The sequence below is a fragment of the Bactrocera tryoni genome, unplaced genomic scaffold (assembly GCF_016617805.1).
Source record: "Bactrocera tryoni isolate S06 unplaced genomic scaffold, CSIRO_BtryS06_freeze2 scaffold_25, whole genome shotgun sequence".
Taxonomy (NCBI): Eukaryota; Metazoa; Arthropoda; class Insecta; order Diptera; family Tephritidae; genus Bactrocera; species Bactrocera tryoni.
Genome location: NW_024395977.1, coordinates 25568296 through 25640384, shown reverse-complemented (window position 1 = coordinate 25640384; position 72089 = coordinate 25568296). Strand labels below are relative to the sequence as shown.

Sequence of the window (72089 nt, the reverse complement as noted above, 5' to 3'; positions counted from 1 at the left end):
TTTTTTCAACTGAAAAACAGGCTCAAAACTTTTGAAATATGTAAAAAAAAGTCACTCATAAGATGAGCTCTTAATATTAATATTAAGAGGTGCCTCTTTCAAATTTTCCGATTCTACTCGAAAAACGAGTTTTCTCGTAAAATAATCGAATCCTGAAGAAAATGACTCTATAGAGTTTGGTTGACATAGCTATAGTAGTTTCCGAGATATGTACAAAAACCTTAGTAGGGGGCGGGACCACGCCCACTTTTCCAAAAAAATTACGTCCAAATATGCCCCTCCCTAATGTGATCCTTTGTCCCAAATTTCACTTTAATATCTTTATTTATGGCTTAGTTATGACACTTTATAGGTTTTCGGTTTCCGCCATTTTGTGGGCGTGGCAGTGGGCCGATTTTGCCCATCTTCGAACTTAACCTTCTTATGGAACCAAGGAATACGTGTACCAAGTTTCATCATGATATCTCAATTTTTACTCAAGTTACAGCGTGCACGGACGGACGGACGGACAGACGGACGGACAGACGGACGGAAGGACAGACAGACATCCGGATTTCGACTCTACTCGTCACCCTGATCACTTTGGTATATATAACCCTATATCTGACGCTTTTAGTTTTAGGACTTACAAACAACCGTTATGTGAACAAAACTATAATACTCTCCTTAGCAACATTGTTGCGAGAGTATAAAAATTTCAAAAATTATGAGCTGACGTAGGGGGGGTATCTAAAAATTTCCACGTCACCATACCCATGATTTCAACCCTCCTAGTTATCTGAAACAAAAAAAAAAAATATTAATCTAGAATAATGTCGCAATGGCCGGAACTACGGAAAAATGGGAAAAAATTTCTTTCACAAAATATCGACTGCCTGAAAAGAAAAGTTTTTTTGGATCACTTTTTCTGACTATTTCGAATTTTTGAAAAATAATAAAAATAGAAATTTGGGGATGGGGCTAGTTCCAACCATAGACAAGTCTATAAAGAAGACTCTATAAAAATCGGTCCGGTAGAACCTGATAAATCGTGGGTATCGTTCCGAAAAAGTCTGTTTTGAGAAAAACGCGTTTAAAGTTTCGCGTAAAGTCTTTTGTTCGATGAGTTCCGGCTGAACCAGTTTGGATGCCGGGTCAGAGAAATGCCTATACCTCCGAAAATAATTTGAATTTTGAAAAATCCTCTTGTACACATATTCCTGAATAGTTAAACTTTGGAAATACATAAAAAAATCGATTTATTTTTAAATTCTAGACCAGAATATGTATGTATGCATGTGTATGGTAACATAAATATTTTCATTGCGATTTTAGGAATGTTGTTGATGTTTGGTTAGTTTTATACAACATTTCAAAATGAAATATACTTCATAATAATGATTTTAACTAATTTAGGATGAACTTAGCGATTACTTTGAATTTCCTTCAAAAAACAAATGTTGATTTCATATTTCTTCGCAAAACCAGGTTTGCCATATTTGCATTTTATTGAAAAAATGTATTAAAAATTAGTACTAGATTACTTTAGAGCTGCATACTAGCACAAGTAAATTTATCGCAGGAAAGTTTCTTGACCGTTTCTTAAGCGCTTTTTTATATTATATGAAGTTTTTACATTTCTTGAGAGCTGGATACTAAGCTTTACGCACAAAGTTTCTTTTCTTTATTTATTCTCTCTTGCTCTTCTAATGTGGATCATTCACAATGCGTAACCAGCTGTCAAAATTACTTGAAGAAATAATGTATTTTTTTTCTTGAGCAATTACTTGAGAGCTGGATACGGAGCTTAAAGTGCGAAAATTAACAAAATTATATTTCTCATATATAAAGTTTTATTTAACAATTACATATTATCTTGGTTGTAGTCCAATTTCACTTGTATTGAAACTGCAACATGTTCCGTTGTCCAATTTGCATAAAAAGCATCTGTGTTTTATTATTACTTACATAGATAGATTCGAACTTTCAGTAGTTATCAGCATAGCCGTTGGGTGAACGATTTGCGTGATTATTATCCGATTTTACCTATTTAACACACTATGGTACATATTTAGAAATGCATTTGAATTGGGAATGTGGGTACAAATACGCGGATACAAATACGAATAACTGAAATACTGCAACACTGCAACACTGCAACACTGGCCAACTTTCACTAATATTATATTTATTAAGGAGGTCTGACCGAATGTGTGGCTAACGAATTACTTGAACATAAATAGTAGAGTAGAAACACATATTTACTTACCTTAAATTCATATACTGCAAATAATAGATGATAAATGACAAACAGAACTAAAAAATCCATTTTTTTAGTTTTCAGAAGAACTGCAAAAATTAACAAAAATATATTTGTAGCTATGTTTAGGCATAATAACATATTTTGTATCAAATTTAGGTATGTTTCATATTTCTTCGCATTTTTCAAGCGGAAATATTAGATATAGACAAGGCTTGTGAAGTTCAATTTAAAAACTGCGAGAGAATACAGAAAGAAGACATGTACACGGACAGTCAGGTGGCTTACTTGGTTTGTCAACACCACAGATTAATTTCAAAATAGTCAACAACTGCAGGAAGGTTTTAAGATCACTGGCTGGTCAACTCCAGCTTTTTAGATAAATAAGAAAATATAAAAAGGGAGCTTTTGAACAAATCCAACAGAGCAAACGGAACACAACAACAAGCTGTGAGATAACAAAGCAAATCTGACAGAAATAGAACAAAAGACCTGCTATCTAGGTGCAAAAATAGCACATACAGACTTACAGCTCCGGCTTTATGGCCGCCTTATAACCTTATAAGCTTTATCACAAATCCGACACAAAAAACTTGGACCCCCTCAGACACCAAACTTTGAATGCATAACGGACATACCCCGTTAAGATAACTCACATATTGACCCATATATCTGGTACATACCGATATATATACATATATAGATAAACCCAACCAGATATTTGAAATGCTGTCTAGAGAAAATTTTGACCCGAATAATCTCATTTTTGGCACAAAGCACACTGTTATCGGAAACAGATCTTCTCTGAAATAGTGGTATTAGTAAAATAGACGTGGTTTTTGTTCGATTTCACTTATTTTCATTACGTGAGATACTAATTTTACGAATATTTACTTAAAAATAACATTTTCTTGCAACATTATGATTTTCGTTGCATTAAAACTTTCTCACCATTAACTTAATTTTTGATCTAACAAATTGTTTACCTTAACGTTTTTGCTTACAATTTTCAGATTATTTTAAAGCTTTTCTATGTTTCTATGTTTGTAATTCTTTTTCACATCTATCACAACCTAAAGCGAAAAAATAATGTTGAGTACTTGGCGTAATCTCTACTGAATCATTCTTGGTTAGAATACTGTTTTATGATCATTATTCATATGTATATCACAAGCATTATAGCGGTATGACTTTATGACCGAAGCATACAAATAATGTTGATTGGTTCTGATATTTGTAGATTTTACCATCTGGTCTGGCATTATTATAAACTTTACACTAGCTTTTTACATAATATTTAATTTATTTTACATTAAACAAAAGTCATAATTATATATGTACTATGCAAATGTATGCTTATGTATCTATTAGCCTAACTCTTCAAAGTGAACTATTTTGACAAGATATGTCGCATATATTAATAATACTATTTTTTGCTTCATATGAGTATTAAGCTAACTATTTTTCTTAAATCTTATTATTGTAAGATAGCTTTTATAAAAGTTATTTCGAACAATGAAATACATTGGAAACTTTTTTTCTATTTATTCTTATGTTGACATTATTTAGGACAAAATGTTGTACCCCTTATCTGCAATGTACTTGTATGAAGCATCATCAAATGTCGTATTAATTTTAATATACTTAAATTAACTCTAATAGGAAATAAATGTGGATTTTATATCAGTCGTTAATATACTATTTTTGAGAATTTATTTAGGTATAATAAGACTTACAATTGAATGAAGACGATTTTACGCTTATAAGGTTTTATTTTCGTGAATACTTACATATATAATTTAATATAGAATCGTTTATTGAAAGCATTACAAAGGCAAATGAAACTCAAAGGGTGAGTTGGTATCTAACAGATGTTCTTGTGGGATTCCAGATAAAACTTTTGGGTCATTTGAGGTCCATTTGCGTAGAGCGAATCCTGCGGACTTCAAAGATGAAGTCAGTTCATCTCGTGCCAGACCTTGAAACGGAGTGTGTCTGCTTTCAACGAGTATTTGGCGATACATTTTTTGAATATCTGCGTTGAATACGATTCGAAACATTTACCATTTTACTTCTAGGATTACGAGGTCTGCTTGCAGAATGGGTCCAGTATGTAGTATATCATTGAGGCTGTTCCTGTTCGAGGTGGGGCATGATGCGTTGAATACTACTCGGAGTTGAGTCGTTATGCGGTCCGGTTTGATGACTGCGTGATGTGGCAGATAATACGTTTTCGTATTATCCGCAGGGTCGTATTCTACTTTGGTCATATGACCGAGTTCCAAATACTCCTTGATGGCCTTGTCGTATTCCGCTTTAATTTCGTTTAGTTTTCTCGACAATGATTTTTCATTTCGAAGAAATTTAGCTACATAGAGCTATGTGTCTTGAGTTGCCCGATTCTATGTTTTCCGAAGTTTTAAAGGGTAATGTTGCCACATAGCGCCCATTTGAGATTATGTGGGTTGTATTTTTATAAATTTGCTCACAAACTATATCTGAAGTTGAGGGTAGAGGCTTCTTGGAACTTCTTCAACTTCCCAGAATTGTGTGAGCAACTTGTCTGGGGTCATCTTATTGAAAAATGACATTATTGAAGGTGATATGGGTTTTCTGGTGTGGGTCCGGATAGAATCCAACCGAATTTCGTTTCTTGAGCTAGAAGGGTCCCGAGTACATTTCTCCGTACACCACTGAGAATTATTTGTGGGTACAGGTCACTTCCGATCAATATGTCGACTGGTCTGGGTTTATAAAAGTGAGGGTCAGCAAAACTTAAACCGGAATCTGTATTAGTAATGATCGTACTAAGTGAGTGAGTGGGTAAATTATCGGTTAAAGTTTTTAAGATAAATGCGTGTGTTGTTATCTTAAACTCCTTTCTTGTCGGGAAACGAAGGGTGAGTTCACAAATTTTGGAGGGTGTTGCCGAAACAGTGTTATTCAATCCAGTCACTTGTGCATTTTTCCTGAACGTGGGTATGTCCAATTTTCTCTGGAATTTCTCTGAAATAAAAGTGTCTTCTGACCCCGAGTCGACTAAGGTGCGAGCTGTGAATATTTGCCCTTTGTATAAAACTTGGACTACAGCAGTACCTAACAAAATCTGCTTCCCACTGAAGTTTTGTGGGTCTTGGGTTTTATTTTTAGTGGACTGTAAGAGGGTTGTGTAGGCTTGCGGATTTATATTGGTATTAAGGGTTTGGGTGGTACTACTGGTGTTTGGGCCAAGAGGCGGGTTAGAGGCTCTTGATCATTACGGGGGGATTGGGAACGGGGTGGGGTATCCTTTTGCAGAAGTGTGTTATGTTTCTTTCTGCATATTCTACAAGAATATTTGCTCTTGCAATCTCTGAAATTGTGAGATAATGCAAGGCAATTGAAGCAATAACCATTATTTTTTGTTGTTGCGGGTCTCAACATTCATTTGTAAGAACTTTAGGCATTCTCGAATTGAATGCTGTGTTCTACAAAGCTTACAACTTTCAATATCTTGAGGTTTTTTTGAGAAGTTGTTGCCTCTAACTGGGTGTGCACTAGCGTGTGAAAAATTCAGGGTCGAAGTTATAGAAACATTAGCGTGAAATGTGCTGGATTTCCTTCCTTTTATTTTTCTATAGGATCCACTGTCGGATTGGGTCACTCGAACGGGGTCAATTAGATTTCTGACTGCTTCCAAAAATTTAGATTTGAGTGAGAAACGCGTCGAAAGTTTTCCAGGATGGTATTTCCGAGTTATCTTCTAGGGTGTCCTCGAATTGATGAAGTAGGGTTTCGGGTAGTTTTAATCCGCATAAGTAGATTAAGATGGGATCCCAGCTACTAGTGTCTATGTACACGTTGTGCAGATTTGTGAGGCAATTGTTGACGGTCCTCTGAAGGTATTTAGTCGCGCTTCCACTTTCTTGGGTTGCTTGGGGTAGATTGAATAAAATTTTCAATTGCGCGTTGACCTGAACTCGTTTGTTCTCTTATTGGGATACCAGGTCTCTCCATGCCATCAGGAAACCATCATTGGTTAAGGGTGCGTTTTTAACAATTGCTCTTGCTTCTCCTCGGGTTTTTTTAATCAAATGAAACAGTCTTTCCACGATGCTGTTTTGTGGTTATTTACATATATAGCTGTAAACATGTCTCTGAATAAAGGCCAGGTTGCGAAATCTCCATAAAATATGTCCGTATCACAAGAAGATGTATATTCTTCTGAAACTCTTTCCTTTATTGTTGGAGTTGGGGTCTTGAGATCATCCATAGCTTGATTGATGGATCATAAACATGTCAAATACAATTGATGACCTTTTTTTAAATTTTTCTTTGATTTTTGCAAAATCAATAGTTTCACCGGGTTTTTGTGGGGTTCTACGAAAGGCATCGTACAACTTGTTTGCCTTGTCGTATATCGTGTTGAGTTCAACCCTTTTTATTTCCAGGGTATAAATTGACTCATCTTCGAGTTGGGTGTCATAATGTTCCTCAATGTATTCGAATAAATCGGAAATACAAAATTTGAACTCTTCCATTACTATTAAAAATTCACTTAACCGAGTCGTAACAATTAATTAAATTGAAATAAAACAAATAAAAAATTTGAAAAAATAATTCTTTATTTAGTCCTGAATTTTAATAAGTTAATAAGCAATGAATTTATATTTTTTTTGTTTTATGTGTATATTTTGTACCGCAAAATATAATGGGTGAAATTCCGAAGAACGAAAAATTTCCTAATGGGTCTTTTGAAATTTTTCCTTCCGGGTCTGTTTTTTGCTTGCTCACACTGCACTTGCAGTCAACGTTATTTTGTGGTTAGTTGAGCGGGTAATGCAATAAAACATATGTACGCGTAGGTACGGGTGGGTGCCAAAGCGACGCTACTTGGCTCTCAAAAAATATATGCGTATGAATGTAAGTCATCGGGGAAAGTGCAAAGCGGAATATGGCAATAACAAATTTTGAAAATACTTTGTGCTTAATACCGGTTAAGCAAAAGATTTACTTTGAATAGAATATTATTTTTTTTTTGCCGTTTTATTCCGATTTGCACTAATAAATTTATATTTTTAATAAATTTAGGTTTGAGTACTTACAATTTTTCCACGTATTTGTTTGCTGATTAAGTAGTTGATTGGGTGGGTGAATGTATGCGTATATTATTACTGAGTGTGGCTGGTTGGGTTGGTGAATATATACATATATAAATATAATTCTGCTTTTCCAATCCTGATGTGAACGAAGATTAATTGGGTGGGTTTATTTTATTTTATTAAACAGGCGATCCGGCTCGAAGGACCAAATTGTCGGGGTGATCGACGTGTGTTTGCCGGTGTGCCAAATAAAATAAAAATTATTAGAAATCGGGTAACAATTCAATTTGTGTATTTGAATAAATATAAAATATCTGTATGGGGTGATAAATACAAGTGGGTGATTATGTGTGGGTGTGTATAATTGTGTGTTGTTTTATGAATATAATTACAATTATAAGAAATTTAATTATATATTTAAATGTAACCCCCTTCCCTTAATTGGGAAGGTGCCGCTGCCCAGCTGGTTGATGTCCTCGTGAAAATAAAGGCTGACATCACCGCCGTCCAAGAAATGCGATGGACGGGACAAGGACAGAGACGAGTAGGTCCTTGTGACATTTACTACAGTGGCCATATAAAGGAGCGCAAGTTTGGTGTGGGATTCGTGGTGGAAGAGAGACTCCGTCGCCGAGTACTATCATTCACTCCGGTGAATGAACGTCTAGCCACAATCCGCATCAAAGCGAGGTTCTTCAACATATCGCTGATCTGCGCCCACGCTCCGACGGATGAGAAGGACGATGTGACCAAAGATGCCTTTTATGAGTGCTTGGAACGCACTTATGAGAGCTGCCCCCGCCACGATGTCAAAATCGTGCTTGGCGACTTTAACGCCAGGGTGGGCAAAGAAGGTATCTTTGGCACTACAGTCGGTAAATTCAGCCTCCACGAGGAAACATCCCCAAATGGGTTGAGGCTGGTCGACTTCGCCGGGGCCCGAAATATGGTTATCTTTAGTACTAGATTCCAGCATAAAAAGATTCATCAAGCTACCTGGCTGTCTCCGGATCGAAAAACTACCAACCAGATCGATCATGTTGTGATAGACGGAAGACACGTCTCCAGTGTTTTAGATGTGCGTGCGCTCCGAGGTCCTAACATCGACTCGGACCACTATCTTGTTGCAGCCAAGATTCGCACCCGCCTCTGTGCAGGAAAAAACGCACGCCAACAAACACAAGGAAGGTTCGACGTCGAAAAGCTGCAATCACAATAGACTGCCGAACGTTTTTCTACTCGGCTTGCACTCCTGCTCTCTGAGAGCACTCATCAACAACTCGGTATAAGGGAACTGTGGGACGGTATTTCAAACTCCTTACGTTACAGCTGCATCCGAAACCCTTGGTTTTCGGAAAGTGCAAAAGAACAACTGGTACGACGAGGAGTGCCGCGCCGCAGCGGAGAGAAAACAGGCTGCCTACCTCGCAACGTTACGATCGACCACTACACGTGCGGGATGGGATAGATACCGAGAATTGAAGAGGGAAGCGAGACGCATCTGCAGACAGAAAAGAAAGAGGCCGAAATGCGTGAGTATGAAGAGCTTGATAAGCTGGCCGACAGGGGTAATGCTCGAAAATTCTACGAAAAATGCGGCGGCTTACAGAAGGTTTCAAGACCGAGCATACTCTTGTAGAACCCCAAAGGTGATCTAGTGACCGATGCCCAGAGCATACTTAAATTATGGAGGGAACACTTCTCCAGCCTGCTGAATGGCAGAGAATGCACAACGCCAGGAGAAGGCGAACCCGATTCCCCAATCGATGACGATGAAGCAGACGTCATATTGCCCGACCATGAAGAAGTTCGAATAGCAATTACCCGCCTGAAGAACAACAAAGCGGCGGGGGCCGATGGATTACCGGCCGAGCTATTCAAACACGGCGGCGAAGAACTGATAAGGAGCATGCATCAGCTTTGTAAAATATGGTCGGACGAAAGCATGCCCAACGATTGGAATTTAAGTGTGCTATGCCCAATCCATAAAAAAGGAGACCCCACAATCTGCGCCAACTACCGTGGGATTAGCCTCCTCAACATCGCATATAAGGTTCTATCGAGCGTATTGTGTGAAAGATTAAAGCCCACCGTCAACAAACTGATTGACCTTATCAGTGTGGCTTCAGACCTGGAAAATCAACAACCGACCAGATATTCACCATGCGCCAAATCTTGGAAAAGACCCGTGAAAGGAGAATCGACACACACCACCTCTTCGTCGATTTCAAAGCTGCTTTCGACAGCACGAAAAGGAACTGCCTCTATGCCGCGATGTCTGAATTTGGTATCCCCGCAAAACTAATACGGCTGTGTAAACTGACGTTGAGCAACACGAAGAGCTCCGTCAGAATCGGGAAGGACCTCTCCGAGCCGTTCGATACCAAACGAGGTTTCAGACAAGGCGATTCCCTATCGTGTGACTTTTCAACCTGCTTCTGGAGAAAATAGTTCGAGCTGCAGAACTTAGTAGAGAAGGTACCATCTTTTATAAGAGTGTACAGCTGCTGGCGTATGCTGATGATATTGATATCATCGGCCTTAACACCCGCGCCGTTAGTTCTGCTTTCTCCAGACTAGACAAGGAAGCAAAACAAATGGGTCTGGTAGTGAACGAGGGCAAGACGAAATATCTCCTGTCATCAAACAAACAGTCGTCGCACTCGCGACTTGGCACTCACGTCACTGTTGACAGTCATAACTTTGAAGTTGTAGATAATTTCGTCTATTTAGGAACCAGTATTAACACCACCAACAATGTCAGCCTGGAAATCCAACGCAGGATTGCTCTTGCCAACAGGTGCTACTTCGGACTGAGTAGGCAATTGAAAAGTAAAGTCCTCTCGACGAACAAAAGCCAAACTCTATAAGTCGCTCATAATTCCCGTCCTGCTATATGGTGCAGAGGCTTGGACGATGTCAACAACTGATGAGTCGACGTTGCGAGTTTTCGAGAGAAAAGTTCTGCGAAAGATTTATGGTCCTTTGCGCGTTGGCCACGGCGAATATCGCATTCGATGGAACGATGAGCTGTTCGAGATATGCGACGACATTGACATAGTTCAGCGAATTAAAAGACAGCGGCTACGCTGGCTAGGTCATGTTGTCCGGATGGATGAAAACACTCCAGCTCTGAAAGTATTCGACGCTGTACCCGCCGGGGGAAGCAGAGGAAGAGGAAGACCTCCACTCCGTTGGAAGGACCAAGTGGAGAAGGACCTGGCTACGCTTGGAATATCCAATTGGCGCCACGTAGCGAAAAGGAGAAACGACTGGCGCGCTGTTATAAACTCGGCTATAATCGCGTAAGCGGTGTCTACGCCAATTAAGAAGAAGAAGATTTAAATGTAACCTGATGTGGTTTTTTACTCCAGCGTTGAGACCTTTAATTCTGCTGCTGTTGTTATTGTTGTTGCTGCAATGCAAGGATGTGTTCATTTGTTATGAACAAATAAATGGTTTATTTTTTATTACATTAACATGACTTTTTCACAAATAAAATTGGTTTTATGATTTTTTTTATTTTATTTGGTTGCCGGTTACAACGATATTTTATAGATCTTATTAAGTTATGTTACTAAAGGCTCTGTTACATTATTTTTCACTCCCAGTTAAATCTTATTACGCTCGTCTGTATTTTTTCGATTCATGACTATGTTTTGGTCTAAGTTTCATTTAATTCTTTCGAGAACAACGGATTTGTACCTTCTTTAAAAACAATGAGTTTTGGAACACACTTTAAAATTATTCTTGTTTTATAATATATTCATTTATATAATATAATCTATTTAAATAGCTTTGTAATTCTAAACACTCTGATGTACTATATGCATCACGTATACTCAGTAGCGCATCATCTGAAAAATAAATTAACAGTATATAACAATCGGGGGAAAAGGCTAAGTCGGCATTTTTTAGTGTTTCGGTTAATGGCGATTTGTAGGCGTGACAATGGTCCGATTACGTCCATCTAGGAACTAGTAAGTTTTTTGAACTAAAAATCTTGTATACCAAGTTTCACCAAGATATCTCAATTTTATATATACATATATATTTTTTTAAATTGTCGAAAACGGACTAAAACTTTTTAAGGACCCACATAACAAATATGTGGACTCAGTGCATAGTCGGATTTTTAACGAACTAGTTTTGAAATTTTTAGGTGAATATTTTTGTGCTGACATCATCCCCTTGTACCAAAAATGGGCAAAAGACTTTCCTTAGCCCTTACATCTTGTATAAGTGTTTCCGAACATTAGGTTGACTTTATATCGCATATATTGGTAAATATACCCTCTATATAAAGATGTTGTGGAACAAAAAAAGCTTTGTAGACCTGCTAATATATACATACATTAGCGATACTGTAGCAAAGGTCCCAATGCAAGATCTTTTAAGTCATACGGCTACTCGAATTGTTGTGCTTCAAGAAGAAGTCATTATGAATACGATGAGGCAGCAGGAGGTAGATTTTAAATCAGCTGATTTAATCCTAAGTTATGGGTTCGATGGTAGTACAGGGCCTATGCTGACCAAGGATCATGCGATTCAGATGCATGCCTATTTGCCTCAACCGTAATGCTTCTTCGATTAATTGATGCTTCTGGACTTGTTTTATAGAATAACCGTACTCCACAGTCGATAAGATTTTGCCGCCCTCTCAAATTGGAGTTTTTGAAAGAAACAAGAGAAGCCATATTAAAAGAGGACCTGAACATCAAAGAAGAAATTAAGAAACTTTTACCAAGCAAAATAATGTTCAACGACAGGCAGTGCATTTACATAAAATTTCAAATTCATTTGACTGTCATAGATGGAAAAGTGCTCAATGCACTGACAAATACAACGTCTTCTTAAGCATGCCCAATATGTAATGCAACACCTAAGGACTTCCTTGCCAACAAAAATTTTAAGTGCCTCGAGTTTGTTCCACTTTTAGATAATTTAAAACACGGGTTAAGTCCGCTTCATAGCTGGATAAGATGTTTTGAATTTGTATTACACGCCGGTTCTAATTAGTTAAATTCAGAATTGGCGAGTGACAACATCTGTGGACAAAAAAACGATTGCAGATCGGAAAAAGGAAATTCAGCGTATGTTTTGGGAGAGGCTAGGCTTAAGGGTCGATAAGCCAAAACAAAATGGATCTGGCAATACAAACAATGGAAACACGGCACGGCGAGCATTTACCAATTTTGAAACATTTGCGGAAGTTACCGGAGTTGATAAAGAAATAATTCGGAACTTAAGAGTTATATTAATTTGCTTGTCTTGTCAACTGCCGATTGATTTGGAGAAATTTGAACAATTTTGTTTTAAAACTGGTTAACAAATTGTGGATTGTTATCCATGGTTGCCAATGACGGCAACTGTTCACAAAACAATTGTCCATTCAAGGCAAATTATGGAAAATACAATACTTCCCGTTGGATATTTCGGAGAAGAAGCGTCGGAAGCACGCAACAAAATTTATAAAGCAGATAGACTGCATCACGCACGGAAGCATAGTCGTGTTAATAATTTCATGGATGTTTTCAACAGAGCCTTAGATACTTCTGATCCTGTCATTTCTTCAACAAACCTTATGAAGCGAATTCGGAAGCATAAACGTATGGAACTTCCTTTAGAAGTTTTAAGCCTTTTATTGTGCAATTTTGAAAGCCAGGATCAAATTGAGGAAATTGGAGATGAAATAGACGATTTTTATTTTATGTCCGACGAAGACCTTGAGAATGAAAATATTTTATAAACTTATTATTGTATTATTTGGTTGTCACTTTATCAACTTTTTTATATGAAATAAAAAAATTGTTTCTCGTCCTGGGAGGGCGTAACCACGCCCATTTATACAACAACTATTTCCAACAGAGTCCATATCAATAATAAAAAAACCGTTTTGAAAAATCTTATTTATTTAAAAAGTTTTTGATTAATTTATCCAAATGGGAGCGCGGAACCATGCCCATTTTACCAAAAACTATTTCCAACGATCTCCATAAGACTAATGCAAGAAACCGTTTCAAAAAATCTTATTTAGTTTAAAAGTTAATAAATAATATTACAATAATATAACAACAATAAAAACCGTTTCGAAAAATCTTACTTAGTGTGAAAGTTATTAATTAATACCATGAAATCGGCCAAATTCCCCATAGTGCAATGTGTGAAAATGAAATCGGATGAAAACCTCGCTTATTCCCCATATAACAGTACTGTTCAGAACTACTGAAAGCGCGATAAATCTATAACTATATGCACCGGAAACGTAAAAATTTTGCGCCGAGATGGTATGACAAGGTATATTTATAGGAACCGTGGTAAAAACTCTTTTTGGTGAAATCCCATATCTCGGGACCCGACTAACTGATTTCGATAAGATTTGGAATGTGGCATATGCACTTCAACTTCCGTTGTTGTAATTGCACATAAATTGGAAAGCTTACATTTCATATTTTGGTGGGCTAACTGCTTATGATAGCTCCAAATATCAAACGAGTTTTCTGTTGCACACTCATCCGAATTTCCCGACGTCTAACGCTGTTATTTGTATCTTTTATGAAACGTTAAATACAAAACTGTTTTGTTTTTAACCAAAGCATCTTTAAAATGCAGTAATTTGAATCTCGGACCCATAATAGTATCCAACGCCAGAATTGAATTGAATTCAAGTTTCTCAAATTTTTTATTCATGTTCTTCTGCAGTTCACTTTTTAACTCCCTTATAATAGCATTTTTGGCTAAAGTTTTTGTCAGCGCTTCAGTTAAACAACCTACTAAAGGTATAACCGTGCTAACGGTAATTAGGTATCGGCGAAAATCTCCCTAGTCACAATTTCAAAACATTTTAATAATTAAATCACCTCCTTACTTTTGTTCAGCTCGGAGGCATTAACCATGGAGGATGCTCCTGGGTGAGCCGTACTTCACTTAAAAAGGGCTAACTGGACAAATCTCTCTAAAATAATATATACTTGGCTACAAGTGTGATCTATTTCTTTTTAACTTTTGGGTTTTTTTCTCTAACTGCGCTGCACTTGTTCCGGTTTGTGCCTAGAATAGATATTTTAATGCATATGATTTTCGTTTTTTTTTTCTTTTTTTCATATACTTATGTGTAAATGCGTGAGTCAGCTTCTTTGTATTTTTTTTCCTTTAAACACTTTTATATTTAAAATTTCTTCCTTTTTCATTTATTAGCTGTTTAGCTGTTTTTTTTCTTTCTTCACTTTTATTTTTTTCGGTTTTTCTATTTAGAACTTATTTTGACTGCATCGTCAATTTTTTTTATAAATTTAGAGCTTGAACATTACATGGTCCGTAAAAATTTAACACTTGCACTAACCGAAATGAATAAATAAAACACCTGTGGTTTTGGTTTTTGCGGAATTAGAATTCTTCTTTTTTATTTGCTCGAAATACTGCCTTTGCAAAATTTTGAAACGATTGATTTAATTATAAACTTAAGTTCACTGGCGGATTGTTCGTACAGTGTGTCGTCGTTTCAAAGCGATCGGTATCGAAAAGAGCGTGAGCCGCTACTCTTCTTTCCTTTTTGTTGAAGCTTGGTGTGGGTGTTAGTCTGGTGTATGATGTGGAATGTGTGTTATAAAATATTGAATATGGTGTGTCAGTGTTGTGTGTCTGCATAAGGTCGTGTGCGAGCGTGTTGTGATGTGGCTCATTTGGTCAAGAATAAAAATATGTTATCCACACTATATGGACATATACATAAAAACATGATCATCTTACGTCAATAATCATTTTCTGGCATTACTTGTAGAAGCCGCGGCGTCTATTTGTTTCTTCCACAATTTATCACTGGCACTAACACTTCTTTTAATAAACGTAATTTGTTGCAGATGGACCTAAATTGTCCCAAAAATACGTTAGGAACTTAAAAAACCGGAAGCAGTTCTTTCATCATTCATTGCTTCTTGTTCATTATAATATATTTCACAATGCATGATTGAATATAATAATGCAATATATTCAAATGAAACAACCGAGCATTTTATATTGAATGTATTTGAGTAAGGGGTAGTATCGACCAGATTTTATATATTTTTGCTCATCCCACATACTACTAATATGCCACATACTCAAAAAATATTCCCTCGGTTTCATTAAGGTACCTTACACACAATCACCAATATTATGGAGCAAGGCCAAATGGTTGTTTGAAAATCTTGGTAACATTTATATGGATGGAGGGTCAAGTTTCGCCTAATTGTAACTATTTTAGCCGCAGTACGCAGAACAGTGTATATGAATATTCTGAAATTTATATTACGTATATGGCAGCTCAGGGAATTATTGAACCTATTCAATCCATTTTTGGTACAAAGAAATACTATTGTTGTGAAAGGATTCTGTGTGAATTTCAATGTCATATCTCACACATTGGACATATTTTCGGTCAAAAGTCAACTATAGGTACCGGGGTCCACATATTCCGTACCTAGGGGCTTTAACAGTTTTGGTTGGACTTGGAAAATTTTTGGTCAAAAGATGGTATACTTTAAGAGAAGTATTACCGAAAAATTTCGTTCCGTTATGGCAATTACTTCTTTATTTGTGTTATTAAAAGAATATCATATACTCAATTTAGTCGAAATCGGTGTGTCGATCTCCGAGATAAGAGATCCAATTTTCACACCGGTTCCGATAGAGCTCCCTTATACCATATACAACCTGCCTAGAATAACTTAGCAGGATTTCAGTATTTAATTAAGAGAAATAACAGCAGTACTCATTTTATGCAAGTGACCAACCTAATTCAACGTGCTTTTTTTTTTTAAGTGGAGGAAAGATGGGGAAAAAGTTCAAGTTTATATGATAAGTAGAAACCCTGTAATTTAGTAAAAAAAAATTAATTTATAACTCGTCCTCCCCCCCCCGCTATACCAAAACACTAATTTCTAATTAAAAAATAGTTTTTTCGTGTTTTGATATTTCATTGTTTTACCGAAAAACAAAATAATACATTAACTAAATTAACATTACCTACTAAAAAAACGCTGTTTCTCCACCCACCAAAATCGTCGGAGATTTCAATGTTTGGAGCCCACTATGGGGATCCACTTCATCTAACGTAAGAGGTCAAATAATAGAAGACGTTATACTAGCAAGAAATCTCGTAGTCCTTAACGATAGATCGCCAACCCACTTATATTCCCACAAATCGTTCACTCATGTAAACTTTGCCCTTTGTTCAGCATCCATAGCCCATAAACTTTCTTCTTACACTTTAGAAGATCTTCACAATAGCGACTATTTTCCGCTCATAACTTCTTTCGTTGCGCCGATGCAATATACGATTATACCGCTAACAAAATTCCTTATAGAAAAAGCCGATTGGCTTGAATCCTGCTTCCTGATTAACACAATTATAAACACTAGAATAACGTCAAAAAATATAAATGCAGAATGCAACTATACGCGCCGCTGCTCATCTAGCCGTTCCTCAAACAGACAAAACATTAACCACCAAACTCCCGTATTTGTTCAATCTATTAACTGTTCTAAGGAGCACAAAGCAATCACTTTGGAATACATTTAAACAAATTAGAACAACAGAAAATTTAATTAGATATAAAAAGCAAATTCCAATTTCAGGAGAGAAATTAAATCCGCAAAAAGGAAAACTTTTGAAAAATTAACCGCTAGTATAAAAACCACTTTAAACCTTAAAAAATATGGAGTGACATAAAAGCTCTTTCAGGTGGATACTATCAAAACCAAATCAAATACCTCAATCGCTGACTTCAGACCAATTTCTTTCCCTGTTTTGAAATGAGTTAAGCATCAACCCTCTCTACCCGGTAAAACTGGCGCATCCTAATGCTACAGTGTAAATCATTACACCTGATGGCACTACTGCACAACTCAACACATCTGTACGCCAACCCACTCAACAAAAAGGATGGGCATCGGGAAAGCAGACTCACTTCGTCTCATACAATTCGCTATCAACATTCGTTAACGCAATTCCTAAACAATTCGATCTTCACAAGCCGCGTCGACACCTTCCGCATATTTACATCGATCGGATGAATCTTGCGCGCTGCATTCCGCATTTTGGTTCAACCGGGATCCTGCACATCGTTTTTCCTCATCTTGTCTCCTCGCCGTGGAGTTTCAATCGCATGTTCACATGTAGCGAATACATGTACATTTTTTTTATACACATATCTAATGTTTAAGTGTAAAATGTCAAAATTACCAGTTTTTATTAAATTCATATACACTCAAATCAACAACAGTATTTTTATTGCCCCCGTCTAAACACCCTGTATGGCAAAACTTCTGGAAAAAATCATTTCAAAGGGGATAATGTGGTATGCCAAACAAAAGAAATTAATAAGCCCCAACCAGTTCGCTTTTGAAAGAGGTCTTGGTGTCATTGACCCCCTACTTTATTTTGAACACTGGGCCTCTTCGACAATATCTGCGAAAAACCACTTATCCGTCCTCAGCCTAGACTTTGAAAAAGCTTTTGATAGAATCGGAGCCATACAGTACTACAAGAACTACAAAAAGGGACATTGGAAACAAAATGTATAATTTTAAAAATTTCTTTCAAATCGTAAATTTTCAGTAAGTGTTAGCAACTTCAACTCCAATACATCGTAATCGGTCGTCACTGTGAAGAGACGTATTTTTTCTCTGCTCCGCGTTCTATTATTTATTATATATTAATGCCGTGTGTGTGCGGCCATAGAGTTGATCGTGCTCAGCCCAAGATCAGCTGCCATAAATGTAAACAATTCTTCCTTTTGTCATGTGTGAATTTATCACAGGCTGATGTGGATTTTTTGCTGAAATCCAAAAATGGCTTTTATCGTAAAGTGTGTGCGGTAGTTCGGAAAAATTCCATTCGTTCGCCACCTGCGTCGCCATCAGTGCGCAATGCTCAGTGTTCTCATATTTTAAATTCGCAACAACAAAATGCTGAACAATCAAACAAGGAAGCAACGGAACCTTTGTTGGAGCCTAATAATCCTAATAAGGTAAATGTGGTTCTTAATTCTCTGGTTTTGGAAGTAAGTTCACTGAGAAGTGAACAATCGAAGGCACTCACAGTAATACAACAACTTCGTGATGATCGAAATTCGTTAATCGTTAAGCTTAACGAATTTAAATCAGAGATCTGCTTTGTGCAAAACGAATTGTCCGATAACTGCAAGTTCGACCTGCTGCTGCCCCCAATGCTGTTAATTATGCCCATACATATGCTGACGCTGTTGCTAGGAATATCAACACTCACTCGAAAGCCAAAAACAATCCAACAGTTGCTGCTTAACCAGATCGCCTCTCTGTCGCTGTTAATGCTGCTCAATCAGTTGCTCTTGATTCTTCTTCAATTAATGCTAATTTGAAGTTAAAAGTTAAAAGTGAGCACTAGGAACAAAATACCCCCAGTTGCTTCAACTGTTATTGGTGTTAATGCCAATTGTGATCTCGATGTCGTCATACCCAAGAAATGGATTCACTTGTCTGCCTTTAAGAACTCAGTCACTAGAGAAGAATTTATATCTTTCGTTGTTAAACATGCTAATGTTGATAGAGAGCATATTTTATGTTATAAATTAATTAAGAAAGATACTGATATTAATAATCTTAAGAGGATAAACTTTAAGTTAGGTGTCCCCATCTTTTCTTAATGCCGTTTTCGCCTCTTCAGTGTGGCCTTCTGGCATTAAGTTGCGTCCCTTTAAGTTTTTTCAAAGAGAGGGAAAACAACGCTGCAGATTAGTTGATGCGCCTGTTAATCACGATTTTATTCATGCGTTTTCTGCACCTTCCTCAACTGGCTCCTGTCCTAAAGTGTACTTCCAAAATCTATCGGGTATTACGTGTAAACCAAATATTATTCGCAATTTTTCTTCACATTTGGATTTCGATATTATCGTTATTGTTGAGACTTGGCTGAATTCTAGTTACTTTGATAGTGAATATTTTGACTCAAATCTCTTTTATGTCTTCCGTTAAGACAGAGATCATGAAAAAACTGGCTGTTTAAGAGGGGGTGGTGTTCTCCTAGCAGTTCATCGCAAATATCGTCCTCGTTTAATTATGCTTGATGATGATGATTATATTCTGGACCAACTATGTATTTGTATCAATGACGCTCTGTTCATTGCAGTTTCATACATCCTCCTAATAGTCCTCTAGAGTTGTATAAGTTGCACGCAAATAAAATTTTCTCGCTGGTATTAAATAAGGTGAATATCGTCTGGTCTGGTTGTTCCTATTGCCCTGCCCTTATTCCCTCCAATTTTTCGTCTTCTCAGGAGTTATTTCTCATTGATAGCTTGCTTAGTTTCAATCTGATTCAAATCAACTCATATTCAAATAGTCTAGATCGATTTCTTGACTTAGTCTTTCTCAGCGATAATTTAAACTTTAGGTTCCTTGATGTATTCTCTTCAATTACTCTAGCTACCCTTCATCATTCTCCGTTAGCATTTTAGGTGGATACTATCTTTTCCTCCTGTTAAACCTATTGATGGGCTTGGTTTTAATTTTGCATTCGACTCAACAATCTGCTCTTTCAGACTAAATGGGATGATTTACTTTCGGGACTAGATACAGCTAATAGTTTCTCCATTTTTAAGAAATCAATTCAGGAATTTTGTCATTATAATATCCCTCTCAAACAAATGCAACCATATAAGTTGCCTTGGTATACTAAGGACCTCAAGCGTTTGAAAAATCTTAGAAATAAATACTACAGAAAATTCTCTTCAACAAAATCTCATGTTTCCTTTGTTCAATATCAGCACTACACAAAACTGTTTAATGAATTGGATAAGTCTCTCTATAAAAGGTTTATTAATAGTACGGAGTCTACAATTAAGTCGAACCCTAAGTTCTTTTGGAACTTTGTAAAATCAAGAAGAGCGTGTTCAGCCATTCCCTCTGCTTTACGCTGGGGTGATAAGTCAGCATGCACTCCTGGCGAAATCTTCAACTTGTTTGCTGAATTTTTCAAATCGAATTATGTTCACGATGATCCTGGTACTAGTTCCACTTTTTCGGCTAATAACTTCCTATCCATAAGTTTTGGCACACTGTGTCTTTCACAGGACGATATTGCCAAGGCTATTTGTTATATTAAGTCTTCTTCCAAATTGGATTTGAATGGGCTTCCGCCTATACTTATAAAAAATTGTACTGCCTTGGTATATCCTCTCATGCTTATCTTCAATAAGTCTCTCTCCTCTGGGAATATTATTTCTGACTGGAAATTGACATGCATTACCCCTATTCTTAAAGGTGGTAGAAAGGATGTAGTCTCCAATTACAGGCCTATTTCTAAATTTTCTCTGGACGCTCCACTGTGTCAAACTTAGCGGTTTTAGCGACTATTGTAAGTCTGCATTCTCCGCTGGATTTCAGGTAGATTGTGTCTACACAGATTTCCCTAAATTCACACAATATTCTAATTAAAAAACAAGTAAGGAAGGGCTAAGTTCGGGTGTCACCAAACATTTTATACTCTCGCATGATAAAGTGATAATCGAGATTTCATTATCCGTCATTTACATATTTTGCAAATACCGTATTTGTGTAGAGTTTTATTCCACTATCATCATTGGTTCATAATGTATATACATATTATACAGAGATGGCATCAGATGGAATTCAAAATAGCGTTATATTGAAAGAAGGCGTGGTTTTTAACCGATTTCACCCATATTTCGTACATGTCATCAGGGTGTTAAGAAAATATTATATACCAAATTTCATTGAAATCGGTGGAGTAGTTCCTGAGAAACGGTTTTTGGTCCATAAGTGGGCGACGCCACGCCCATTTTCAATTTATAAAAAGGGCCTGGGCGCAACTTCCTTCTACCATTTCTTCCGCAAAATTTAATGTTTCTGACGTTTTTTGTTAGTCGGTTAACGCACTTTTAGTGATTTTCAACATAACCTTTGTATGGGAGGTGGGCGTGGTTATTGTTCGATTTCTTCCATTTTTGAACTGTATATGGAAATGCCTGAAGAAAACGACTCTATAGAGTTTGGTTGACATAGCTTTAGAAGTTTCTGAGATATGTACAAAAAACTTAGTAGGGGCTGCCCCTCCCTAATACGATCCTTTGTGCCAAGTTTCACTTTAATATCTTTATTTATGGCTTAGTTATGACACTTTATAGGTTTTCGGCCATTTTGTGGGCGTGGCAGTAGGCCGATTTTGCCCATCTTCAAACTTAACCTTCTTATGGTGCCAAGAAATACGTGTACCAAGTTTCATCATGATATCTCAATTTTTACTCAAGTTACAGCTTGCACGGACGGACGGACAGACAGACATCCGGATTTCAACTCTTCTCGTCACCCTGATCACTTTGGTATATGTATATAACCCTATATCTGACTCTTTTAGTTTTAGGACTTACAAACAACCGTTATGTTAACAAAACTATAATACTCTCCTTAGCAACTTTGATGCGAGAGTATAATTATCATCTTTAGGGTTTCACTCGGTCTTCTTGCAGTGGATTAAATCATATTTGCACAATAGACGATGCGTTGTCGATGAAGTGTCATCTGATTCATTCATTGCGTCTTCGGGAGTGCCACAAGGAAGCGTCTTGGGCCCACTTCTCTTTGTGCTGTTTATCAATGACATTTCCGTTTGTTTCTCTTTTGCCAACTTTTTGTTATATCAGATGACTTAAAAATGTTTGCAATAATCAAAAACTCACAAAATGTATTCAAACTTCAATGTGATATTGATACTTTTTACGATTGGTGCCTGAAATCGAAGCTTTTTCCGAATCTAGATAAATGCTCTCAGATCTCTTATGGTAGGGGATATGACATCTTCAGGTCATAAGGTCTTTCAGTAATCACATCAACTACATCACTTCTAAATCATCATCTGCTCGGCTTTGTCCGTCGAAATGCTTTAAATCTTTCCGACCTCTACACGTTAAAATTACTCTATACATGTTTTGTTCGGTCCATTTTGGAGTACGCAGTGTTGATTTGGAGACCATATTGCATATCGTCAATTAATAGGATCGAGCGTGTTCAAAAGATTTTGCTTAAATTTGCTCTCCGCTCCTTACCCTCAATTCTGTTTTTTAGTTTAAGTTATCTACTTATGTAATTGTAATTTAATTATTTTAGAATTCAATTTTAAATCCTAATTCTCCATTAGTCTGTAAGAATTAATGTTCATAGACTTAACTAAATAAATAAATATTTTCCCTCTTCATAACGGCATACCACAAGGATCTGTTCTCTCAGCAACGCTATTTATAATAGCCTTTAATCAACTCAGCAACTTAATAGCCTCAAACCGCAACGTTGACTATATCTACTTATCTACGCTGACGTCGTATTAATATTCTCGGCTTTAAAAAATTTGAACGAAGTCAAAATCAGATTTACTAATATTCTGACCGACATAGCGGAATGGTCTAAAGCGACAGGAACCAAAGTTTCTGAAAGCAAAAGTTCAACATTTCACATATGCAGAAAAAGAAAATGTACCTTCCCTAACCTTTTCCTTGAAAATACTCAAACATTTTAGGAACATTGTAAATATGTTACATTAAGATTAATCAATAGATTAAACATTGTTAAGTTTCTTTCATCAAAACATTGTTACATACACACCTCAACACTTGTACATATTACAAAAGCATTGATGTTGTAAAATAAATTTTGGACTTGCAATTTATGGACATTGTGCAAAAAAGCACCTCGCTCTTATTGAAACTCCTTACCACATAGCGGCAAGAAGAAGCATTCGCGTATTCCCCACCTCACCAACCAAAGTAGTACTAACTTAAGCAGGTCTTCCAAACATTTATCATAGAACAAAATTCAACACAATGATGCCCATACCAAACTTCATGCAGAATAAAAACGCGATCTAGTTTAATCTACTGAAAACAAATCCTAAAACGAACAACCCATCTACGATCACAAAATGCTTGAATATACCAATCAGTTTCATATGACTTCGACACCGCAGTTCTTAAACGGGAACACTCACCCGCATCGGCTAACGCTGAAACCGTCTACAATAAGTACGCTCTTCGAATTTCAAAAAGCAACCACCAATTCAGAGCAATATATCCTGCTATCCAATGACGCAGTAGTAAAGTTCAAACCGGAGTGGACATTAATTTACACCGACAGATCTAAATCAGACACCCACACTTCATTTGGGGTAACAAACGAACAAGGTGTCACCATAACCGTCGGAATTTTACCAACGTACTGATCGATATTTACAGCTGAAGCGGCTGCGATATATGAAGCGGTTCTATTTGTCGCACAAACAGGAAAAATGTATCATATGTACCTATAGCAAATCGACAATTAACGCTATTTTGAATGCGACAGACTCAGTGCTGATCAACAATATTAAAGAAATTTTCTATCAACACAAAAACAGAATTAAAATCATGTGGATCCCTGGGCATACTGGTATTAGAGGATATCAACTTGCAGATGACCGTGCAAAAAGCTGAAAAAGAACCACCACTTTCATTCCATCACTGTACTTTGCTTTCAACGTGTTTAAATGAGTTAAGCATCCACCCACTCTAGCCGGAAAAACTGGCGCGCCATAATAAGACAGCTTAGTTCACCACAGCTGAGAACACCACAACACAACTCACCATACCTATGCACCCACTCATCAAAAAGGATGGACAACGGGAAAGCAGATAAAATTCGTTCGACACATTAGCCATATACTCATCGCACATCAACTTTCGATTCTATGCTGCGCCGCGTCAACACTGTCTTTGACTCCGATCGACAGCCTTCCGCTCGCGCCGACTTACAGCGATCCAAAAAATTGGATATTAACTCAATAAAACCACAATTTTATGTAATATTGCACAAAATAAAGGACAATTACAAATATATTGTACTCTTCCTAAATACACTGTTTTTCCCCCTTTTAATTGCTCACGAGAGTGTGAGTTCAAGTCGAAACATTTAAATACAGTGGTATGTATTCCCCGATAAATTGGGTCAACATTTAACTATGGTCCTTCGAGCCTCATAGAAAGGCGCTATGGGAAATACAAAATTAAATAAATATATAAATATGTATATCAGTGTGGTAACAAAATTAAAAAAAAGAATAAACAAAGTGCTGTTACCCAAACAGAACAAAAGTTAAGAAACAAACAACAAAGTGCATTTAAAAACAGCAACCAAGCCAAACGAGCTCAGTGTGCTAAATTTTAAAAACAAACAAAAAGTGCAGTGGAACGAAAAAAAAACAACCAAAGCTGCGTTGCTTACAAAACCAAACCATAGGGGAAGGTGGGGAATGTTGGGCCACGTTTTGATTTCGGTTAAAAAGTCACATAAAAGTTATTTTTTGTGAAAATTCCAAAGCATGGATTTGTAGTGCGAGTAGTAACCTTCCTTTTGATAACATTGGTTTGATAAAATTCTACAACAATTTAAAAGTTATAGCCATTGGCGCAAAAAACCTGATTTTGCGATTTTGAAAAAAGGTGGGGAATGTCGGTAAATCGATTAAAACATGATTGTTACCGATGAAAAACGTTTATTTATCAATGGAAATGAAAGAGAGATTCATAAATAATAAGAAAAATAGGAATTGGCGAAAAAAATTATTCCGACTCGCAGTGGATGCAGGTGTAAGTGTTCGGGTTCGGTCCGGCACATTTCAAGTGAACCCCTCGATCACAAACGATGCAATGGGCCGTGTTTTGACGATTCTCGTGCTTCGGCATCTTTTTCTTGCAAATCGTGCAAAAATCAAAGTCCTCTTCGATGTCAGTTTCGGTCGGAGACGGGCTTCTCTTCCGTGTCGTCTTCGATTTGCCACGGCCTTTTTGCTTCTTGGCTGCTGGTTCATCGGCTGCCTTCGTCAATTTTTGCCGCTTTTTTCCGGCCTTGTCACGCAGATCTGCGGCAACCTCAGGCGATGTCAAAATCGTTGACTCCATTGTCTTGCGGCCACGTTTTGATTTCGGCGCAGGTGTGCCCAATTTCAACGGGCCAACCGATTTCAATGCATCACGGAGCTGTGGAGCCGAAACAAGAGACAACGACGATGATGCAGCACCACTTGTTGAAGCTGGGGCACTTGTCGATGCCTCCGACGTTGACACCTCCTCATTCGCAGCAGTCACAATGGCATCACCAGAGGCAAGAACTCGACGTTGATTGTCGGCGTCTTTCTCTTGTCACCGAACAAATTTTCGCCGCTCAGTTCCGAAGCGACAAAGTCAACTTCAGTGAAAATTTGCGGGTTGAACGGGTAGATGCCAGTTGTTCGGAAGCCGGATTTGATGGTTTTCGGCGTTAACATAACATCGAGGCACTGATCGACAAGGAGCGGCACATGATGCAGATCGAAAGTGACACCAATGTTGGACTTTTTCCTTGCATCATGCTTCACGGTCATCATGCCTTTAAACGGTGCAAATACCGCAACATATAGCGGCTGCATTTTGTCGGAAAAGGCATTTCGGCGGAAAAGACAGCAACGTGATGGTATGATCCAACGCCAAATCTATCGCCTCGATCGATGGTTGGCGAATCGGCATTAGCACCGGTGTGCTTGATGAAATGACGCATGAATTGAGGGAATACGTCAGAGTTCATGTAACCAGAACCGTTCGCAACACCAACAGCGCCATGACTCGCATGAGTCATAAAAATCTCTTTCATGTTGACTCGAGGAAAGAGGAAGAATGGCGGTATAGACTGGCCACTAGCGCTGACGGCCAAAGCCAAAGACACATTGGTGCCTTTTTCGGCAGATGTTGATGAGCCGACCTGCTTTTGTCCTTTGCGCGCGATGGTTTTGACAGGTCTGGTTGGCACGGTCGGGCACCCGGTTTCATCCATGTTCCATATTCGGTGAGGTTCAAACGGCGTCTTACCGAGAACGGATGATAGGTTGGCAAAGAATGCATCGACATTCTCTTTGTTGAATCGCTTCGCACGACTCTGTTGATTGTCGTTCCATGGATCCAGATACGACGCGCCAACTTTCCGAGCAAATTCATACGGGAGCTTACGAAGCTCCATCAAACTAATTCCATAGTTGATGTCGCTGGCCTGGAGAATGTAGCTTATCAGCGCCTTCTTTTGTTCGATGTTGAAGATCTGAAATAAAAAAAAATTATTTATTATTCGATGAAAGAAAAAGAAAGAAACCAGCAGAACTCACTGTTTTTGTGCCCATCGTCGTGCTTTCAGCCAGCAAATTCTTCATTACATCGGCATTGGCAGTAGTAACGTCGATGCTCGCACCATCAAATGCTGCAATATAACGCATCAGGTTGGTCCTCGGAATTTTGTGTGCAGTCGCAGATTGTCGAACGCTGTTGTGATGTATTTTCACCGACTTGATCGCCTCCAAAATGTTGTCGAAATCAACAATTTTCTCTGTTTTGGGATAGTACCGCGGCATAATGACAAAAAAAAATTTTCGGAGCACGAAACTATCAGGAAATGTTGAAAAACTATTGTGTTGTTGAAATTCTGCACGAAAAATCACTTATACACGTCAAATATATGAAGTTAGCATGTCAAATGTAAAAAACTATGTGGCCCGACATTCCCCAAACGCTCATATTTGCAAAATGGCGGTGGATAATGAACACAATGTAAATTCGTGCAAAATTTCTTTTGTGTGTCGAAGGCTAAAGGCTCAACTAATATTATAAACATATTTACCTGGATGAATTTATTGGAAAATGTGAAAAAAAAATCAACTGTACACAGAGTTGAAAAAAAACTTTCGGAGTGTCGAATTTCTTTTTGTTGTCGCAGAGAGGTTATAACACGTGTTCACAGCTCGAGTGCTATATAGAAACTGAGCTTAGTATGAGACGAGCCGATGACAGTTGGTTGCAGCTGTCAACCTATACTAGGGAAAAAAATATCGGGATTCCCCCCGGGCCCAACATTCCCCTACTAAACTTTACAAACACAAAGAACAGATAAACCGGGCCCGTAACCCCCAAAATAAATAAATATAAATACACCAAACATACGGGCGCGAACTTAAAAACATAAATATACCTACAAACAACAATACGCAAAAGGAGCCAGGTGGAAGGAAAAAATAGGAATTCGCAAGGAAAGGGGCATACACGTACATACATATTATATGTATGTTAATCTGAAATCAAAGTGAGCGTATTAATTTCATCTTATATTTAGTATATCCGTATACACATACATACATATATACATATATTTTAAGGTACGGTTTTCCTAGTTAAAACTTAGCGAAAATCAGCACCCAAACAATACTATAAAATTCAAATTTAGTCAAGTACATATGTATGTATATTAGGGTGTGTCATTCTGAGGCAACCTTTTTTTTCAACTGAAAAGCAGGCTAAAAACTTTAGAAAAGGTGAAAAAAGTCACTCAAAAGATGAGCTCTTAATATTAAGAGGTGCCTGTTTAAAATTTTCTATTTTCCATATAAATTATATGGAAAAAAATCGAGTTTTCTCGTAAAATAATTGATTTTTCGAATGTCAAGAATCGATTCTTAATCGACTTCGACTACTGAAGATCGATTCCGAAAAATCGATTATTTTACGAGAAAAGTCGATTTTCGAGTAGAATCGGAATCGAGTTTACCATCCCTACTGGCAGCCATCGGGTGCACATATAATAACCTCCGCACAATAACCACCAAAAAACAATGATTTTTTTTCCATGTAATTTATATGGAAAACAGAAAATTTGAAACAGGCACCTCTTAATATTAATATTAAGAGCTCATCTTTTGAGTGACTTTCTTTTTCACATTTTCGAAAGTTTTTAGCCTGTTTTTCAGTTGAAAAAAAAGGTTGACTCAGAATGACACACCCTAATGTATATATTCTATATCATTTCATATGCACATATGTACATGTATGTATATATCCTTGAATATATGTGTATCTATTTACTTTGGTCCAACTCCAACAAACCAAAAATTCAAATATTTCTTCTTCTTCTTAACTGGCGTAGACACCGCTTACGCGATTATAGCCGAGTTAACAACAGCGCGCCAGTCGTTTCTTCTTTTCGCTACGTGGCGCCAATTGGATATTCCAAGCGAAGTCAGGTCCTTCTCCACTTGGTCCTTCCAACGGAGTGGAGGTCTTCCTCTTCCTCTGCTTCCCCCGGCGGGTATTGCGTCGAATACTTTCAGAGCTGGAGTGTTTTCATCCATCCGGACAACATGACCTAGCCAGCGTAGCCGCTGTCTTTTAATTCGCTGAACTATATCGATGTCGTCGTATATCTCGTACAGCTCATCGTTCCATCGAATGCGATATTCGCCGTGGCCAATGCGCAAAGGACCATAAATTTTTCGCAGAACTTTTCTCTCGAAAACTCGCAACGTCGACTCATCGGTTGCTGTCATCGCCCAAGCCTCTGCACCATACAGCAGGACAGGAATTATGAGCGACTTATAGAGTTTAGCTTTTGTTCGTCGAGAGAGGACTTTACTTTTCAATTGCCTACTCAGTCCGAAGTAGCACCTGTTGGCAAGAACAATCCTGCGTTGGATTTCCAGGCTGACATTGTTGGTGGTGTTAATGCTAGTTCCTAAATAGACGAAATTATCTACAACTTCAAAGTTATGACTGTCAACAGTGACGTGAGTGCCAAGTCGTGACGACTGTTTGTTTGATGACAGGAGATATTTCGTTTTGCCCTCGTTCACTGCCAGACCGATTTTCTGTGCTTCCTTTTCCAGCCTGGAGAAAGCAGAACTAACGGCGCGGGTGTTGAGGCCGATGATATCAATACCATCGGGATACGCCAGCAGCTGTACACTCTTATAGAAGATGGTACCTTCTCTATTTAGTTCTGCAGCTCGAACTATTTTTCTCCAGAAGCAGGTTGAAGAAGCCGCACGATAGGAGTCGCCTTGTCTGAAACCTCGTTTGGTATCGAACGGCTCGGAGAGGTCCTTCCCGATCCTGACGGAGCTTTTGTGTTACTCAACGTCAGTTTACACAGCCGTATTAGTTTTTGCGGGATACCAAATTCCAGACATCGCGGCATAAAGGCAGCTCCTTTTCGTGCTGTCGAAAGCAGCTTTGAAATCGACGAAGAGGTGTGTGTAAAGCGATTCTCCTTTCACGGGTCTTTTTTCCAAGATTTGGCGCATGGTGAATATCTGGTCGGTTGTTGATTTTCCAGGTCTGAAGCCATTACACTGATAAGGTCCAATCAGTTTGTTGACGGTGGGCTTTAATCTTTCACACAATACGCTCGATAGAACCTTATATGCGATGTTGAGGAGGCTAATCCCACGGTAGTTGGCGCAGATTGTGGGGTCTCCTTTTTTATTCCTATCGTTGGGCCTGCTTTCGTCCGACCATATTTTACAAAGAAGCTGATGCATGCTCCTTATCAGTTCTTCGCCGCCGTGTTTGAATAGCTCGGCCGGCAATCCGTCGGCCCCTGCCGCTTTGTTGTTCTTCAGGCGGGCAATTGCTATTCGAACTTCTTCATGGTCGGGTAATGGAACGTCTGCTCCATCGTCATCGATTGGGGAATCGGGTTCTCCTTCTCCTGGTGTTGTGCGTTCACTGCCATTCAGAAGGCTGGAGAAGTGTTCCCTCCATAATTTAAGTATGCTCTGGACATCGGTCACTAGATCATCTTTGGGGGTTCTACAAGAGTATGCTCCGGTCTTGAAACCTTCTGTAAGCCGCCGCACTTTTTCGTAGAAATTTCGAGCATTACCCCTGTCGGCCAGCTCATCAAGCTATTCGTACTCACGCATTTCGGCCTCTTTCTTTTTCTGTCTACAAATGCGTCTCGCTTCCCTTTTCAACTCTCGGTATCTATCACATCCCGCACGTGTTGTGGTCGATCGTAACGTTGCGAGGTAGGCAGTCTGTTTTCTCTCCGCTGCGACACGGCACTCCTCGTCGTACCAGCTGTTCTTTTGCACTTTCCGAAAACCAATGACTTCGGTTGCAGCTGTACGTAAGGAATTTGAAATGCCGTCCAACAGTTCTCTTATACCGAGTTGTTTACGAGTGCTCTCAGAGAGCAGGAGTGCAAGCCGAGTAGAAAATCGTTCGGCTGACTGTTGTGATTGCAGTTTCTCGACGTCGAACCTTCCTTGTGTTTGTTGGCGTGCGTTTTTTGCTGCACAGAGGCAGGTGCGAATCTTGCCCGCAACAAGATAGTGGTCCGAGTCGATGTTAGGACCTCGGAGCGCACGCACATCTAAAACACTGGAGACGTGTCTTCCGTCTATCACAACATGATCGATCTGGTTGGTAGTTTTTCGATCCAGAGACAGCCAGGTGGCTTGATGAATTTTTTTATGCTGGAATCTAGTACTACAGATAACCATATTTCGGGCCCCGGCGAAGTCAATCAGCCTCAACCCATTTGGTGAAGTTTCGTCATGGAGGCTGAATTTACCGACCGTAGTGCCAAAGATACCTTCTTTGTCCACCTCGGCGTTAAAGTCGCCAAGCACGATTTTGACATCGTGGCGGGGCAGCTCTCATAAGCGTGCTCCAAGCGCTCATAGAAGGCATCTTTGGTCACCTCGTCCTTCTCCTCCGTTGGGGCGTGGGCGCAAATCAGCGATATGTTGAAGAACCTCGCTTTGATGCGGATTGTGGCTAGACGTTCATTCACCGGAGTGAATGATATTACTCGGCGACGGAGTCTCTCTCCCACCACGAATCCAACAACAAACTTGCGCTCCTTTATATGGCCACTGTAGTAAATGTCACAAGGACCTATTCGTCTCTGTCCTTGTCCCGTCCATCGCATTTCTTGGACGGCGGTGATGTCAGCCTTTATTTTCGCGTGGACATCAACCAGCTGGGCAGCGGCACCTTCCCAATTAAGGGTCCGGACATTCCAGGTGCATGCCCTCAAATCGTAGTCCTTATTTCGTTTGCCATGGTCGTCATTAAAAGGGGTCTCTCATCCGAGGCTTGTTGCTTTCTTTCATTGGGGGTGTTTTTTTACGTGTTTCGCCTTCTCACATTAGCTCGCCTTCGAACGGATGTTCTTAGGCTACCCAGATGATACTTGGTCAAAGACCGGAAGTAGTGAGCTGCTTGAGCCATGTGTAAAAGAATCATTTCTGGCCACTCCCAAGTGAATGGCGATCAGAGAACTTTCCCCACTTGCGTGAACTTCTACACATGACTCCATCCTCAAATATTTACTTATGACAAATTTCTGGCAGTACCCCTTATACTTAATAATGTAATAAGCAGGACTGCATACATCAATTGAGAAAGAAATATTTGAAAATTGGCTAAATGAGCACCTGACCCCCCTATTAATATAATACATCTACACCCCACACATGCACACCATACTCATTACGTCATCATTTCAACACACATACACCAATTCAACACGTAACTTTTCATCCCACACACACCAACTCAACGCATCATCATCTACACCACACCTTTTACACCACACACGAGGACACCAAACACAATGGACAAAAGGGACTGACGGACGGCGCCGAGCCTCTTTCTCGATCGATCCGTGCTCGCATACGCAACCGACCAATTTGTTCTCTTTTTTTCAATCGCATTAAAGGTGAGTGTCGCGCATTTATTATTTTAACGAAATTTACATGGTCCTTCGAGCCGTACCGGACGGCACAAAGTGGTGATAAAATAATTACGGTCACGTGGTCACGGTGGTTACGCGGTAACAAAATTTAGAAATAAACTAATTAAAACTAAACTAAAAGAAAAAAAAACGGTAGTGAAAAAGTGGAAAAAAACAGTTGTGGAAAAGTGAAAAACAACCGTTGGTGACAAAACGGGAAGAAAAGAAAAACCCGGTAGTGACAAAACTTTGGTAACTAAACCAAAAAAAAAGAGTTTTGGTGAAAAAGCAAAAAACTCGGAGTTTAAAACAGTTGAAACAAAAAAGTGAAAAAACCGTTGGAAAAGAAAAAGAAAAAAAATTTTTTGTGGAAGAACAACAGTGGTGACGGTTTAAAACAGTTAAAACAAAAGGTGGAAAGCCCGTTAGGAAAAAAAAAGTTCAAAGTGTCGAAAGTGCAGTGTGGAAATAACATATACATAGAAAATTAGAAAATAAAAAGAAAAACCAAAAATATATGCATACAATATAAAAAGTTACGGTGCACTGTGGTCGTCCCCATAGGCCAAAAATAAAAAAAACCAAGTTAAAGTTTTCGCTAAAAATGTGCCAACACTGTCTCATAATAGCTCAAACTTTTTTAATCGGCTGTTAGTTTTGTTTTGTTCCAGCTGTACTCTGCAAGAATAACTGTTTAGCATAGAGCAAAACATTTTATTGGTTTCAATGCCCTGCAGTGTAAGCAACGTGCAAGTGATGCTTTAAAACAAAAAATTAAAACAATTAAAAAAAAGATAAGGCGAATAATGGAAGTATTTAATATTGTAAATAAAGGTATGAACTATTATATTTAATTACTCAAAATGTTGTGTTAGTTTTAATTAATTAACTTAACTTTTGTAATCTAAAATTGGGTTGTATTAAAAATTTATACGTAAACAAAATTTTCACTTAGACTTTTAGTTGTGAAGTTAATCGAAGTTAACGATCAAACTTATATCGGAATATAAGCCAATATTTACAGATTATATATAGAAAATTCTAGCTGCTAGTTTTTGCTAGCCGCTGCGTAACCTTGAAAAGAACAAGGTCTCGCCGCTTTTGAGCATTTTTTTCGTTTGTGTAACTGTGCTTTATATGGTGTGTGTTGTTAATATCATGATTGTCTTTGTGCGTTTTCTTGTGTTGTTTTTTTATTCCGTTATTTGTTAATTTTCTTTTCTTAAGTTATTTATAACTTTTAATTATATTATTCTTTACTTTTTATATAGGAGCTTCTTACGAATGCGAAGTAAGCCGCATTTATATATATGGGACCTGGTCTACGAAAAGAGAGCTAACGTGCGAAAACTAGTTTTCTGGGAAAAGCTGTTAAAAATAGTCGTCAGTTTCTCGTTATCTCATTAATTGTTCTCCTTTTTTTTGACACCTAAGCCCCCTTTCCGTAAACCAGGTCACATATAATAAGTGGTGTTCCGTGACAGGTAAAAATCGAGTCAAGATTAAAAGTATATTTCAATCTGTGAAATCGAAAATAGAGAATGATGGCTATATAATGAAAGCGAAATATTTGGATCAATTGGAGAAACGCGTTAATTACTGCTGCAAGAGAATTGCAATATTTTGGAGTGACTGCAAACGAAATAAAACATTCGTTTAGAAAAGTATTCCGATTGGCTTTCGAAAAATGAATCGTTTTCATTCAATTCCGATCTACACACTTCACCTGTGCGAAAAATAGTTTGGAAGACAGCCACTTATTTGTCACGTCATATGTTCCTCTTGGCTTGTTAGTAACTGAAGATGCTTCGAAAATTATATGGAAAAATCCACGAACAGCATCCACACGATACTGTCGACCTGTGCGTTTCAATTTATAAAGAAATCAACTGAATTGAGTATCAAGAAGGAAAAATACTTTAAAGACAAAATTAAGAATCTTGTTCCGACGAAGATATGTAACTGTTGGTGATAAAACAATAAAAGTTCAGCATGTTTTGCAGCTCACAATGGTTGATGGCAAAATTTGTAATGCCTTAACCCAAACATCGTCCTCAACGCGAGGCTCACAGAGATGAACAATATTGAAAAAAGTTTAGAAAGGTAAGTTCATCAGGATCGATTTCAATTTGGATTGTCACCACTTCATGCATACATACGATTTTTTTAATATTTTGTTCATTTGTCATACAGACTTGATGTACAAGCCTGGCAAGTTCGAAGCGCCGAAGAAAAACAAAAAGTTATTGCAAGGAAAAGAAAAATGCAAAGAGAATTTCGCTTAAAAATGGGATTGATTGTCGATAAGCCGAAGATTGGTGGATGTGGGACATCGAATGATGGAAACACTGCCAGACAATTCTTCAGTAATCCTGGGTTATCTTCAGAAATTACAGGCCTAGATAAGGACCTTATTGAAAGATGTGCAACAATATTGCAAGCACTCTGTTCAGGATACAAAATTAATGTTGAAAAATTTAGGACATATGCACTCCAAATAGCCTTTGATTTAACAAGGACATATTCATGGTATTACCTTCCGCCTACAGTTCATAAGATTTTAATTCATGGACCGTCCATAATTGAAAACGCTCTGTTGTCGATTGGGGAATTGTCGGAGGAAGCTGCTGAGTCAAGAAATAAGGCCATAAAAAAATTTCATCTGCTGCATACAAGGAAAATTTCTCGAGTAGCAACAAATGAAGACCTACTAAAGCGTCTACTCCTTTCATCGGATCCTTTCATAACGGGACAACGAAAGATACCACCTAAAATTAAGTCAATTTTAAATAAATATGTGTATGATCTTTTAGAATAATATATTATACAATAATATGCTTAGTACTTGTTAAAATTACAAACAAATTCATTATTCTGTGATATGGGGACTTACGAGCAGGGTGTGTAACTTAAGGAGTGAGTTGAATGTGAACGATATTTTATATTTATTTATTTATTTATATTTTTATAGAATTTCGGAAAAAATTTAGAATTTTTATCTCCACTAGAAGTATTTTTGGCCGCTCGCTCCATACAAGCCCGACCACTGTGCCCTGGCACTTTGAGATGGATGCCTGAGCTTGCCTCATGGGCTTGCAATTGTGGTAACTCTACTCTACTGTGGGAAGTAGGTGCAATTGACTTTATAAGTTTTAATTGATCTGACATCATTGCTTTTGTGTCTTCATACTGGTCTAAGCAGTTTTCGTATTTGGCGTAAGCAGAGGATTTGAAATTTTCGGGTAGATCTGAATCATGAGTTTCTACTATTGCGTCGTATGCAGCTTGGAGGCGAGTCCAAAAATTGTCAATAGATTTATTTTTTTATTTCTAGTACCGATTCAGAGTTGTCCTGAATCGGTGAAGATGCAAATCGAGTGCAGTTTTTAATTAAGCTGTCCCTCTCAGAAATGAATTTAATATACGAAATGTTTTTCCCACTTTTTTGCTTTGTAGCACCTTGCTTTGAGCGTGTAGCTTCTGCAGGTGTACATGGACTATTGTTGTCAGTAATCATTTTTGGAATTCTTAAGAATTCTGCTTTAGATTCTTTTGAATCTGTGCTCGTTCAGAAAATTTGAATTAGTAAAATAAATATGTATTTTTTATTATAATAGAGAAATGTTGTTTTCAATAAATAAGAGTTGTTATTTCCTAAAAATAATTTAAGAACGCGCTTATCGCTTTTATTGTTCGCGTTTGTATTCACTTGCGTTTGTTTTTTTTTCACCGCTTCGGCTTATAAACTGTGAGAGCGATATTTGCAAATGCAATACCGCTTCAGTTTATTAAGCTGTGAGAGGGACTGCTTCCAAAAAAGTAAGCAAATGCAGAAAGAAGAATAAAGCATAAAAAAGAACAGATACAAACATATATATATACATAACCTCAAACGGATTATACATACATAACAAAAAGCAAATTTATATATAAACTATATATAAATACATATATTAGGGATACATATATATGTGTTATTTCCCGTATTGTATTGCGATTATATCGGTAATTAAATTTACCGTCGAGCTTTCACTAACCGTTTTTAATAAACGGATTTAATAGGTATCAGTTTTATGATATTCACTGTTGGTGCAACGATGCATACATATATATAGTATAATGATAAAAATCAAATGTGGAATAGATACACTCACTTTGATTTTCCTCAAAGGTTTTAGAGAGATGTACATTAGGGTGATTCAAAAAAAATTTTTTTTTTTTTTTTTTCAATTGGTACTCGCAAAAATAGGTTCCTAGACACCTCTAAGAAAGCCTCTCCAAATATGAGTTTTTAATTGTAACGGGAAGGTCCTCCGCCTAACGGTTTTCTATTTTTTCTTATTATCAGATAGAAAAATGTATATCTCGCTTCCAACTACTTGAAAAAATATTTTGTTAATTAGGTTTTGTAGGAAATTGAATGCTCTAAAATATGGTCTCTTATGATTTTTTCGTAAACCCAACCGTTTAAAAGATATTAACGGTTGAAATTTGACTATTTTTGGAAAAATTCTTTTTTCTTATTAATTTTTATAACTCAATGAAAAAAAATTATTATGAATGATGAAACACATAGTTTTGTAGGAAATTTACTGCTCTATAAAAATGGTTTACTATGATTTTTCGATTAAGCTAAGCGTTTTCGAGATATTCATCGTCAAACACCAATGCATATTAGGGTGGATCAAATAAAATTTTTTTTTTTTCGTTTGGTACTCTGAAAAATAGGCTCCTAGACACCTCTAAGAAAACCTCTCCAAAAATCTATTCATAATTTTTTTTTCATTGAGATATAAAATTCATAAGAAATAAAAAAATGTTCCCAAAAATAATCAAACTTTAACTGTTAATATCTTTTAAACGGTTGGGTTTACGAAAAAATCATAAGAGACCATATTTTAGAGCATTCAATTTCCCACAAAACCTAATAAACAAGATATTTTTTCAAGTAGTTGGAAGCGAGATATAAATTTTTCTATCTGATAATAAGAAAAAATAGAAAACCGTTAGGCGGAGGACTTTCCCGTTACAATTAAAAACTCATATTTGGAGAGGCTTTCTTAGAGGTGTCTAGGAACCTATTTTTGCGAGTACCAATTGAAAAAAAAAAAAAAAATTTTTTTCGAATCACCCTAATGTACATACATATATGACAGAATCGGCCGAATCGGGTGCGTGTGTGCTTTCTGTTGGTAGCAACTCCTTCCCACGTTGGCGCTTCATTACGTTGTGTGTGATGGTTCTTTCTTACTTTTATTATACCCTGAACAGGGTATATTAACATATGTACTATATTTGTAACACCCAGAAGGAAGCGTCGGTTTATTAGCTTCGGTTAACGTTTTTTCTTGTTTTATTTGTATTTAGGTTGTTATATTTATTAATATCTTTTTTTTGAGTTCGCGCCCGTATTTTATTTAGTGTTGGTTTGCGCGCACTTTTACTTCTTGGTTAATAACTTTTTTTTGTTTAATCGCAATTTTGTGCACATACAATTTGTTTGCTTTAGTATATATATTATTTCACTGCACTATTTTTGTTTTTTGTCTCCACATTTTTCGTTATGTCATATATGTATGTATATGTATGTACGTAGATTTATGTATCACTTTTTTAATATATACATATATGTACATACATATATACATTGTTTCACCATGTGCCGTTCTTTATGGCTCGAAGGACCATGTATTTTCCACGAACTCACCCTTTTTGTCCACTTCAAATTCGTGTGTAATTCAAGCACTCACCTTTTCGGTCACCACAAATTTCTTTAAATGAGGAAAAAAGAAACGAATTTCCTTAAGTATATACGCGTGTATATTTATTGCTTGTTTTTTCTTGTAGAATTATTAGTGCTCGCTTTGTAAAGTTGTAAAACGTAGTTATGTGTTTCCGAGATAAAGTGGATGAAGATAAAAGAAAACCTTTGATGCCCGTGTCCCTTTTTTCCCTTTGGTGTATGGGATCAGATGGTGTGATGTGGTTGGTTGGTGTACGTGTATGTGTGTGACGATATGTGGTGCTCTCATGAATAACGTGGAATGTGGGTTGTAAGCGCTGATGGTGAGTATGGTGAAGGTGCGTGTCAGGGTTGTGAGATTGAGTTGATGTGGTGTATCTGTGGATGTCGGAGCAGGATGCTAATTTATACAACACCCAACCTTTAAGCGATTGCAAATTATTACATATTGGACTTTTAATATATGGCGAAACTACTCAAACCCTTTTTTATGATTTTATGGTTACTATTGGAGGACGGGGTCACGCAAGTGAGGAAAGTTCTCTGATCGCCATTCACTTGGGAGTGGCCAGAAACGATTCTTTTACATATGACTCAAGCAGCTCACGACTTCCGGTCTTTGACCAAGTATCCTCTGGGTAGCCTAAGAACATCCGTTCGAAGGTGAGCTAAAGTGAGAAGGCGAAACACCCCTGCATAGGGTTGTGCGCTGGGTTTGGGACCCGCCACGTAAAAAGCTCACCCCAATGAAAAACCAACAGCAGCCTCGGATGAGAGACCCCCCTTTTGATGACGACCATGGCAAACGAAAGAAGGACTACGAATTAAGGGCATGCACCTGGAATGTCCGGTCCCTTAATTGGGAAGGTGCCGCTGCCCAGCTGGTTGATGTCCTCGTAAAAACAAAGGCTGACATCACCGTCGTCCAAGAAATGCGATGGACGGGACAAGGACAGAGACGAGTAGGTCCTTGTGACATTTACTACAGTGGCCATATAAAGGAGCGCAAGTTTGGTGTGGGATTCGTGGTGGGAGAGAGACTCCGTCGCCGAGTAATATCATTCACTCCGGTGAATGAACGTCTAGCCACAATCCGCATCAAAGCGTGGTTCTTCAACATATCGCTGATCTGCGCCTACGCTCCGACGGATGAGAAGGACGATGTGACCAAAGATGCCTTTTATGAGTGCTTGGAACGCACTTATGAGAGATGCCCCCGCCACGATGTCAAAATCGTGCTTGGCGACTTCAACGCCAGGGTGGGCAAAGAAGGTATCTTTGGCACTACGGTCGGTAAATTCAGCCTCCACGAGGAAACATCCCCAAATGGGTTGAGGCTGATCGACTTCACCGGGGCCCGAAATATGGTTATCTGTAGTACTAGATTCCACCATAAAAAGATTCATCAAGCTACCTGGCTGTCTCCGGATCGAAAAACTACCAACCAGATCGATCATGTTGTGATAGACGGAAGACACGTCTCCAGTGTTTTAGATGTGCGTGCGCTCCGAGGTCCTAACATCGACTCGGACCACTATCTTGTTGCAGCCAAGATTCGCACCCGCCTCTGTGCAGCAAAAAACGCACGCCAACAAACACAAGGAAGGTTCGACGTAGAAAAGCTGCAATCACAACAGACTGCCGAACGATTTTCTACTCGGCTTGCACTCCTGCTCTCTGAGAGCACTCATCAACAACTCGGTATAAGGGAACTGTGGGACGGCATTTCAAACTCCTTACGTACAGCTGCATCCGAAACCATTGGTTTTGGGAAAGTGCACAAGAACAACTGGTACGACGAGGAGTGCCGCGCCGCAGCGGAGAGAAAACAGGCCGCCTACCTCGCAACGTTACGATCGACCACAACACGTGCGGGATGGGATAGATACCGAGAATTGAAGAAGGAAGCGAGACGCATCTGCAGACAGAAAAAGAAAGAGGCCGAAATGCGTGAGTATGAAGAGCTTGATAAGCTGGCCGACAGGGGTAATGCTCGAAAATTCTACGAAAAAATGCGGCGGCTTACAGAAGGTTTCAAGACCGGAGCATACTCTTGTAGAACCCCCAAAGGTGATCTAGTCACTGATGCCCAGAGTATACTTAAATTATGGAGGGAACACTTCTCCAGCCTGCTGAATGGCAGTGAACGCACAACACCAGGAGAAGGAGAACCCGATTCCCAATCGATGACGATGGAGCAGACGTTCCATTACCCGACCATGAAGAAGTTCGAATAGCAATTGCCCGCCTGAAGAACAACAAAGCGGCAGGGGCCGACGGATTGCCGGCCGAGCTATTCAAACACGGCGGCGAAGAACTGATAAGGAGCATGCATCAGCTTCTTTGTAAAATATGGTCGGACGAAAGCATGCCCAACGATTGGAATTTAAGTGTGCTATGCCCAATCCATAAAAAAGGAGACCCCACCATCTGCGCCAACTACCGTGGGATAAGCCTCCTCAACATCGCATATAAGGTTCTATCGAGCTTATTGTGTGAAAGATTAAAGCCCACCGTCAACAAACTGATTGGCTTCAGACCTGGAAAATCAACAACCGACCAGATATTCACCATGCGCCAAATCTTGGAAAAGACCCGTGAAAGGAGAATCGACACACACCACCTCTTCGTCGATTTCAAAGCTGCTTTCGACAGCACGAAAAGGAGCTGCCTTTATGCCGCGATGTCTGAATTTGGTATCCCCGCAAAACTAATACGGCTGTGTATACTGACGTTGAGTAACACCAAAAGCTCCGTCAGCATCGGGAAGGACCTCTCCGAGCCGTTCGATACCAAACGAGGTTTCAGACAAGGCGACTGCCTATCGTGCGACTTCTTCAACCTGCTTCTGGAGAAAATAGTTCGAGCTGCAGAACTAAACAGAGAAGGTACCATCTTCTATAAGAGTGTACAGCTGCTGGCGTATGCCGATGATATTGATATCATCGGCCTCAACACCCGCGCCGTTAGTTCTGCTTTCTCCAGGCTGGACAAGGAAGCACAGAAAATGGGTCTGGTAGTGAACGAGGGCAAAACGAAATATTTCCTGTCATCAAACAAACAGTCGTCGCACTCGCGACTTGGCTCTCACGTCAGTGTTGACAGTCATAACTTTGAAGTCGTAGATAATTTCGTCTATCTTGGAACCAGCGTAAACACCACCAACAATGTCAGCCTGGAAATCCAACGCAGGATAACTCTTGCCAACAGGTGCTACTTCGGACTGAGTAGGCAATTGAAAAGTAAAGTCCTCTCTCGACGAACAAAAGCCAAACTCTATAAGTCGCTCATAATTCCCGTCCTGCTATATGGTGCAGAGGCTTGGACGTTGTCAACAACTGATGAGTCGACGTTGCGAGTTTTCGAGAGAAAAGTTCTGCGAAAAATTTATGGTCCTTTGCGCGTTGGCCACGGCGAATATCGCATTCGATGGAACGATGAGCTGTACGAGATATACGACGACATTGACATAGTTCAGCGAATTAAAAGACAGCGGCTACGCTGGCTAGGTCATGTTGTCCGAATGGACGAAAACACTCCAGCTCTGAAAGTATTCGACGCTGTACCCGCCGGGGGAAGAGGAAGACCTCCACTCCGTTGGAAGGTCCAAGTGGAGAAGGACCTGGCTACGCTTGGAATATCCAATTGGCGCCATGTAGCGAAAAGGAGAAACGACTGGCGCGCTGTTGTTAACTCGGCTATAATCGCGTAAGCGGTGTCTACGCCAATTAAGAAGATAAGGTATACTATTAAGACAACTGACTTTTGATCTTTTAATACTTAATAAGGTTAATTAAGCCTGTTAGTTCTCAATTAATAATTGTTTTCAATCATTGGGAATTGAAAATAAATTCTACTATGCATCACATTGCAAAACGTTTCATGATATATATTTAAATTTCGAATTTTCTTTGATTGTCATTGTTTTACTTTTTTTTAGGAATCTTGAACGGCGGCAACAAATCCCTCCGTTCACATATATTTTTGGTATAATTTCAATCTGACCGTTTCAGTCATTCCAATTGCACAACATCAAAACCTACCATATCCGGTCAACTGTCAAAGTTTAGTAGGTAAGCGGTTCTCACATTTCCAGTGACAGGAGAGTTTAGCATCTCTTTATCTCTGACAAAGTTTTTGCGGCAATACTGACATTGTACACAAATTAAAGAGCGGAAATTTCCTTCATATCGGAATTGTACAGTTGTGTGAACAAAAATAGGTAAAAATATTTTGCAGGTTTTAGAGTTTCGCATTAATATTTGTTTTTATTTGCGCTTATTTGGTGGAAAATTCTAATCACTGTTAGGAAAAAATTATATAAGTTATACTTGTATCTAAAAACAATTTTATTGAATAAGAAAATATCACATTTTAAAACTTCACAATACCATATTGTTGTTCTTATTTTGTTCACACCAATGTATATGTGATAAAAGTGTTATGCAAGGCAGTTGTATCTACATATATAAGAAAGAAAAGATACTTGTGACCATAATATATATTTCCTTTTAACATATTGCAGTTCCATTTAAAGGAAATGCTTATATAAATATATGATTTGTATTATTTTCCAGTTTGGTCATTTTACCAAAATATTCAAAGAAGTGAGATTTTTTTCTATAATTGTTTTATTAAATTTTAAAGATCTAAGTTGCCTCTGGAAATGTATTAAAATAAAAATACCCTCTTTAGAAAGGGGACTTGCACTGATCATTTCACTTTATACATTACAATAAAACAAACTGTATAAAATGGTCTGGAGCGTCAACAAATCTCTTTCTGTTTTTATGTGGTTAATTTGAGTCTAGTCGCTCAACAGCTGCAGTTACGCGAGTACAAAATAAATAAAAAACAAGTAAGGAAGGGCTAAGTTCGGGTGTCACCGAACATTTTATACTCTCGCACGATAAAGTGATAATCGAGATTTCATTATCACTCATTTACATATTTTTCAAATACCGTATTTGCGTAAAGTTTTATTCCGCTATCATCATTGGTTCCTAATGTATATATTATACAGAGAAGGCATCAGATGGAATTCAAAATAGCGTTATATTGGAAGAAGGCGTGGTTGTGAACCGATTTCACCCATATTTTGTACATGTCATAAGGGTGTTAAGAAAATATTACATACCGAATTTCATTGAAATCAGTATAGTAGTTCCCGAGATATGGTTTTTGGTCCACAAGTGGGCGACGCCACGCCCATTTTCAATTTAAAAAAAAAGCCTGGGTGTAGCTTCCTTCTGCCATTTCTTCCGTAAAATTTAGTGTTTCTGACGTTTTTTGTTAGTCGGTTAACGCACTTTTAGTGATTTTCAACATAACCTTTGTATGGGAGGTGGGCGAGGTTATTATCCGATTTCTTCCATTTTTGAACTGTATATGGAAATGCCTGAAGGAAACGACTCTATAGAATTTAGTTGACATAGCTATAGTAGTTTCCGAGATATGTATAAGAAACTTAGTAGGGGGCGGGACCACGCCCACTTTTCCAAAAAAATTACGTCCAAATATGCCCCTCCCTAATGCGATCCTTTGTGCCAAATTTACTTTAATATCTTTATTTATGGCTTAGTTATGACACTTTATAAATTTTCGGTTTCCGCCATTTTGTGGGCGTGGCAGTGGGCCGATTTTGCCCATCTTCGAACTTAACCTTCTTATGGAGCTAAGAAATACGTGTACCAAGTTTCATCATGATATCTAAATTTTTACTCAAGTTACAGCTTGCACGAACGGACGGACGGACAGACGGACGGACGGACAAACAGACATCCGGATTTCAACTCTACTCGTCACCCTGATCACTTTGGTATATATAACCCTATATCTGACTTTTTTAGTTTTAGGACTTACAAACAACCGTTATGTGAACAAAACTATAATACTCTCCTTAGCAACTTTGTTGCGAGAGTATAAAAACAAGTGAAGTGAGCAACACCAACAAAGGCAAAGCAGAAAAGACAAAACAGCGCAGCAGCTATCCCAGAAGGACAGCAACAAACAGAACAGTGGTGAATTTGACATAGTTCGAAACCAAAGTGAAAGTGAAGTAGTTGATATAGATCAAATAAGTGCTTGTAAATTTTTATTTGTAGTTTTATTTAAATTCAGTAACTAGAACAAATCAATTTTTGTTTGTGTACGTACTCGAAGACTAAGCGTGCAAGTGCATTGGGACGATTACCCAGCAAGCCGTATTCCAAATAAATTTAAACGAAGAAAAGGCTTTATTAAATTTATTAATTTTTTTTGCTCTTTCGAAAATTTACGTTTCACAACGAAACAAGGCACTACCTATCAGCAACTCAATTTATAGTTTGTCCGTAATTGGTTCTATAACTTTTAAACTATTTACAACATATCTGCACATATATTTTAAATTTTAATTTTAAAGTTTTAGATCCGATTTTGTGCAACATTTTTGCAGTTCCGGTTCAATTTTCAAATACAATGGAATCCATCAGAGCCTTTACCAGAGCTGCAGACGATCTACTGGAGTTTGAGGAGTCTTTTGATCCAACAGTAAACAACCAAAGTGCCTACTCTCTCGAATAGGCTTAAATAGTCAAGAAGCTGAACTGAAATCTCTGTGAGCAGAGGTAAAGTCAGAATACAAGTTGTGTTTGCCAAAGGTGGATTCTTCCGACACAAACTTAATTGACAACATTTAACTTAAATAGTCAAGCTGTTACCACGCTTATGTGTGTTGCGCGGCCTTGATGGGCGAACACATGCACAACCTCACGGCATTCAACCAAAGCCCAACTACAAATTCTACAGTGATTCAACCTGAACGGTTGCAACAAACTGCAGAGCCCGTGACGTATTCCATCAACTTACCGCCATATGATACAGAAATATTCCATGACGATGTTTTACAATGGCTCTCATTTAGGGATCTATTTGCAGCCATTTATGGGAATAACTCCAGGCTATCGCTATCAGTGGAAAAGTAATTCCACCTGAATCAAAAAACCCTAGGTGAGACGAAAGCGCCTCTGACGAATGAGGGATTCGCATTGGCTCGGAAAAATTTGTTGTGCAGATATGAAAACAAGCGAGTGCTTATCAACACCCAATTAAATTTATTCACAGCGGGAGATAAATAACTGCATTTCAGCTTTACAAATACACCAATATATTGAGCGCGGATGCCATATTTACGTATTTGTGTTCTATCCGACTGCCTAACTATACACTGTCGCTTTGGGAACAATTTTTGGATTCGAATTCAGAGATCCCAAAATGGACTGAGTTACAGAAGTTTCTAACCAAACGGGTTAAAATGCCTAAGATTAAGTCGGCTGATGGTGAAGGCCGGATAGCAACTTTGCAATCAAGGATTGGATCGAAACCCATCAATTCCCATTATCGTAGTGCAATGACAAGGTCTCGCTCCGGAGGAACCGCCTTTATCTCAATCGCACATTTTGAAAACTAGTCAAAGATTCATTGCGATGCAGCCTAAATGCTGTCAGAAAACTCCACGTCTGCGTAAACTGTTTATCGGACTCACATGAAGTCAAAAATTGTAAAAGTATATTTAATTGTTCTAGATATAAACAGAGACATCACTCCAGACACTACTGAGATTTCCACTAAATCTCATGTGGCCTCAATTAACGCCAATGTGTCAAATGTGCCTACCAGTCGAAGCATGCCATGGTGACCATATGTCACAAGCTTCACTGTCAGAGCCCTGATCGATTTCGGATCCGAAGGAACCTTCGTAACCAACCGTCTGTAAAAACGCTTAAATCTGACAAGCAGAAAGGTCAGCGCGCAAGTTTCAGGATTGAGTAACATTGTGTCAGGACGAGTTCAATCGGTATGCTCGATCACAATTGGCTTGTCCCGTAACAAAAGTTTAAAACTAGAAGGGGAAGTTTTGGTACTGCCAAAATTGACCGAACTGCTTTCATCCAGATCAATTAATCCTTCAATTGTCAAAAAGTTACACAATACCCTTTCTATACGAGCCAAAAGGTTGGCTTGTTGATCGGAGCGGATCTCTACCCGAAAATCATATTAAATGGGCTGAAATAGAAAATCTTCGGTTCCCTCATTGCACAACGTACAGTGTTCGGTTGGATTTTATCAGGTTCCGTTCCCTCCGAAGAAACGAAGAATTAAACGATTTACGTTACATATTTAAGCGAGGCATCCTTAGATAGTCAGCTGTCCAAATTCTGGGAGCTGGAAGAAATACCTAAAAAACTATTTCTCAGCTAAGAAGAACAATATTGTGACAAGTTATATTCAGAAACAACCATTAGAAACAGAGAAAGGCGTTGCATTCTTTCACTGCCATTCAAAGTTTTTCCAACAGAGACTAATTTTGGAGCATCCCGTCATGTTGCATTGAAACAATACTTGAGAAGTGAGACATCTCTCAAGAAACAACCTCTCGTTAAGGAAGAATACAGAAAAGTCTTGAGTAGATAGATTTAGGTCATATGCAACGAATTCCACGCAAAATGGCAGAAAATGTGTACAAATGTGTGAAAGTAATCCCTCTAAACTTAGAGTCGTTTTCAATGCTTCATGTCCCATATCCAATGGTGTAAGTTTAAATGACATTTTGTGCACCGGTCCAGCATTCCAAGCTGATGATCACCAAATGGCGACTTATTAGATTTGTGTTCAATGCTGATATTGAAAAAATGTATCGTCAAAATTTGGTCAACTCCTAGCATACATCCTATCAAATAATCCTCTTTAGAGATTCTTTGGACGGGGACGTCATTGAGTTTAAATTAAATAGAGTCACTTTCGTACGCCTCAGCCGGCTTCCCAATTAGAAAGTGGTCATCAAACAGCAAGAAAAAACTGAATGGCATACCTAACGATCATCTTTTGAGCAAATATTTTCTGGAATTCGACAGCAGTAGCGAAGCCATAACATTAGGAATTCGATGGAATGTGAGATCGGAAAACTTTTACTTTCCCACTAAGCCTCTGAACAGCAAAGGCTCTTTCACTAAAAGAGAAGTTTTGTCTAAGATAGCCAAACTGTTTCACCCAGCAGGATGGTTAAGTCCAGTAATCATCGTTGCTAAAATTTTTATGCAGGACGTTTGGTTGGAAAAAACCGTTTGGGACGAAACTTTGACCCCCAAACCTCTCAAGCAGTGGAAGACATTTTTACCTACTACTACACAACAACCCCACACCCACAACTACCCACATATAAACACTATCAGGATCCCGCGATGGGTATGTTATACACCGAACTGTCAAGTACAGTTCCATGGACGCAGCAATGACTCAGAAAAGGCATACGGCGCAGCGATCTATTTTCGCGTGCAGATGCAAAAACAAAGGTTGCTCCTGTTAAAACTATCTCAATACCCAGATTAGAGCTATCTGGTGCTCTTTTGTTAGCTAAAATCTTTGAATATCTTCAACCCAAACTGGACAGCATATGTTAGGGAATATATTTATGGACTTACTCCACCATCGCTCTCGCATGGCTACGGAAGCCGACGTATCTTGTCCGACTTGATCGACATTCGTTGCGAATCGAATATCAAAAATTTGCGAGCATACTCAAATTTAAAACTGGAGGCCTGTCAACTCCGCGTAATCTCTCGAGTCTTCAGATTCTACAACAGAATTCATCCAGATTACAAAACCCCTACACCGCCTGCAACGCTCACTTCTGATGGAGTTAAATTTGTCAAATACAGACTTATTCATTTAACTCAAAATCATCAATAACAAATCTTCCATTCTATCATTAAATACCTTTGTTGATGATAACGGAGTCAGAAGAGTAGGAGGACGCTTAACCAACGCTTCCGCCCTCAGTTTCGATCAGCAGCACCCAATTATACTACCATACAAGTGTCAATTCTTGAAATTGTAGGTAAAATTTATTCATATTACTTGTCTTCACGGAGGCAATCAACTAGTCTTGCGTCTTCTACGAATGCAATTTTGGATCCTCAAGGAAAAGAACTTAATTCGCACAGTGATATATAATTTTAAGATCTGCGTTTTATATAAAAACGCAAACACAACTCATGGCATCACTTCCCGCGCCACGAACAAATCTCACAAGGCCCTTTGAGTCAACCGGAGTAGATTTCACTGGTCCATTCGACATCAAACACTTTACAGGCCGAGCTTGCCTGATAACAAAGGGATATGTATGCGTTTTTGTTTGCTTTTAAACAAGGGCTATCCACAAGTAATTTATTTGCGGCCGCATTCATTAGTGCTCTCACAAGATTCGTATCACGTCGGAGCTGCCCGAAGCACATTTATTCGGACAAGGGCACTAACTTTGTTGGAGCATAGAAAAAAAATTGAGAAAGATTTCAAAGCCTTCTTTAAGACATGTACTGACGCGATAGCCAACTCCAGTAATTTCCCCCACCTAAAATGGCATTTCATTCCTGCAGGTGCTCCTCATATGGGAGGGCTTGTGGGAGGCAGGAGTGAAAAGTTTTAAAAATCATTTAAAAAACTGTCAGGATCTACGAAGTACACATTCAAAAAACTTTCTACGCTGTTAACTCGAATAGAAGCCTTTCTAAACCCACGGCTCATCAGTTCTATGACGGATGACATCAATGATTTGACTGCGTTAACACCAGGCCACTTCCTGCTCGGTGCTCCCCTGCTAGCAATGGTAGAAGCAGAAATCACTGAGAACCCGCTATTATTAGTAAACTAATGGCAAAAATTAAAGGCCCTTAGTCCGCACTTTTGTCAGAGATGGAAGACCGAATACTTAAAGGAACTTCAGAAACGAAAGAAATGGAAAAACTTCCAACAGTACGTCCAAGTCAACGACCTAGTGGTAGTTCGTGATGAAAGTTTACCTCGAAATGAATTGAGATTAGGCAGGATCATCAAAATATATCCAGGGTTGAACTAACAAGGTCAGGTTGTGGACATCCAAACTCAACGCGCCTAATTTGTAGGCCTATCAAAAACCTACCAATGTTAATTTTATTCCATTTTATTTTATATATTATCATTCAACCCTTAATAATCTTCTTTTTCATTTAGGAAATTATTCAAAATGACGACCATAATTTGTCAACTGTGCATAGACAGTCATCTTCTTCGCTGTTGCCCAACGTTTCGTCAGATGTCCCCAGAAATTAGGCTGAGGACAACATTGATTCGTCGCTTTGTAGCAACTGCCTCGCCTGGAACCACTCACAAGATGAATGCGACAGCGTAATACGTTGTAAACGTTGCAGCAGCCCACACCATACAATGTTTCATGGCATCAGTTCAGACGCCGAAGAACTAGACGAGGATATCATTGAGTTAGACTCAATTCGTCTCGCCGACTTCGGCGTGCTGGTAACTTCTATTCGGATTAGCGGCATGGCAACGATCGACTGAGATTCGATTCGTCTCAGCGCCATTGCCCGGACCGAGTGGAACTCCATTCGTCCCGCCGGCCACCCTATCCGAAGCGAAGGTGTGGACGAGACACTCCGTCAAACAGATGTACACCGTATAATCAAGGCATAGCAACACTACCTTAGCAACAAAGAATATCGCAGTTACCGAACGCCTTAATAAAGGTACGAACTGCAAGCAGGTTAATAACAGTCCGTACCATGATGCATTGTGACTCCGCACACAAGCACGTGGAGACAGCCGAGTATGCGATCTTATGTTTCGGGACAACCATGGTGGACAATCAGAAATCTCCGTAATTGCTCCAAATGCAACGTCATCCATTACCATCGACGCCGGTAAGGTTTCTGGAAGACCACACAGTTCAACACTTCCAGAACCTAATACTAGCGGACAACCATTTCTAGTCGAGGTAATTTTGGGAGCGGAAGTCTACTCCCGACTCATACTCCCAGGGTTACAACCAGCTGAAGTGGGACAACTCATCGCCGAAAATACGACGCTGGGATATATAATATCCGGCGTCGTAAAATATCGACACAATAAAGTGCACTGACTGCCAACGCCTCTCACATTTACCATCTACATAGGATCGAGTTAGACTCGAGTCATCTCGCCGACTTCGAAATGTGGTGATTTCTTTGCAGACTGGCGGCATGGCAATGACCGACTGAGACTCAATTCATCTCAACGGCATTTCCCGGACCGAATCAGACTCGATTCGTGTCGTCGGCCATCCCCATCTGCAAAGAAGATGTGGGAGAGGCGGTCGCCGGCCGAAACAAAGCACCGCATATCAGAGGAAGTACAGGAGCTAGTCACACGACAGTTTTAAGTAATTAATTGTTAACTGCATTTTATTGACACCGCCCCCGCCCGTTTTCACTCCCACGACTGTGTCTGGAGAGCAATCGCTTCTTTGAAGTTTTAATTCGAAAACAACCAATATTGATTGGTAAAAAGTTGCGTTTGTTCTTCTTTTGCGAAATCTCATCCGATCCAGACGTGGTAAGTGTGATTCCAAATTTTTATAATAAAATTATATGTGTTATAAGAAACATTTTGTTTTTTTTATTGATTGTGTTGTGTGAAATCATTTGCGCCGTCCATTTCCCCACGGCCAACCACAACTACGGAACGAGCCACACCCTGCTCCACCACCCGAATTATCAAATGCGAAAACCTCTGCTTTGAAACGCTTTAGCAAACTGTCATGTGTTTTGTTGTAAAATACGGAGAATTTGTTGGTGGAATGTGCAATCATGAATTAATGCGAATTAAGTTTTACAAAAAATCGAAAATACATTTTGTGTGACAGTATATTTCTTGCAACGGGTTTTAGAAGTAGTTTGTGAGCGTTTCATGTAAGTTCTGTTTCGAGACACAACTTTATTACAGGTTTCGTGAATATATAATACTATATGTAAATAATTACGTTAGACGTTTACATATGTACATACGACAAAAGTCTACGTACGGCGACCATTTCGGCTATCTGACATGTCCAGAAGCAATATGAAAAAAGTAAAGATGCAATTTTGTTTTAAATGTGATTTTATTAATACATTACAAAAATTAACTTGCATTAATAAAAACTTAACAAGTTATTAAACTTAGAACGAAAAAAATGCAACTACAAAAATCTACGTACGATTTGAAAATCAAAAGGAAATACTTTGGTAAGGCACTAAAAGTTAAAATAAATCGTCGTTTAATATTTTGTTGACCCTCCATTAGCATCTATAACTGCTTGCAAACGTCGGGCATTGAAGCGACTAAATTTTCGATTTCAAGGGCCGTTATTTGTTGCCATTCCTGTTGCAGCTTCTCTTTTAGTACTAGGGCACTAGTAATGTCATGTTTCCCTATCTTCCGCTCCAAAAGCTCCCAAAGGTGTTCAATTATATTTAAGTCTTTGCTTTGAGGAGGTGAATTCAGTTGTCATGGAGGGTAGTAAAGCAGCCAGTCCTTCACGATGTGGGCGGTATGTTTTGGATCGCTATCCTGTTGGAAAATCCAACTCTCACCAAGACATAGTTTATCAACCGATGCTTTTAAGTTTTGTTCCAAAATAGATTTAAATAGAAAGCGATCCATGTTACCCGCCACAAACACCAAATTTCTAACTCCAGATGCAGCGACAGCGCCCCAAACCATTACACTCCCACCGCCATGCTTCACCGTAGAAACTAGGTGTTTCGAGTTCATTACGGTCTTTGGTTTTCTCCAAATTTTGGCTCTACCGTCACTTCCAAATAAATTGTATATTGACTTATCTGTAAATAATACTTGTTTCTAGAAATCGATTCCCTTGTCTAAATACTTTTGCGCGAATTACAAACGAAGTTTGCGATTTTTTTCACTTATATACGGTTTTTACGCGGAGTTCTGCTATGAAACCCATTATTAGTCAAGGTCCTTTGAACTGTTCGTGGATGCACACTTGTATTCGACCTAGTTGCTACCTCAGCAGCCACCTAAGTGGCTGTCACTTTCGGATTTTGACCCACTTCTTTCAAAATGAACGACACATCTCTGCGACTCAGCTTCTTTGGACGACCCCTGCGCGGTTTATTTTCAAGACTATTCATATTTTTGTAGTTATTGAATATTGTTTGAACTGTTGATTTTGTTAAATTTAATAAACTTTATATTTCACCAAACGATTTCTTTTCATTTCTATACTTTATTACTAAGTTTTGAAAATCAATTGATATTTCTTTACGGGAAGCCATTGTCGCAACCACGAACTTCTAGAAACAACCAAAATACAAATAAATGATATCCAAGTATGTCTATTACCAAACAAAACAGCAAAATGTAACTAGCGATACTCTGCCGTTATTGTGCCGTAACACACAACAAAAAAGAAGCGTAGAATGCGCGCCGTATGTAGACTTTTGTCATTGATTTTTTTTTCGTTTTATGTGAATCATTCGTTAAGTTTTTAATGGAATAAAATAATTTTTGCTACGTAATGATAAAAACAGATTTAAAACAAATTTGCATCATTATTTTTTTCAGAACGCTTTTGGACATGTCAGATAGCCAAAATGGTCATCGTGCGTAGACTTTTGTCGCCCACTCTAATATTTCACATTATCAAAATGCTGCCTCCAAAATTAAAAATAAAGGTCTGGAGCTTCTTTATAAAAAATTCAGATGCTTCTGCCACATGCAACTCTGCTGCAAAAATTTAAAACCATCACGTAACACGTCGAATCTTCGCTGTCACGATGAGAGAGTACTTAAAGAGGTATTATTCAATCAAGTTGATAATGCAGAATGCTCCTTCAAAAGTACGCTGCACTCGGAACCAAAACAGCGAAAAATGTCTGAAATAATTAACATATCACCAACCGCATAGGAGCATTTTCCTTTAAAAACCGGACAGAAGTGAATTTACAAACTACAGCGACGTTACTCAAAATTGATTTTTTAGTACCTAAGTAACCGTACTACAATAAGCCGATTAAATGATTGACCTTCAGCCCGCTATATATATCCGCACAAGTAGTCGGAACCTAGACTTCGTTCAGTATGCACGTCCTTATTCTCGATATTGTCCATTTTTCTCGAAAATGCAACTGGTGTTTTGTGTTGCGTGAAGCGAATTCTGGATAATATTGATTATAAATTCTGGACAGCACAGTATGTATTTATTTTTATTTTTATTTACTTACAAGAGAACTAATTATAAATAATAAATTAACTAAGTTAAAGCGCTACTACTGAGGCCTGCGGCTCAGATACATCAAGCTTCCTGGCTGTGTCCGGATCGAAAAGCCACCAACCAGATCGATCATGTTGTGATAGACAGAAGACACGTCTCCTGTGTTCTAGACGGGCGTACGCTCCGAGGTCCTAACATCGACTCGGACCACTATCCTGTTGCAGCCAAGATTCGCACCCGCCTCTGTGCAGCAAAAAACGCACGTGAACAAACTCAAGGAAGGTTCGATGTCGAGAAGTTGCAATCACAACAGACAGCCGAACGATTTGCTACTCGGCTTGCACTCCTGCTCTCCGAGAGCACTCCTCAACAACTCGTAATAAGGGAACTGTGGGACGGCATTTCAAACTCCTTACGTACAGCTGCAACCGAAACCATTGGTTTTCGGAAAGTGCAAGAGAACAGCTGGTACGACGAGGAGTGCCATGTCGCAGCGGAGAGAAAACAGACTGCCTACCTCGCAACGTTACGATCGACCACAACACGTGCGGGATGTGATAGATACCGAGAGTTGCAGAGGGAAGCGAGACGCATTTGCAGACAGAAAAAGAAAGAGGCTGAAATGCGTGAGTACGAAGAGCTTGATAAGCTGGCCGACAGGGGTAATGCTCGAAAATTCTACGAAAAAATGCGGCGGCTTACAGAAGGTTTCAAGACCGGAGCATACTCTTGTAGAACCCCCAAAGGTGAACTAGTGACCGATGCCCAGAGCATACTTAAATTATGGAGGGAACACTTCTCCAGCCTGCTGAATGGCAGTGAACGCACAACGCCAGGAGAAGGCTACTCAAATATGGCGGCGAAGAACTGATAAGGAGCATGCATCAGCGTCTTTGCAAAATATGGTCGGACGAAAACATGCCCAACGATTGGAATTTAAGTGTGCTATGCCCAATCCACAAAAAGGGAGACCCCACAATCTGCGCCAACTACCGTGGGATATATTGTGTGAAAATTAAAGCCCACCGTCAATAAACTGATTGGACCTTATCAGTGTGGCTTTAGGCCTTGCAAATTTACAACCGACCAGATATTCACCGTTCGCCAAATCTTGGAAGAGACCCGTGAAAGAAGAATCGACACACACCACCTCTTCGTCGTTTTCAAAGCTGCTTTCGACAGCACGAAAAGAGCTGTTTCTATGCCGCGATGTCTGAATTTGGTATCCCCGCAAAACTAATACGGCTGTATAAACTGACGTTGAGCAACACGAAAAGCTCCGTCAGGATCGGAAAGGACCTCTCCGAGCCGTTCGATACCAAACGAGGTTTCAGGCAAGGCGACTCCCTATCGTGCGACTTCCTCAATCTGCTTCTGGAGAAAATGATTCGAGCTGCGGAACTTAATCGAGCAGGTACAATCTTTTATAAGAGTGTACAGCTGCTGGCGTATGGGTCTGGCAGTGACGAGGGCAAGACAGCGGCTACGCTGGCTAGGTCATGTTGTCCGAACGGACGAAAACACTTCAGCTCTGAAAGTATTCGATGCAGTACCCGCCAGGGGAAGCAGAGGAAAAGGAAGACCTCCACCCCGTTGGAAGGACCAAGTGGAGAAGGACCTGGCTTCGCTTGGAATATCCAATTGAAAAGAAGAAACGACTGGCGCGCTGTTGTTAACTCGGCTATAATCGCGTAAGCGGTGTCTGCGCCAATTAAGAAGAAGAAAAAAGATTTGATTTACTGATATATTTGGCAGATTACAATATGAACAGCATGGTTTGTTTTAATAATTCACCTACTGTCGCACTAAGTACCTCTGATAAACAAAAAAATGCACATGAGAATCAAGTTTAAGACACATTTAATTTTCAAACGAAATTATTCGTGGTTCACAGGGAATAATCAGAAGGAAAAAATAACTCCACTCGTATGTATATAAAATCGATGACAAGATTAACGGCGATCCAATTAAAGTATCGATGCGGTAGCAAAGCGGACCGGGTGATGACGAGGGGCGCAGTGTGCCCGCGAATGTGTGTATGGCGAATGTTCAAAGAAAAAATGCATCAGTATATCATTTTAAATTTTGCCAAAATCCCGATTCTCCTCCAGCAGATCGAGTATAATAAAAACATACACATGCCAATAAACAGATGTGCGAAGCGGTGTAACAACAGAATCAGCTGTCCAAACGATGTTGTTACAAACGCGCGGGATGAGTCGCAGAACGAAAAGTGATAAAATGAATGTTGAATGTTTCCCATTTTCCATCCTTTTTGATGAGTTTGTTGGTGTATGTGGTGTTCTCAACTGTGGTGAACTAAGCTTTCTTATTAGGGTGCGCCAGTTTTTCCGGGTGGAGTGGGTGGATGCTTAACTCATTTAAACATCCTGGGCCCCCAGAGCAAATATTTTGCCTAATATTGCATGTATTTCGGCGCACTGCTAGTAGAGTTGTCGAGGGCGCAGAATACATGCTGTAAATCATGAAAATGCCTTTGGTTTTAAACATAGTATTTGTTATTTATTTACTTTTAGGTGCGTATGACTAGGACCTATATTTTGCGGGTTTATCCGACTTATTATTATAGTAAACATGTGTATGTGTTGTTTGCTTTTATTCATTTCATTAGCGGTCCTTTAAATTTCTTATTTCATCAGTATGGTATACCAGTTGTTTATTATTTGCCTTTTCTAGAGGGATCTTGGAGAGAATGGTCGTGAATGGAGAACGGCTTCGATTCATTGAGTAGAAAATTCTTCATAATTAAGTTGATGCTTTGTAGAGCTGATTTCCCTAACTCACCCAAATTAGGAGCGCTTGGATAGGTGCGATAAGAGCGACCCTTGCTTTTTGTAAGAGTTGGTGCCACACTTTATCGCATTGGGAGTAAGGTGATCCCTTAACTTCCTTTTGAGATATTATTTATTTTTGAAAATTAATAAAAATGTCGATTTTTCGACTTTTTGATACAACTGTATGTTATATTTTATGTTTCAGTACGTATGCACTAATTTGGCGTTTAGTAGCCCGCTACCGCTCTATTGGCGAAAGCCATTCTGCTAGGCCGAAAAGTTGTATGTGTTTGAGTTTTTAATATTGTTAGCTGGAATATGTGGGGTATTGGAAAATTGTGGCTCTAGTGGTAGTCGTACGACGTACCGACCAATATTTGATCGAGTAGTTGTGGCTCTAGAAGAGGCTTCACAATACTGATTCTTTATAGGTTTATTTGATAGGGGAGGGGGTTTTCTTATCTCTCGAAATTGCTTCTATTGTGAATTGAGGCATTCGTTCGAGGTTTTCTCAATTTGAGTAGTTATGGTGGTAATTGGTTCTGAAATTGATCTACTTTGAGTTTCTCTGTGTAGCAATCGAAATTTTTGTGCTTTTGTGCAGCATGGCGTTTCTTGGCAATTTTAATTATTTTGGTTTTCTTTATTTGCTTTTGAAGTTGAACCCGTGATTCTTTTTGTATAAGCGCTTCTTTGGGATGAGATGGGATATATGTGTGCTTTAATGAAGCATTGAATGATGTCTTTGTGACAATAGATGCAATTGAATATGCTTTTGCAATTTTTATACTCTCGCAACAAAGTTGCTAAGGAGAGTATTATAGTTTTGTTCACATAACGGTTGTTTGTAAGTCCTAAAACTAAAAGAGTCAGATATAGGGTTATATATACCAAAGTGATCAGGGTGACGAGTAGAGTTGAAATCCGGATGTCTGTTTGTCCGTCCGTCCGTCCGTCTTGAGTAAATATTGAGATATCATGATGAAACTTGGTACACGTATTTCTTGGCTCCATAAGAAGGTTAAGTTCGAAGATGGGCTAAATCGGCCCACTGCCACGCCCACAAAATGGCGGAAACCGAAAACCTATAAAGTGTCATAACTAAGCCATAAATAAAGATATTAAAGTGAAATTTGGCACAAAGGATCGCATTAGGGAGGGGCTTGTTTGGACGTAATTTTTTTGGAAAAGTGGGCGCGGTCCCGCCCCCTACTAAGTTTTTTGTACATATCTCGGAAACTACTATAGCTATGTCAACCAAATTCTATAGAGTCGTTTCCTTCAGGCATTTCCATATACAGTTCAAAAATGGAAGAAATCCGATAATAACCTCGCCCACCTCCCATACAAAGGTTATGTTGAAAATCACTAAAAGTGCGTTAACCGACTAACAAAAAACGTCAGAAACACTAAATTTTACGGAAGAAATGGCAGAAGGAAGCTACAAACAGGCTTTTTTTTAAATTGAAAATGGGCGTGGCGTCGCCCACTTATGGACCAAAACCCATATCTCGGGAACTACTAGACCGATTTCAATGAAATTCGGTATGTAATATTTTCTTAACACCCTGATGACACGTACAAAATATTTTGAATTCCATCTGATGCCTTCTCTGTATAATATATACCTTAGGAACCAATGATGATAGCGGAATAAAACTTTACGAAAATACGGTATTTGAAAAATATGTAAATGACGGATAATGAAATCTCGATTATCACTTATCGTGCGAGAGTATAACATGTTCGGTGACATCCGAACTTAGCCCTTCCTTACTTGTTATATATGTGCGCATGTTACAGGCAATTTGTGCAAAGTCTTTTTGATCTGACAAAATTATTTCGTTCGTTAACCTTCGTGCCTTCTTTTACATAGTGCGCAAATGATTGCGTTTTGTAAAAGTTTTTGTTTGAATTGTTTTTGTTACTAACTTGGGGTCTATTTAAGCTCCCATTTTGGACGTGTTTGTTCTTAGTTTTAATTATTTTTTCTTCTAACCTTTCCGCAATTTCTTATTGGGTGGTGAGAAAATCTTTTCAATCTGCCACGTTGAGCAATTTTTTCGTGATGAGAGCGATTGCTCCCATAAAAGTAACGATTTTTCTGGTAATGCGGCAATGCATATATTTACCAGAATTGGGTCCCAGCTGTCTGTGGTGATATTTAGTGTCGATAGGACCAACAAACAATTTGAAACTGTGGATTCTAGTTTCATGAATTTGTTTCTTTCTTAATTTTTGGCAAGTTCATTAGTGTCGTTATTTGTTTATCGACCAGTATTCTTTAATTTTCGTATCTTGCTTTTAAAGCTTCCCACGCCAAATTGAAATTATCGTCATTAAGAGCGAATTGTGTTACTATTAAGTCTGATTGACCTTTGGTTTTGTATCTGAGGTGATACAATTTTTGTGCTTTAGATAGTTGCGGATGGTTGATGTAAACGGCTGTAAACATGTCCCCGAAAGACGCCCATTCTTCATAACCTTCATGAAATGTTTCTATGTCAGATGCGGGAACCTCGAGGTGGATGCCTGAACATTAGGGTGTCCGTTATTTCCCAAATTTATTTATGAGTCTGCAGCGCTCTCAAAATTTTTAGTAAATGCCTTAAAAAAAATTATGAAACCCATATGAGCTCTTAATATTGATAATAACCCGTGCCGCAACGACGATTTATTTCCCATTTAAATAACATGGGGTTTTCGTATTTTTTGCAATTAATTTTTTCTTTGCGAAACCAATTGTGTGCTGTGGCACCGAATTATTTTTGTAGGAAATTGAACGTTCTACAAAAAGTTTCTCTGAAATTTTTCAAAAAAATCACTTCTGTCAAATTTATTCAAGGTCAAATTTGAAAGTTTTTGATGTGAAATTTGACACAGATATCACTGACTGATCAAAAAAAAATATTTCAATTTTTTTTCTGAAAAATTTCAGTATATTATTAAACTGTCACTTTGTGAAATGAATTTAACAACCTGTTTTGAGCGTTTAGCGTGTATTTTGATTTGTGTTATTATGAACCATTTTTTATATATTGTGTATTAAAATATTTCTCAAACGAATTAAATTTTCCTCAGGGTAAACTGATTTGAATAAGGCATTTGAATTAAGGTTTTTAGGTAAATGTTCAGTTGAAATTGCTAAAAAATGTTATTTCGTGTTAGTATTACTGTTTCTATTTATTTGCAAAACTAGCTGACCCGGCGAACTTCGCACCGCCTTATTATTGGAGGCATATTTAGTAAGTCACAAACACACGACACAATACTTTTTTAATTTTATTGAAATTTGCTGCTTTTAGATTTTTAGGAATATTAAAGAATTATAGTATAGATGCACAGCAAAGAGACGTTAACATTTCAAGTGACATTTTACCATAGACAAATTTTTTTGAGTGAATACTGACAAATATTTACACTATAACTATCAAACTACATCTGTCGTTTTTTTTTGACGATGGCCATGGTTAGGAAAAGAAGGAGAACTACATCTGTCATCGAGAAAATAAAGAATTCAAACAAATATAATATAGTTATAATGAGGCTATATATCCCTCAACTCCTTAAAATGCATTTTCCGTTTTGTAAAAAGTGGATGGAACGGCAGAAAAAAATAATAACTGTCCAGATTGTATTAAATTATTATTAAGATGCGACGAATGCTACAACATAATCGCTGTTACCTTCAAATTTTGTACCAAGTGTGGTTAGAATGTAGAACGAATAATACGCGTGAACAGGGCAAAAGTACAAAACAATATATTAAAGCAAAAGCTGCTATCTAAACCAAAACACGTTTCTACAATGCCATCTTCATCATCTGAGGAGACATTCTGTGAATTAAATTTATCGGCCGAAGACATACAGGACATTCAAGTTATTAAAGACAGCCAAAAGCCCAACATCAAGAATGTTCTGGTAGATATTGATGTTATTGAAGACAGCCAGCAGCTCAACATTGATAATGTTCTGATCGAATCAGTTTTGTCCGAGTCGCCTAATACTTCCACCATATTATCATGTCCTTGCGAGCCAAGTGGTTCCCAAGTAGATGGAGCCAAGTTGATGGAAATATTTATACACTTCATATACAAAAATTTAAAATTTTCTTGGATGTGCTCGTTTCTGGACTGTGAACATGATAAACCAATCTTTGCTTAAATTAAATACAACGCAGTTATGATCATATACAGTTAATTAATATAGTGCTTTCTGGTAGGCAATATTTTTAGTTTTTTTTTTGCGGTGCGTAAATAAATAAGGATGTTGGTTTTCCGACACGCGAACACGCAACGTATAATTGTCCATGTGCGAAACAGGGAAACTCTAGTTTATTCCGCAAACTTGCAACGATTGGCCTTGCGATTTATTTATGGTCATCGCAAACGCCAGACGCACGGGAAATTGCAACCTCTTAAAATCAAATGGCAAATCCGTTGGAATCATTGGTATTCGTGGGATTAAGACATCCTCTCCTTTCTATTTTCCTTTGATTATTTTAGCTTCGATGATGTTACTCATGAGTTTCTTCACAACCAATCTCGTTCCATTGCAAAGTCGAGGTTGATTAATATTACGCAGCATGATGACAACTGACCCTACTTTTAATTTCAAATTATATGGTGGTAGTCCAGGCAAGTCCAATTAATTTAAAAATTCTGTAGGATAGTTGACTACGTCATCCTGGTTTGTGGCCGTGTCAACTGATTTGTACGTAAGCAACTCTCCTGGAAGGAAATTCTGAATGGTAGCATTGAGATCATCGACGTCTTTGTTTTTTGCTGCCAATATTGCTCGTTCACTTAGCCAATCGTGGTTATTATATTGTTGTTTAATGTCCGGAAAAACACGCTGAATAAGCTGCTTTTTCGATTCTGTGAAGTGACAGAAATCTGTGGGAAAAGTCATTAAACCGGTCGAGCTGTCAACTGCGACCTTACCATTGCCAATATTCAGCAACTGCTTCGAAAACACAGTCACAGTTTGATCTTGTTGCAAAAACACTCGCATGTTAGTAGTTAATTGTAGTGTCTTTACGTGCCGCCACAAATTTGATGATTTTAGACATGCGTTTATTTCGTCAGCAACAGTCGATCGAGGAATTACTGGAAGAGTCTGACGAAAATCACCTGACAACAGTATCATAGCTCCACTAAAAATGTTTTGGTTATCACGTAAATCTTTTAACGTCCTATCTAGTGCCTCCAGCGACCTCTTGTGGGCCATTGTGCATTCGTCCCAAATTATCAATTTGCATACTTGGATAGTCTTCGCCATAGCGCTATTTTTGGTAATGTTGCAAACTGGCGTTTCGTTGATATGCATGTTTAATGGTACTTTTAAGGCTGAATGTGCAGTTCGTCCGTCTTCTAATAAAGTTGCTGCTATTCCAGATGAAGCCAACGCTAAGGCTACCTCATTTTGCGATCGGATCTTTGCTAATAGCAATGAAATTAGGAACGTTTTCCCAGTACCCCCAGGAGAATCAAGAAAGTAAATCCCCCAGATCCACTGTTTACAGCTTGTGTTAAACGATCGTACGCAATCCTTTGTTCATCGTTCAATTGCGGAACAGTTGTGCGAACTGCTTCGGTCATAGCTTGAGTATCGTACTGGAGTTCTCTTTGCAACTCATGGTTTAATGCATCTTGCATAGCACGATTGGGTGCTGACAGGCCCAAACACGACAATACTTTATTTTCCATCAACAAACACCTATCTTCTATTATGGTCAATGTGTCATTGTAAATCTCTGCCGTAATTTCCAATGTAGGATTCAAAGTTTCACAACGCACGCGATGCAACACATCCTCAGACATGTCATCCCTATATTTCATCCACAAATCATTCGGATTTGAGGGGAAATCACGGAATCCTTGAGCGTATCATCCCAATGCGAATCGTTTTCAAGCAACCGTAATAATTGACACGCCTCACGGTAAGTCGCACACAGATGTCCATCAACTGTTCGCAATTGTTGAAAAGATGTCGGACCAGGAACATTCACCAAAAACAATCTAAGATATAACATTCATCGTTATTAGGACGTACTGTATATATACGGCCTATGGCATCTGTGGCAAATACATTTTCATATCCTTCAAGTTGTGTTCCTTGTTTACGACGCTGAAAAGACTTTGATGATGCGTTCCATGTGTAGTAGCGCGGCATATCAGCATACAGCAAAGTGCGAGCGAATTGATCAGTTGCACAAATTGAGAAGAAACCTGTCAATGTGGTCACAAGTGGACGTGCCGCTCTATCCACAACGTTGTTTGGGTTGAAATACACTCGTTGTCCATTTTCTAAATGAACTGCCAAATAAAATACAGTGGGATGTCTTTCATGAATTGCAAACGAAAATATCCGCCAAATAGCCTCATTGCTGCTTACATAGCGACCCATCTGATAGTGAGACACTTCATCATTTGCGTTTGTTACTACGAACATGGCCATGTCGCTACCTTTGTTAACATATTTACATATGTACTTTATGGATTTCACAGAGTTACACGTTGATGTGAGCTTCAAAAGTTTTGGACAATATGGGCGAGAACGGCACAATCCAACGATTGTCTACATGAAAATCTTGTCCTTTTATCTTGACATCTACAGATCGTCCACCGTCTTCAACTGATTGCCGACGATACAATGGGTAACCATCGATTCCCGAGATGGTTTCAGCAAACAAGTTTTTCGGGTACCGTTTGGAGCACTTGCCGTCGATCATACAGGGTGAGCTGTTGTTGAAAACTCCGCAAGGTCCATGTATCATGTGTTTAGTTACTATCGTATGCAATTTTGAGTCAACCGTTTCATCAGGAATTTCGGCTGAAATAATCGAATCAATTTCTTCTGGCCTTATTTTGTCAACCAACCAGACTAATATATGAGCATGTGGCAAACCACGCTTTTGCCACTCAACAGAGTACATCCAACAACGTACTTGGCCATAGACACGATGCTTTGTAATGAAATTCATTAAAGATTTTAATTTTTGCTTGTAAACTCTGGCTGTGATGTCATGCCTATCAAGTGGTGTTTGGTTGTGTAGCAGTTCTTTTTTTATTTCAATCCATTGTGGGTTACAGGTGAATGTAATAAATAGGTCTGGACGGCCATACTTTCGAACATAAGACATCGCATCTTGAGCGTACTCGTGCATGTGGCGCGGGCTTCCGATGTAAGTGGCCGGTAAAATTGTCATTCTTCCTACATTATTTACATTGCCGTCAGCATTTATTGCATCGCGAAGATGAATGTACTCTTCAGATCGAAGCTGCTGTTGATTAAGACGGATGAATGTCAATCTTTCAGTCTCAATTTTGACGTACATGTCCACTGCATACTGATGAAAGAGCCGTTGACACATCAAAATGTGATTTACTTCACCTTCACGGATCATGAGTCTGTATGCATAATAATTCATGGCACTGACTTTTTTGTGTGTATCAGCACCTGGAAGTACATATGATAAAAAAATACATTTATATATTGAACATATAAAATATTTTATTTTGTATAATCTAATTACCTGTTGTTGGATTAACCATTTTGATATTAAAATGGTACCCATCTTCTCCCTGCCAGAAAATTAATGGGTATTGTAAAGCATCATAAGCTCTATGCGTTTCATATACACATTTCAATTCATTGTTCCGGCGATGAAGTACAATATCTCTTGATTGCAAATTCTCTCCAACAACGACAATAGCCACTTCATCTATTGTCGGTGAATTAAACCTCCTTGCATGCTCTCCAGCAGGTGTTTTGTCGGCTCTTATTACAATATTATGGCTGTCTGATGGCATCCGATCCAGTGCCATTTTGAACATCTTCACTAAGTCATTATTCTCGTGAAGAAATGTTTGCAGTTGTTGGACAATGATTCGCTTGACGGTTGGATTATGACCACAACGTGTTTCAACTTCCACATCTTGATTGCCCATAAAATAAATTTGCAAAAATTTATGATCTGAATCTGGCACTGGTAGCATTGCCCCCAGTAGGTGATAAATTTGTCCTTATATCTGTAACTGTTTAAGAACTGGTTAAATTAATTGTGATACAAATAGAAATTAGAATTTCACTAAAACAATTATGGTATACTACCTTGAAAGTAGGCATGAACCCGTCTTGTACTATATGCCAGGCCGTATCTAGGGGGGGGGGGGAGGATGGCAGGGATCAATCCCCCCTCCGAAATTAATGCGATTAAATTTTTTTTTATAATATACATATTTTTAGAAGCATAGAAATCATGTAAAAAGTTAGTCTCAATTATAATTTGTATCTACATATGTATGTACATATATGCTTTACTACGACAATCTTTATAGATAGGTACGCATATATTTTGTGGCACGCTTGCTTTATCGTTTTTGTTTTTATGAAATTTTAATGTACTGTACTTTTTTTGCTTGTTTTTTGTTACTAGACAAATTGAACGCTCTAATGGGGACGCATATTTTGTTTTATTTCATCTTCGCTTGTAACTTTGGTAAGTCGTAGTTCAGACACGGCAACTTTGTTGCTCATTTTCGGCAATTCCTCTTTTGGAAGTGCCCATCGCGTTCACACACAGCAACTCCATCCCATGTATTTGTTTTTGTAGGCTGTGAAGCAAGAATACTAAAATACTAAGAAGAATGAGAACACAAAGCGAATTGCCCGAGCACAAGCAACTCGGTGCCCTTCCCCTTTCCTCGTCGCTCTCTCTCCCACAAACTACGAATTGCCGCAACAAAAGTTGCCGTGTTTGAAAGACGACTAAGCATGCAAGTTTGTTTTGCCATTTCCTTCTTTGTAAATGTTAATAACGGTTCTTATTTCGCGCATATGATCACATATTTAATCAATTTTGTCACTTTTGAAATGCGTTTAACAGTGGCAAGTTCGTTATAGTTAATTTGGTTAATAATATTGTTAAGTTTGCTTGAATAAATAAAAAGTTTTAGTTTATTTCATTGATTAGGTAAGTTAAGTGCAATGTTATGTTGTTAGAAAGAAGTTGTGTTGTATTGGTAGGCATACTAAATTTTTTTTTTAATAGTTTTGTGATGTCGAAGCGTTCAAGCAACAACACACTTTTCAAATACTTGGAAAAAAAACAAAAAATTGATGATAGTGCTAAGGAACCAGAACCAGATCAGTGTTCATCATTGTCTACTGATAGCTCAACTCCTATTATTCCTGTCGCCGCCACTACCAGTTCTTCTGGAGACGAAACTACGTTTCACCCGCTTGACAAATTGGATTTAGGATCTTATGCTAATTCAAAACAAAAAATTGATGATGAACTAAAATATGCGTTATTGAAAAAACCCTGGGTACCAGAGAAATCTTACAAATTCCCAATCACAGACGACAAAAGACATTTGAAATTTCAGCACAAATGGTTCGATCAATTCTCCTGGCTGGTCTATACCTTAAAAAGCCTGAAGGTGCTTTGTGCAAGATTTGCGTTGTGCTGGGAAGGGTGCACACCAAAAACTGAGCTTATTGGTTGTGAAACCATTTAACAAGTGGAAAGACGCGATCGCGGATTTTAAGCGACATGAGCAAAGCAAGTATCATCAAGACTGCACATTATTTGCTGATAATTTTATAAGCGTATATGAAAGAAAACAAATAGACATAAGGAGTCAACTAGACATCGCGCGATCCGCTAATATTGCCAAAAATAGGAAAAAACTGGTTCCCATTGTTAAATGCTACATATTATAGTCCAACTATACAAAATAAATTGATTTCTGTTTGTGGTGAAATAATTCAAAAACAACTGGTGACGGCTATTAATAATGCTAATAATGTCACTCATGCCAAATTCAACCCATCAGAAATGCAATTGGCATTATAAAATCAATAGGGCTATTTTTCAAATCCTCCGCCATTGTTTAACAGAAAATATTAAACAAAATATGCCAGAAACAAAATGGAGAAATGATTAACTGCAATGTGCGAAACCCGATGGGTTGAAAACCATGATGGGCTGCTGAGGTTTAAAGAGATTTTTAAAGCGATTGTTGGTGCATTTGAAGAATTAAGTGGTAGTAGCGATTGCGATACTTCATCAAAAGCATCTTCTTTTAGATATAAGATCAATATCAACTAGCGAGTTCGTGATAAGCTTGTGCTGCCTAAATTGTATATTTGAATATACCTTACCATTATGCAAAACTATTCAAATAACTTCATGCGACTTAACTCTTTAAACAATTTTAAAAATATGCGTACAAACTCAGAAACAGAGTTCTTAGATATTTTTAAAGATGCTGAGAACTTGCTTGAGTTTCTGGGTGAAACAATAGCGTTGCCTCGAATAACTGGGCGACAGCAAAACCGCGCAAGCATAGTTGAAAAAGATCCAAAAAATACTACCGAATAACCATTTTACTTCCACTTTTAGGTGATTTCATTAACCAATTAAAACTAAGATTTGAAAAGCATAATGTAACAGTGGCACAACTTTACAAATTGTTTCCAAAAGAGTGTGTAAAGGCTGGCACAGTATTTCACGAAAAAACCTTTTCATTTTATGAAAATTTTTTAAACGACAATTACATTAAGTCTGAAATGCAGCTTTGGCAAACGAAATGGCGCAACGAACACGAAATAAGCATGCCTAATTCAGCAATAGAATCACTCGAAGCCTGCAATAAAGATTTATTTCCAAATGTGCATTTTCTTTTAAAAATTTTGGTAACTTTTCCAGTTACTACATGCTCTTCCGAGCGATCTTTTTCAACTATAAAGAGGTTAAAGACGTACCTCAGAAACTCAACAAGCACGGAAAGATTAAATGGTTTGGCATTGATGTCGGTTCATCGCCGTATAAATGTGCCAACAAAAGAAGTTATTGACATATTTGCTGCGAAAAAAACTCGCCGATTAAATTTAATTTTATAAATACATATATAGTACATATAATATGTGTTTTTAACAATTTACAGGTGTAGATTAACATATGTATGTACATAATAAATGAAATATTTTTAGTTTTTTTATTTTATGATTTTTTAATATATTTTTTAAGATGTATAAGTATGCATGTATTATATGTAAATAATCACCGTAAAGCCTGAATAAAGATATGTACATATGTAATTTGAATTTGAAATGTTTTTTTTTAGTTAATCCCCCTCCCAAATGAAATCCTGGCTACGGCCTTGACTATATGCGTTGCACCAAACGATGTCATTTGGAAGCAATTATTATATTTTTGGATGTTAGCCAAGAAGTGTTTAGACTCATTTTCCATCCCATTAACTAATGAGTGTAAAGGTTCAGGTGGTGGAACCAATTAAGGCAATTGTACATTGCCACCAGCACAACATAATCCTGCAGGTTCACTACTGTACTTTAATGCTTTACAATGTTGACAAATGATTGACATTTCTTCAATCGTCACAGATTTGTCGGCACTAGAATCAAATTCCGGATCGTAGGAAAATGCTCCTCGTTCGAGGTTTACAGGAGCATTGCGTTTGCGGAATCGATTAAATTCGTTATCCCGAGCTCGCTGCTGTTGTGATCGATGTGCACGAACTCGTTCCATTCTCCCCCTATCCACTTGATAGTTATTTACTCTTGAACGTAATTCTCCCATACTTGTACGACTGTTATCATTATCAGCATCTCGCTGGTCATTAGTGCGGTTGGAGCGTAAAGTAGCTCGTTGCACATTTACACGACTTCGACGACCTATGTCAGGTCGTTTTCTTTTCCTCGGCATTGTAAGCAGCGAGAAGAAAATCACTTTTAGCAGTATTTCAATATTTCTCCAATTAAATGTTTCTTTTTTAACATGAGATGACAAAATCAAGGATGTTAAAGTAGGAGCGCAGCAAAAAGTCTCTAAATGTACGTACAAAACAATGCAACGTTCGGATACACGTGCTTTTTACATGAGATGACAAAACAATGGAACGTTCGGATACACTTATTTCTTTCTTATTTCTCCAATTAAATGTTTCTTTTTTTTAACATAAGATGACAAAAACAAGGATGTTAAAGTAGGAGCGCAGCAAAAAGTCTCTAAATGTACGTACAAAACAATGCAACGTTCGGATACACGTGCTTTTTACATGAGATGACAAAACAATGGAACGTACGGATCCACGTGCTTTTTACATGAGGTGACAAAACAATGGAACGTTCGGATACACTTATTACAGGGCATCTCGACAGGATAGAATTTATAGAATACTAACTGTTATTTCCATTGCCAAATCTGTATGTGGGCATTTGCTATTATGATATATCATTGCGCAAAAGCGTAGGGTAGGTAGGTTCGAGATGATGTAGCGTATGCTTTGAGCTCTTGAAAAATTTATTTTATCATTTGCGAAATGCCGTCGGGTAGGTAGCTGATGCAGAGAACTTAAAACATAGAGAAGGTGCAGGTTCAACAGCGAACATTTTATAGGATTTTGGAACGGTATTCACCTCACAACCTCAGAATTCACGATGTGAAATGCTAACATTTTTAACAGTTCTCCACATACTCAAACAGAGAATATGAAGAGAAATAATATATGTACGTACGGCTTATGATGCCATAACATGTATGCGCAATCAAGGAATATTGAAGAAAAATAAGTTCTTTGATATTCCATTTTTAACAGCGAAAAATGTGTACAAATACAGCTCTCTCACATACTCAAGAATATGAAGAGACATAAATATATGTACATATGTATGTATGCATGCTCCTTATGATACTCCCAACAACAGCATTGTGATATTTCCATGCTTCAATTTTTGCTTTCACAATGTATGCAAATATGTATGCTTTTGCGTTTTGTCGTCGGCATTTACATATTGGCATGTAATAATTATGATATGAGTATAATTTTGTATGAATGCATGCATAGTACTATTTACAGTCAATTAAGACTTGTATATTTAATAATTTAATTTGATTTTTACATAGTATACTATACTAATAAATATTTTTGTATTATGTTTCTTAGTAATAGAAATTGAATTTATCACAACAATGCATATATACATAAATATATCGTCTATCATATTAATCTTATTATCTGCCCATATGATTGCATGTATACGCATGTGCGCATTCAGAAATTCAAATCATGATTTTATCACTTATGAATACACATTACATGTGCGCGCATTGAGCTGCATGTTCATACATTCATATATTCTTATATGTACACATATTTGTATACATTGCCGAACAAATAAGGCAGAAGCATACAAACATACATATGCGTACACATGTGAATATGTCACCAACAATACATTGAAGCATTGTTCTACAAAAACAACAATTGTCTAAATAGCAGAAGCATCACAAGTCAATATGGCAGCCGAATTGGCGAGGCCCAAATGTAGTAAATTTTACAGCAAGAACAATTTCATTCATAAACGCAGGCGCAAATTCCACAAGCGACCTCGCTTCATTCATAAAAACAGACGCCGTAACATCTCCCCGAGCATGTCTTCGCCTACAAGCGTCTTTTCGCGACGATGGCTAAAGCTAAAAATCATAAATTGAACAACTTTCTGATGATTCTTCACAGAAAGAAGTGACAAAAGTGGCAACATAGCCGTTGTTGATTTACAATATAAACTAAAATAATTTTCCGTGACTCGCAAAAATCTGCGTCGATATGTATGCACGCGCATACATCTTCATACATATTTACGCTGGTTTGTAGGCGACGCTGTTCGAGCAGCAAGGGAAGCGGTAACAATCGGCGATCGTTTGTTAGTTTCTTTCGGCACAGCTCGGATTTTCTACCAACAACACAATGTTGTGGCGCTTTACCGTCGCGTCAGTGTTTCGACATATAGAAGTACTGAACACAATGAGCGCGACCGACTGAAAACGAATATATTAGAATACACACGTTCTTAGGGACACAGTTATTGAGCCAGCTGCACAACTACATAACTATGTCCATAAGAACGTGTGTATTTGACAGATGTCGCTTGCAGTCTGTCGTGCTCAATTTGTTCAGCACTTCACTCTTTGACAAAACGCAAGTTTCGGCCATTGGTTGACCGTGACAACGGAGATACGAAAGAAGCGTGCGACACTTGTTATTATGAATGTACATATGTATGTATATGGCTCGCATTTGCTTTCGTAAACATACAGACAAATGTGCCAAAGAAATAAGATATGTACATACATATGTATATGCCATAGAAATTCTATTGGTGCAAATATGGAAATGATAACGAAATAATGCGAATATGCATATTTCATGAAGAAGTTCATTTGACACATCTTCGCTTTGTAATAGACGAAATAAATATAACTTTTTTGAAATGATTAAAAAATTAAAAAATAAAATTAATTATTTTTTATCTAATTTTTTACGATTTTGTAAAAAACTAAAATTTTTACAATTTTTCTGAAAAAAAATTGTTCATAATTTAATTTTTTACGATTTTGTAAAAAACTAAAATTTTTACAATTTTTCTGAAAAAAATGGTTCATATGATACAAGATCACGCATATGTGACTCAGAGAATGCTTCTTTACATTCTTTGTGTGACTTTGCATATTTTTCTTCAAAGCATTTCTCTTTATTCATTCTCGCATGAATTCAGTCGTTTTACATACATATATTTCTGCCACTGCACGTGCTCAATTCTGCTAAATAGCAGCGAGAATGGTGAATTCCGTTCCAAAATCTTATAAGCTCTGTTAGCCGTCCAACTGAACATCATACAGAATTCAATTTGCACCTTCTCTATGTTTTAAGTTCTCTGGGTGATGTAGGGCACGTTTTGAGTTCTTGAACTCCTTAAATCTTTTGTGTGGTTTTATGTTCCAATGGATAATGGATAAATATCCTTTTGTTTACAAATGTATTTTTGGAAAAAATAAGATAATAACAAAAGATAAAGATCATTCTTTTATAAATGTATTTCTGGGAAAAATAAGAATTTATATTTTTGGACTACTATATAATAATTGTGGCATAACTTTTATATACCAATTAAAATAATAAATTTAAAATGAGAAATGATATTTTGATTTATGCTTGTAAAGGTTTATTAAATTTAAGACTTCCCAACCCAATTTGCATAATATTTCTATAAATTAACAATATTATACTAAATATTAAATGTTATTTTGAAAATGTACTTTATTTTTATAATATAACACAACCGTCTTAACTCGCTCTTCTAATTTGCATATTATCAAAATTAAAATGCCGTCAGCATATGTGGAAATGGGATATGTTGTCTCTTCGAAATTTTCATATAAATGAAAACTGCGCTGTTAAACTGCTGAAGAGACAGCTTCTAGCTTACGATATATGGCAAACTATGTAGTATTCTATATCTAGTAAGCAATGAGCAATGTGGAGTCTGCACAGGCAGAGATACCCCGTTATTATAATAAAAGTATTTTTGAGAGTTGGTAACACATTAATCTATATATATAAAATTAAGTGGCAAAACTTCCTGTTCGCATACTCATCCTAAACGGCTTGCCCGATTTAAATGAAATTTTCTGGGGTGATTGGGGTCTGCTTGGAGGGTACACATAAGAAATTTAGTGTGTGTATCATTGCACGTTTTGCAACAAAAAAAAAAAAAAATGATACATCCCGCCTATACAAATTCTCATGGCATAATGTTTTGCCGCAAGATTGGCAGTCCTGTCAAATGCCTTTTACCAGATAACGTATAATATAGAGAAGGTTCAACTACGGACAAGCGTGTAAACTGTCAAGAGCCATGAATTTTCTATTAGTGGATTTCTCGGCAGGAGAAATTTTAACAGAAATGAGTGAACAGAGCTGAGAATTCAATGAAAATTATGCTCAGAAATATACATTGCTTTTGCAGACGCAAGTTGGCCTTTTGGCTTATATTTTTATACGTTTACATGCTATTATATCAATTCATATGAATATCATTTTGCGAATTTTTGTGAATTCATGCAAAATTGATAACATTATTAAATTATGCTATTTTCCTGGTAATATTTGTAGTTAATGTCCAATTAAAAGCTACTTTTTAAATTTTTCTTATCTTTGATAATCTATATATGTATGTACATATGTATGTATATAAAACAAAGACGGGTTTGTTCTACAACTTATAACTCGAGATCTGCTGAACCAATTTTCATGGTTATTGATTCGTTGGATTTGTCTCCGCCCCGAATAGCAGAATGCATATTAAAAACAATGAAAACTCGATATGTGTAATGAATACTTAATCTTCTTATATATACTTTTTTCCATACGATGTTTTTTTTTTTAATTTTTGTTTGTTTTGTTTTTCAATATTTTTATTTGTAAATTATTTGAATTGTTCAATTTCGGTCGCTTACTTTTAAATTCCGCCTATTCAAAAGAAAAATTATTGAAAATTATTCAGTGAAAGCTTTACGTGTATTTCTCACAAAGAGGTCGATTGCAGATTGAAATTTGATACGAAGCCACGAAGAGGTCGCCGTAATATCGGTCGGCGTTCTTTTTGCAATCTACGTATGGCAGCCCAAGAAAGGCAAGACAAGAAGTACTCCCAAAATGCGATGGCATACGTGCGGAATTATGGATCGCAGTCATTCAGC

General features: G+C 38.1%; 1 protein-coding gene across 1 annotated transcript; it reads right to left on the bottom strand.

The window, feature by feature from the left end:
• Positions 1-25462: 25462 nt before the first annotated feature.
• Positions 25463-44509, bottom strand: LOC120780824. Its single transcript, XM_040113068.1, has 3 exons — positions 44504-44509; positions 25843-26448; positions 25463-25780 (listed from the first exon to the last, which is right to left on the bottom strand). Exons 1-3 carry the CDS (start codon positions 44507-44509, stop codon positions 25463-25465), a joined length of 930 nt encoding a protein of 309 aa, XP_039969002.1.
• Between the last annotated feature and the right edge of the window lie 27580 nt (positions 44510-72089).

Excerpts from the sequence above, each read along its gene's own strand:
- LOC120780824 (XM_040113068.1), bottom strand. Across the intron at positions 25,781-25,842 it reads ATCGAGGCGATAGATTTGGC|CCGCTATATGTTGCGGTATT; the intron begins GTTGGATCATAC and ends GACAAAATGCAG.